General features: G+C 43.2%; 1 protein-coding gene across 1 annotated transcript; it reads left to right on the top strand.

Moving 5' to 3' along the window:
* The first annotated feature begins 11,449 nt into the window (after window positions 1-11,449).
* Window positions 11,450-43,677, top strand: OMA1 (OMA1 zinc metallopeptidase). The gene is made up of 9 exons (XM_065409697.1): window positions 11,450-11,521; window positions 17,680-18,220; window positions 18,946-19,174; window positions 20,525-20,698; window positions 20,802-20,909; window positions 23,228-23,356; window positions 28,446-28,520; window positions 34,445-34,594; window positions 42,995-43,677. Exons 2-9 carry the CDS (start codon window positions 17,700-17,702, stop codon window positions 43,217-43,219), a joined length of 1,611 nt encoding a protein of 536 aa, XP_065265769.1. The 5' UTR covers window positions 11,450-11,521; window positions 17,680-17,699; the 3' UTR covers window positions 43,220-43,677.
* The last annotated feature ends 28,412 nt before the right edge of the window (window positions 43,678-72,089 follow it).

The raw sequence follows: 72,089 nt of genomic DNA, 5'->3' as shown, positions 1-72,089 counted from the left end.
GTCGGGACGTGGGACAAGTCCCCTAAAATCGGGACTGTCCCGTCAAAATCGGGACGTCTGGTCACCCTAACTGGCTTGGGAGGGCACTTCAGTCAGGCTGAGAAAAAGCTCCTGGCTGTTGGGGAGAATGGAGTGCTATGTGCTCTCCACAAGCTCGTCCTCCTCCTCCTCCTCCTCCTCTTCCCCGTCCGCAGAATCCTCAGGTGTGGCTGATGAGATTACCCCCGCCTCGGAATCCACGGTCAGAGGTGGGGTAGTGGTGGCGGCCCCCCCTAGAATTGCATGCAGCTCGGCGTAGAAGCGGCATGTCCGCGGCTCTGACCCGGAGCGACCGTTTGCCTCCTTTGTTTTTTGATAGGCTTGTCTGAGCTCCTTGACTTTCACGCGGCACTGATCTGAGTCCCTATTGTGGCCTCTCTCCATCATGCCCTTGGAGATTTTTTCAAAAGTTTTGGCATTTCGTCTTTTCGAACGAAGTTCTGCTAGCACTGAATCCTCTCCCCATATAGCGATCAGATCCAGTACCTCCCGTACGGTCCATGCTGGTGCTCTTTTTCGATTATCGGCCTGCATGGTTACCTGTGCTGATGAGCTATCTGTGGTCACCTGTGCTCTCCACGCTGGGTAAACAGGAAATGAAATTCAAATGTTCGCGGGGCTTTTCCTGTCTACCTGGCCAGTGCATCCGAGTTCAGATTGCTGTCCAGAGCGGTCACAATGGTGCACTGTGGGATAGCTCCCGGAGGCCAATACCATCGAATTGCGGCCACACTAACCCTAATTCGAAATGACAATATCGATTTTGGCGCTACTCCGCTCGTCGGGGAGGAGTACAGAAATCGATTTTAAGAGCTCTTTATTTCGAAATAAATGGCTTCGTTGTGTGGACGGGTGCAGGGTTAATTCGATTTAACGCTGCTAAATTTGAATTAAACTCATAGTGTAGACCAGGCCTTAGTGCTGCTCTAATTTGAAACAGTCTGCAATAGCTCTGCATTGTGGCAGCCAAAGACAGCAGCAGCACTACAACACTCAGTCATGCCCTCTTTCCCCAGCCACCTCCTTAGCTGAGCACCTGCACTTGGAACTGGGGGGGGGGGGGGGGAGGGGGGGGGAGTATACAGCTGAACACACTGACTCTGCACTACCTGGGGATTCCCCCATGCAGGGGAGGGGGGGGGGGAAGAATCCTTAACTGACTGGTTACACCAGCTTTACAGGCCCTTTGTATGTGGTCATATCAGAGCCAAGAACAGGGTCCTAGGATTCTAATTGTTCTCTGCTGCCAGTTCATTACATAGGCCTGGATGTATTACTATAACTTCCATTACTATTTAATGCATCTTCCTTTGCTTGCTTGCTTTCCTTCATTTACCTTCAGCATTGTGATAGTTGTGTGACAATCCACTGATCTCTACTTTGCTTGTCAGCCTCAGCCCAGCTCTTGCCAATTCTCTGTCTTGCAGACCATGCAGAATGAAGCCTTCATAGCTGTACAAGTAGGTCTTGCTGTTGCTAAAACTAGGTTCTAATAAAAAAAAAGTAGTTGAAATATCTACTTGTGCTAACATTTTTGTGACATTATAGTTCATCATCATCATCACAACAAAAAGTCACATGCCCGATTCTGCCACCAGAAAAACAGGAGACATCAGTGGGAGATGTACCAGTATATATGATGGCAGAGTTAGGTTCATTAATTAAAAATGAGCAGTAGACTTACCAATGTCATATTTCTGACTCCCTGTGGGGAAAAAAATCAAATGGATATGTGAGACACTGAAAACAACTATTTTGGCTTCACATTTAATATACTGATTTATCCATAAAACTCCAGTAAAGCTTGTGACTAGTGCTTTAAAAATTGCCTAAGGGAGTTCAGCTCCATCTCACCTGAAAGTCAACGAGATTTGGGTGCCTAATCTTTTCAGGCCCCCTCTGAACATCCCAGCCAAGTATTATTGGAAGAAAGGAACTTACCCACAAAAGTGAACACCAATGCCAGTATGATTCTCCTCATGATGAAGGTGAAAGAAGCTCTCAGGGGAACATGCAGCTTTTATAGAAGAAGAATTATTAACTGGTGGGCACTGCTGGGGTGAATTTTGTTGAGTTATCAACTTTTTATCAAGTTACTCAAACATTTTTTTTCTGATGCTGTTGACTTTTTATTCTGAACTGAAGGTATAGTTGGCATATTCCCACTCTGATCGTTCCACCCAAGCCATTTATACCTTTTGAAAATAACTTTCAAAACAGGGCTTTTTTTAAAAAAAGGATCATTTTAAAACAAAATATTTAATTCATAAGGAAAATTGTTGATGATCCTCATTTTCTGGAAGTTTCTGGTGCTGTAATGTTTGTGATAACTTTGTCCTGGTTAGTCTGACCTGACATAAGGCACAAAAGCTTATCTAACTGATAATAGCTCAGAAGAATTGTGCAAAAAGACCAGACAAGCAGAGTGTCACAAGGTTGTCATTACCTTAGTAACCATACAAAAAAGTTTCATTTTATGTACTATTTGTGCATATACTAAAGTAACATAGCAATATTAAACTTGCCTAATTGTTACAAAACAAAACAAAAAGTTTCAAAGGGGCCGGGGGCATTAGCAGGCCCCGGCCGCGGGCGCTGCCCTTCCCGCGGAGCCTCCCGCCCCCCGGCCCATGCGGCAAGCGGTGGGTCCGGGCCGGGGCAGCGCGCAGCGGGCAGGGGCCGGGTGGGCGGCGCGTGGGCCAAATCCCCGCTGCTGCCGGGGAGCCCCGCGCCTCTCCCTCCCGCTCGCGGCTGCGGCTCCTTCCCGGCGCAACGCGCCTCCCGCTGCCCCGGCCCGCCCCGGGCACATGCGGCGCGCGTCCCCCGCGCCTAGTCTCCCTCCTGCCGAGAAGGAGCCGCTGGACGCGCACTGCATGTGCCCGGGGCGGGCCGGGGGGCGGGAGGCGCGTCCCGCCGGGAAGGAGCTGCAGCCGCAAGCGGGAGGGAGAGGCGCGGGGCTCCCCAGCAGCAGCGGGGATTCGGCCCCTGCCCGCTCCGCGCTGCCCGCCCGGACCCACCGCGCTGCCCCGCGGGCTGCAGGGCTAGAGCAGCCTGCGCGCTGAGCTCCCGCCCCGGGCCCCGTGTGCAGCGGCCGGGGGCCGGGCAGGAGCCCTCTGGCGCGGCGGGGGGGCTCAGAGCTGAGCCCCCCTTTGCCCGCCCGGTGCCGGGGTGCCAGAGCTGACTCACCAGCTCCAGGATCCAGGCGCCGCCACCCCCACCCAGGCTTGCACTGCCATGCACCTGCGGTGTGGTTGGGGAAGAAGCGGGGCCAGGGTGGGGATTTGGGGAGGGAGCCAATGGGGGAAGGAGAGGGTGGAGCTGGGGCGGGGTTGGGGCAAGAGTCCCTCCAGGAGAGCAAAATTTCTTGTTTGTCCAGTGTCCCGACCAAACATTGGTTGCGATGCGGGACAAAGAAGCAAATATCAGGACAGCGTCTGGTCACCCTATTAACAGGGGGGCGTTACAGTGCAGCACTTTGTTGTGAGCGGCTATTCACACCTCTGTAGTCTAAACTGTGGGGCACTGAAGACTGGCCCTGAGGTGATCTCCTCTGAGCTATTTAAACTGGGTTTATGGCCAAATTAAGCCTACAATGTGATGCAATATACAGACAGGACACCCTTGGAGAATCTTCCCCCTTATCTCATTACATGTGAGATATAGCACTAATACACCTCGATGTATTTTATAATAGTAATAAATAAAGAGCTATGTGCCCTCCACAAAGTATTTAATACTCAGGAATTTATACTGATTAAAACAAAATAATTTACATCACTTAGGTATTTAAACCACTTCTTCATAGGATAAGTAAAAAACTAACAAAATTGGCCCTTACTCCCTGTCTCCTTAATTGGTCTGGTTAATGCTATTAAAATGATAATCCTCATGCAGGTATAATTATCCTTTTCAAAGCATTCCCATTGATTTGCCTCAGGGTTTTTATAAATCTTTAACTATTGCAATTACCTCTTTTTTATGCAAAAATTAATCTTGAGTCATTACAAATGCCTATCAGAGCAGGAAAACTCAACTTCCCCAATTTTTACAGTTATTATTTGCCAGCCCAAGCAGAATTTCTCATACCATGGTTTGTCTAGATAAAATTTTGCACACGCTGAATAGTTTGACAAGATCCACATCTCATTTTCATGAAGGTCCTCTCTCTCCCTGGGGGGCTAGCAGTCATGCAGTCTTACTCCAGCACACTTCAGTACCACAGAAACAATTGTGGAGAGATGTATCGCTATTATCTAAATGAAAGATTGAACAAGAATGAATTTGTAATCTACCACAGACATTTTATATAGGGACCCTACAGAACTGGTGACATTTGCACCCATTATTTCTTAGACACATTTTATTTGAAATAAATGTCTGTCCCCACAAGACTTGAAATGAGAAATCTCCACGTTTTTGCTGATCTAGTTGCCCCCAGAGGAGCGATGTAGAACTACTGGAAGGTAATTGGATCAGTTCTGATAGAAGACTTATTTGAATGAAGACTCCAGTACACCCGGGATTTGATATTACCTATCTCTCCTTCCTTTCAATGCTTGCAAATATATTATGCATTTTATGGACCTTAGTGTATAAGGGATGTTAAGATGGTTACTAGTTCCACTGAAAAATTCTTAATAACCAACTCAGTTATTTTGAAAACGATCTATACACTACAAGCAAGAATCAGAAACTGGAGAATAAAAACATTCCAGATCTTCAGCTGGTATAAATTGGCATAACACCATTTTGATGTCATTAGAGATACATCGATTTACACCATCTGAGGATTTGGCTCTTAATATACAGTGATCATCAGATCTGGATATTCAGCTGTCTGATGATTTGTGCTAAGTTGCCTGTAAGCAACATTCAATGCTGGACTTCATCATACTTACTTTACCTCACCTCACTTCATATATAAGGCTAAGATTTTGTCACGGATAGTTTTAGTAAAAGTCACAGACAGATCACGAGCTTTTGCTCGTGACCTGTCCGTGACTTTTACTAAAACTATCGGTGACAAAATGAGGATCTGCAGGTCCCCACACCTGCAGCTCGGGGGTCCCCCACTACCCATGGGGGCCAGAAGCTGTGGGATGCCCCCGCCTCCCGTGTCAGCGGGGAGCTGTGGGGTACACCCAGCTCGCAGTTCCAGGGGCCCAAGGCAGCCAGGAGCTCAGGGATTCTCCTGTGGCCATGGTGGTGGGGAGTGTCCTTGCCACCCCCTGGGGGCATGAGCTGTGGGGTACCCATGACACCCGCAGCTCCAGGGGCCCATGGCCACTGGGAGCTCAGGGGTTCCCCCGCAGTGGCCGGGAGCTGTGGGGTTCCCCCACCACCGGCAGCTCAGGGGTTCCCCCACCGCCCACGGCGGCCGGGAGCTGCGGGGTACCCTGCCGCCCATGGCGGTTTGGAGCTCTGGGGGCCACCAGAGGTGGCGGAGGTAGCCTGCAGCTCCGTACCCCTGCAGGTGGCAGGGGACCCTGCAGTTCCCGATCACTGCAGGCTGAAGTCACGGAGGTCACTGGAATGCACGGATTCCTTGACTAAATTGTAGCCTTACCCATAAGTCATGGATCTCTCAAAGTATCTCCCTACAGATATGATGGAAACAAAAGTATGATATTAAATTATATGACACCTTTTACAAGGAATACTTTTTGGAACCCAGCTATTTTGGGTGGATGGAGCTCTGTAACAAAATTCATCTTTATATTAAGTCCAGGGATTTTGATTTTACTTTCTTCTTTCCCAAATAGAAGACTCAGCTAATAATGAGTTATTAATAACTAATATAGAATAATAAATAATAAACCAACTAAATATCTAACAACCCCACTGAAATACACCCATCTCTTCATTAGAGGATAACAGCCAGGATGGCAGCTCGTGTACAATAAATTGCACAAGTGTGTCAGGAGAGGATATGTTGGGAAATCTTTACACCTATGAAAAGTGCCATGGGAGCTTTAATGTCCACATGAAATACACAGGACTTCCATTTCTAAAGTCTTGACCAAATGACAGGAAGGTTATGTCTTCACTGCACAGTAAAACAGGGTTATTACTCGAGTTTTAGCCCAACCCCACCTACTAGCCACACAGAAAAACCCTCTGACCTGGGTTGGGAAGTGCTTTAAGCTTGGACTAGTTTACTTGGCATGGGGGCACAGGTTACAGACCAGGCTCCATTTTAACTCATGCTGGAACCCATCCACTTTGCAGCAGTGAGGATGCAGACAAAATCACTTAAGCATTTATAATCCTCAGCTACCCTTCCCACAAATTTCCTCCAAAGAAAAGGCAAGTTCTTCTGCAGTTGACACAACTGACTGGGAAATAATCTTAGAGTGTCTCAGCACAAAGAACCATGAGATATGCCTCCAGACACACAGGAGTTAGTGCAGAAACAATGATGACGCAGTAACCCAGGCAGGGCTTTGCTATGGGGATGCTCTCACCTAGGCTAGGCTAACCCATGTGTTCAGACCTGGGCGCGAAACACCTGGGTTAGCTGTGCAGTGAAGACATACCCTAAGTGGTATGAAACTCACTTTCAGAAGGATGTAGGGCTTCACTGAACCTGCTAGAATTTGAACCCTGGTGCCAGGGAATGGGGAGTGGATCACTCCAATACTTGGATCACTAAACCATCCCCTCTGACTAATATGTTATTTATTTTTGTGATGTCCTGTGAGAAATGAAAATTTCTTTATAAATGCTAAGTATTTTACTGATTATGATAAAAACAGAAAAAAATTCTACAGTTAAGTAATTTATATGAACCTGATCATTGCACATTATAAATGACACCCCTTGACTTGTGAAGGTGAAAAATATGGGGAAGGGAAGAGTTTTGATATAAACGTTAGAGAATCTCTCCTGCTGGAAATGCAGAAAATTGTCTGTTTTTTAAAGTCTGTTTTCAGGTAGGTTGTTTACAATGATTTTTATTGCATTTGATGTTTTACAGATAGGATAGAAAATAAAATAAATTGCACACAATGAAGGGATTGGTAAGAAAAATAAGTGCAAATGTTGTAATGCTGTTCCTCATTCTCCCACCCAATTTTCCTTCCATGCAAAAAGACAACAAGACGTGATGAAACAGAGACTCAGTGCATCAAAGGAGCCCCAATTTGCAAACATGATATGAGTCATTTTATGCACGTGAGCAGTGCCATTGAATTCAATGTGACTACTCACATGAACAAAGTTACTCATGTACATAAGGGCTTGTCTACAATGGAAAATTTAACCAGTTCTACCGGTATGACTATACTGGTATAATGAAACCAATAAACCCCTTCCAAAGCAGCATAAATTAAACTGAAAAAAGGTGCTCTTATTCTGGAATAAGAGAGTCCACATGTGGAGTTATATTGGTATAGTGGTTTAAATTCACACCTTAGGAAAGTTATTCCAGTATAATCTATATAGACAAGTCCTAAGTGTTTGCAGGCCTGGAACCCACAAATCTGTTTTCAGATTTTAATATTTATATCAAAAGGTGCTAATGGCTTGCCAAGCACCTGAATCCATATTAAGATGATTGTGTGGGTTAATTAAAGCATTCTCTTTTGTCTGGTTTTTAATGCTGTGAGATTCCTTTGTGTAGAACCCCGGGCTCACCTTTGAAAGCCTGTGGCCACAGAGGAGAAGCTTTGAGTTATGTTTCCCAGGTGTAAAACTCAGGGTTTGGGTCAGGAAGTGAGAATGTTTGTTTTGTGAGAGCCCAGAGAGACAGAGGTCCAAAACATTTTTAGGGACAGGGAAGTGGTGCCTTGTGTGAGGTTTCTGCAAAAGGGATTTTTGTGGTCTGTTACTACTTCTGTTCAAGAAAATAGAATGTGTGTACATTTTGTAAATAAATCATACTAGAAAAATATCTGACTCCACATTGCCAATTTCTGCTTCAAACAGGAAACTGATCTGCAATGACCCTATTCAGCTACTGCCTGGCAACAGGGTAACACAGTAAATCGCACAAGGGAGGCAGGTTTCTAGTGGTTTGAGCTAATGAATTGGAATCAGGTCTAGTCCCAATTTTGCCTGAGGATCACCTTGGACAAGTCACTTGCCCTATCCTGCTTAGAATGGAGCCTGTGATTCTGGTGCATAGGGGCAGGATTTGGAGAGCATAAGCAGTGCGAAGTGGATATCCTGTGTAAATCATGAAGTTTTGCTCCAAGACCTCCCTCCACCCCCTCCTCCGCACTGACCTGCAAAAAAGGATTTGGGGACAAGAAAAGGGTATGGGAACTGCTTTTTATGAGGATCAGTTGGGAATTTCCACTCCACCATGTACAGGGATAATAGGTGCTTCAGAAAAGATTCCATCCCTGAAAAAACAGCAGATGGGGAGCAGCTCCATGAGCTGGGGCACTCCTGACATACAACCCAGCTTCCTAGGCTAGGTGAATTTCACTCCTGTGCAGAGAGCCAGCATAAAGCCTATATGCCAGTTGTTACAAAAAAATAGGGCTTAATTGGGAGTCATCTGGTGCATAGGCTTCATGCTGTCCTTCTTCACAGGGGTGAATTGTACGTGCTGGGGCCAGAATTTGGGTCTTAACCTCAGTTCCTCCACCTGTAAAATGGGGATAATATTTACCCAACCCTTTAAAACTCTTTGAGGTCCTCAGATAAAAGTTGCATGTATGTTCATTAAAATTCAAGAGCAACTACTGTATAAATGACTATAATGGCTTTTGATCTAGCTGTCTATTTAGAGAAAACCAGCACTTAATACATATCCAATTGTGCAACTATATATGCCAGATTTTCACATAAGGAGACATTTAGTATTGGTATATGATAGAGATATCCTGTAATTATCTGTGCTATATTTGCTGCTTGTCTGCTTTGGAATTTTAATGAGTAGGAATGCCATTCATGGACATTTTTAGAAACGCAGAGAGCATAATAGGACTTTAAGGCCCAATCTAGTATTTCGTGTACACTCCAAACACCTACTTTAACAGCTTTAGATGAGCCAGACATGCAGGATCAGGCCCTTATTTGTGCCTTCCTACACCCCATATGCCAGACACAGTTCAATGATACAGTCAGAGAGACAAATAGCAGAGGAGAGGGTAAGAAATATGGAAAGGAGAAAATATATGATTTCAGTTGAGATTTGAAATAAGGTGGAAAGTCAGTGACATGGAAAGATGGAGAAAATTTGTTTGAGAGGCTAGGTGATGTAAAGTAAAAAACTCTTTTATGTGTGTTGAGGGACAGAGAGGAGGCCTGAGCTAGATGAGGAGAGCAAGAAAGGCAGGGAAATAGAATGAGTCTAGGAAATATAAAGCAGATAAATAGTTCCAGAAGATATTGCACACTGATATGCAAGTTTGAGGCTCAGTTTTTTTGCTCCTTGACTAACTGGGGCATGCTCAGCCTTTGGGTGCAGGTAGAGACTTGTGTCAATCGGCAACAATTCCCCAGGTTGGTTTCAGGAATGGAGCTGACAATCAAAAAACAAAAAACAAAACAAAACAGCCCAACAACCAAGCCCTGCCTGATGAGTGGCAATTTCATACCCTTGTGTCCCCTGTGGTAGAGTAGACAGAATTTGATAGTATTGATTATAAAGGAAATTCTTTATTGAATCTGTTGGACACAGAGAAGACCATTTCATTCTTCCTGGCTTTCTAGCAACCAGGCTGACTAGTGTCACTACAGGAGGTCCTGGCCTGGACAGACATGAGGGGACTGCTGACTACAGCAACCCCCCAGAAGCTACATGCTTCTGGTCTTGCTGGGAGGGAGAATTGTCACAGCAACATGGCCTTGAGGTTGGTAGTGAAGAGGGGAGGGTCAGGGATGAGGGGGCAGCTCAGGGAATCAAAAAAGTCTCAGTAGATGCTTGAAGGAAAAAAAAACATCCTAAAATGAAATTTATGGCATGTAGTGAGCAGGGTGATTGCAAAGTACTTGCAGCTCTGTCAGGGAGGTAGTGGGACCAAGAGCAGGGCTTTCACACCTTTCCCAGGGACAAGCCCTTTGTTTCCACACAAAGGCCTCATGCCTGTCCACATGAGCTGCCAAGCAGTAGGCACTGACCCTGTCATTATGACATACCTTCCAATTGCACCCATTTAGATGGCAAGGCACCTGCAGGACCTGCCTTTCAGGTCACATCCCCAGTTCCTTAGGCAGAGGAGGTTTGGGTGTTGTTGGTATCTACATGTTAAAACGTGCTTCCTAGGTGGTAGGAAACTGCACTTTGGGCATGGGCGGCGTGTATAATAGTCCAGGAGAGGCTAAGCCTCCCCCGTGCAGCCTCTGCCGACCTGCCACGAGACGCTTGGCTGTGGTGGCCCCGCCTGTGCTCCACCTCTTCCTGTCCCTGCTCTGCCCCTTCCCCAAGGTCCCCACTGTCCGCGACTGCCTGGGGAGTCCCTCCTCTCCTCTCCTCCACTCCACCCCCCCTCTTGCCACAATCCCCCTCCCCCACGAGGCCCCCCTGCCCCGCATCCCTCCTCTCCTCCACACCCCTTCCCTGCAAGACCCCCATCTGCCGCATCCCTCCTAACCACCATCCCCTGCGAGACACCCCCACCACATCCTTCTTCCACCCTCTCCCGCCACATCCCTCCTCTCCTTCATCCCCCTACTCCCATGAGACCCCTCCCACCCACCATGTCCCTCCTCTCCTCCATCCCCTTCCCCCACAAATAGGGTTGCCAACCCTCTATGATTGGCCTGGAGTCTCCAGGAATTAAAGATTAATCTTTAATTAAAGATTATGTCATGTGAAGAAACCTCTAGGAATATGTCCAACCAAAACTGGCAACCCTCCCCATAAACCCTCCCCGGCTCACCACATCCCTCTGCTTGGGGCGTTGGGGGTGTGCCCCCTCATGTCTGTGTTTGTGCAGTCAGGGAGAGTGACGACGAAGGAGGCACCAGGGGAGAGCCTGGGGGTGCAGTAGCCAGGTGTGGGGGTGAGGGGCGCATAGGCCCTGGAGTTGCAATGAGGGAGATGAGGAGGCCCAGTGGATGGCGGCCCTGGGGATGAGCAGGTGCACGGCCCAGGCAGACACAGAGCGTGGCTGCAGGGAAGGAGGTGTGGGGTTGGAGGGTATCACAGCTCTCTGCTCTGGACTCTCCTGGTGTGCCCTCCCTTTCCCAGCCCCTCCCTCCAATACAGTGGGGGCAGGGCAGCAGGTGCTCCCCCTGACTGTAGGGGAGGGGGGGTCCCTCTGAATCGCTTGACTTAGATAGAAAATGGGGGGGGGGGCAGACACACGAATGGAACCTCCCCCAGGAGGAACAAGGGGTGGGACGGAGCTTTCAGACCAGGGGCGGGGCTACAGCGGAGTGGGCGGGGCTAACAGCAAAACGACAGCCGATAAGGCGGGGCTACACGAGCAGCCGGCTTCGTTGTAGTGGCGCCTTCCCAGTCGAAGGCGGAGCCAGGGGGATGTGGGGCGGGGCCTCCACGAAGGCCCCAGCTCCACTTCCTGAGGCGGTGAGTACGGGCCGCTCCTCCGCTGCCCTCGGCTGCGGCGCCCAGCCGGGCCCGAGCGAGCCGCCCCCTCAGCGGGGAGCGGGGCCGGATCTCCACCCTCCGGCCTGTGCCCGCCGCTCCGTCCCGTCCAGAGCAGACCGTGACGTGTCAGCGGGGCTGGGCCTTGGGGTGGGGGGGGCCCGAGCCTGGTGGGGATCCGAGTCTGTGTCTGCGCCGGGCTGCCGGCTGGGCTGGCCCAGGCCGGGCTCCAGGCTGCATCACTGGCGGATAACGTGTCTCTGTCAGCGTTTTATTTGGGCGGTTACATTTTCCTGGGGCGCGGGGGTGTGAGGCGAGAATTATGTCATGGCAGTGGCAGTTGGGATTCAAAAAAGGGAACGCTTTGAAACACAAACTGTCCCCGTTGCTTGTCACACGTACAAAGTAAAGAGCCGTCAATCAAACGCTACTAAGTTCTCAAGCAGCAGTTTTCTTACGTTGCTTCTTTGTAAATGTGGTTTTGTGTGTGTGTGAATAACAGGAGTACTTGTGGCACCTTAGAGACTAACAAATTTATTAGAGCATAAGCTTTCGTGGGCTACAACCCACTTCTTCGGATGCATAAAGAGTGAACCATATATTGAGGAGATATATATATACACACACATACAGAGAGCATGAACAGGTGGGAGTTGTCTTACCAACTCTGAGAGGCCAATTAAGTAAGAGAAAAAAAACTTTTGAAGTGATAATCAAGATGGTTCAGTACAGACAGTTTGATAAGAAGCAAGTGTGAAAATACTTACAAGGGGAGATAGATTCAATGTTTGTAATGGCTCAGCCATTCCCAATCCCTATTTAGCCCTGAGTTGATTGTGTCTAGTTTGCATATCAATTCCAGCTCAGCAGTCTCTCCTTGGAGTCTGTTTTTGAAGTTTTTCTGTTTTAAGATAGCCACCCGCAGGTCTGTCAAAGAATGGCCAGACAGGTTAAAGTGTTCTCCCACTGGTTTTTGAGTATTATGATTCCTGATGTCAGATTTGTGTCCATTAATTCTTTTGCGTAGAGACTGTCCGGTTTGGCCAATGTACATGGCAGAGGGGCATTGCTGGCACATGATGGCATATATCACATTGGTAGATGTGCAGGTGAACGAGCCACTGATGGTATAGCTGATGTGATTAGGCCCTATGATGGTGTCACTTGAATAGATATGTGGACAGAGTTGGCATCGGGCTTTGTTACAAGGATAGGTTCCTGGGTCAGTGTTTTTGTTCAGTGATGTGTGGTTGCTGGTGAGTATTTGCTTTAGGTTGGGGGGTTGTCTGTAAGCAAGGACAGGTCTGTCTCCCAAGATCTGTGAGAGTAAAGGATCATCTTTCAGGATAGGTTGTAGATCTCTGATGATGCGCTGGAGAGGTTTTAGTTGGGGGCTGAAGGTGACAGCTAGTGGTGTTCTGTTATTTTCTTTGTTGGCCCTGTCTTGTAGGAGGTGACTTCTGGGTACTCGTCTGGCTCTGTCAATCTGTTTTTTCACTTCAGCAGGTGGGTATTGTAGTTTTAAGAATGCTTGATAGAGATCTTGTAGGTGCTTGTCTCTATCTGAGGGATTGGAGCAAATGCGGTTATATCTTAGAGCTTGGCTGTAGACAATGGATCGTGTGGTGTGTCCTGGATGGAAGCTGGAGGCATGTAGGTAAGTGTAGCGGTCAGTAGGTTTCCGGTACAGGGTGGTATTTATGTGACCATCGCTTATTAGCACAGTAGTGTCCAGGAAATGGACCGCTTGTGTGGATTGATCTAGGCTGAGGTTGATGGTGGGATGGAAATTATTGAAATCATGGTGGAATTCCTCAAGGGCTTCTTTTCCATGGGTCCAGATGATGAAGATGTCATCAATGTAGCGCAAGTAGAGTAGGGGCGTTAGGGGACGAGAGCTAAGGAAGCGTTGTTCTAAGTCAGCCATAAAAATGTTGGCATACTGCGGGGCCATGCGGGTACCCATAGCAGTGCCGCTGACTTGAAGGTATATATTGTCCCCAAATGTGAAATAGTTGTGGGTGAGGACAAAGTCACAGAGTTCAGCCACCAGGTTAGCTGTGACATTGTCGGGGATACTGTTCCTGATAGCTTGTAGTCCATCTGTGTGTGGAATATTGGTGTAGAGGGCTTCTACGTCCATAGTGGCCAGGATGGTGTTTTCTGGAAGATCACCGATGTCTGTACTGAACCATCTTGATTATCACTTCAAAAGTTTTTTTTCTCTTACTTAATTGGCCTCTCAGAGTTGGTAAGACAACTCCCACCTGTTCATGCTCTCTGTATGTGTGTGTGTATATATATCTCCTCAATATATGGTTCACTCTATATGCATCCGAAGAAGTGGGTTGTAGCGCACGAAAGCTTATGCTCTAATAAATTTGTTAGTCTCTAAGGTGCCACAAGTACTCCTGTTATTTTTGCGGATACAGACTAACACGGCTGCTACTCTGAAACCTGTTTTAAGATAGCCACCCGCAGGTCTGTCAAAGAATGGCCAGACAGGTTAAAGTGTTCTCCCACTGGTTTTTGAGTATTATGATTCCTGATGTCAGATTTGTGTCCATTAATTCTTTTGCGTAGAGACTGTCCGGTTTGGCCAATGTACATGGCAGAGGGGCATTGCTGGCACATGATGGCATATATCACATTGGTAGATGTGCAGGTGAACGAGCCACTGATGGTATAGCTGATGTGATTAGGCCCTATGATGGTGTCACTTGAATAGATATGTGGACAGAGTTGGCATCGGGCTTTGTTACAAGGATAGGTTCCTGGGTCAGTGTTTTTGTTCAGTGATGTGTGGTTGCTGGTGAGTATTTGCTTTAGGTTGGGGGGTTGTCTGTAAGCGAGGACAGGTCTGTCTCCCAAGATCTGTGAGAGTAAAGGATCATCTTTCAGGATAGGTTGTAGATCTCTGATGATGCTCTGGAGAGGTTTTAGTTGGGGGCTGAAGGTGACAGCTAGTGGTGTTCTGTTATTTTCTTTGTTGGCCCTGTCTTGTAGGAGGTGACTTCTGGGTACTCGTCTGGCTCTGTCAATCTGTTTTTTCACTTCAGCAGGTGGGTATTGTAGTTTTAAGAATGCTTGATAGAGATCTTGTAGGTGCTTGTCTCTATCTGAGGGATTGGAGCAAATGCGGTTATATCTTAGAGCTTGGCTGTAGACAATGGATCGTGTGGTGTGTCCTGGATGGAAGCTGGAGGCATGTAGGTAAGTGTAGCGGTCAGTAGGTTTCCGGTACAGGGTGGTATTTATGTGACCATCGCTTATTAGCACAGTAGTGTCCAGGAAATGGACCGCTTGTGTGGATTGATCTAGGCTGAGGTTGATGGTGGGATGGAAATTATTGAAATCATGGTGGAATTCCTCAAGGGCTTCTTTTCCATGGGTCCAGATGATGAAGATGTCATCAATGTAGCGCAAGTAGAGTAGGGGCGTTAGGGGACGAGAGCTAAGGAAGCGTTGTTCTAAGTCAGCCATAAAAATGTTGGCATACTGCGGGGCCATGCGGGTACCCATAGCAGTGCCGCTGACTTGAAGGTATATATTGTCCCCAAATGTGAAATAGTTGTGGGTGAGGACAAAGTCACAGAGTTCAGCCACTAGGTTAGCTGTGACATTATCGGGGATACTGTTCCTGATAGCTTGTAGTCCATCTGTGTGTGGAATATTGGTGTAGAGGGCTTCTACGTCCATAGTGGCCAGGATGGTGTTTTCTGGAAGATCACCGATGGATTCTAGTTTCCTCAGGAAGTCAGTAGTATCTCGAAGATAGCTAGGAGTGCTGGTAGCGTAGGGTCTGAGGAGAGAGTCCACATAACCAGACAAGCCTGATGTTAGGGTGCCAATGCCTGAGATGATGGGGCGTCCAGGATTTCCAGGTTTATGGATCTTGGGTAGCAAATAGAATGTCCCTGGTCGGGGTTCTAGGCATGTGTCTGTACAGATTTGTTCCTGTGCTTTGTCAGGGAGTTTTTTTAGCAGATGGTGTAGTTTCTTTAGGTAATCCTCAGTGGGATCAGAGGATAATGGCCTGTAGAATGTGGTGTTAGAGAGCTGTCTAGCAGCCTCTTGGTCATATTCCAATTTATTCATGATGACGACAGCACCTCCTTTGTCAGCCTTTTTGATAATGATGTCAGGGTTGTTTCTGAGGCTGTAGATGGCGTTGTGTTCAGCATGGCTGAGGTTATGGGGCAAGTGATGTTGCTTATCCACAATTTCAGCCTTTGCACGTTGACGGAAGCAATCTATGTAGAAATCCAGTCTGTTGTTTCGACCGTCCGGAGGAGTCCACGCAGAATCCTTTTGTTTGTAGTGCTGGTAGGGGGGATTCTGTGGGTTAGTATGCTGTTCAGAGGTATGTTGGAAATATTCTTTGAGTCGGAGACGTCGAAAGTAGGATTCTAGGTCACCGCAGAACTGTATCATGTTCGTGGGTCTGGAGGGACAAAAGGAGAGGCCCCGAGATAGGACAGACTCTTCTGCTCGGCTAAGAGTATAGCTGGAAAGGTTAACAATATTGCTGGGTGGGTTAAGGGAACTACTGTTGTGGCTCCTTGTGGCATGTAGCAGTTTAGATAGTTTAGTGTCCTTTTTCCTTTGTAGAGAGGCAAAGTTTGTCTTGTAAATGGCTTGTCTAGTTTTTGTAAAGTCTATCCATGAGGAAGTTTGTGTGGAAGGTTGGTTTCTTATGAGAGTATCCAGTTTTGAGAGCTCATTCTTAATCTTTCCCTGTTTGTTGTATAGGATGCTGATCAGGTGGTTTCGCAGTTTCTTTGAGAGTGTGTGACACAGTCTCTCAGCATAGTCTGTGTGATATGTAGATTGTAATGGATTTTTTGTAATGTGTGTGTGTGGTTTTTTTTTTTTTAAATCAATGGAAATATGTTTTTGGTTGGTTCATGTGTGTCTGGTGAAATCAACATTTACTGATGAAAAATCAAATCCTCCCAAGCCTAGTACTATGTTACTCAGGTGTAGGGTGACCAGATAGCAAGTGTGAAAAATCGGGATGGGGTGGGGGCTAATAGGTGCCTATGTAAGAAAAAGCTCCAAAAATCGGGACTGTTCCTATAAAATCGGGACATCTGGTCACCCTAGAGTCAGGTGGCCTTGTCAATGTATCTATTTATAAGTGAATCTCCTAAGGATTCCTAAAATGCCTATTGCCCTAGTGTCTAGGTGCTACACTGCTTTAACATGAACAATGAAGCTTGATGGGACAGGCTCCTCTCTTGTGCAAAATAAACTTCCTTTATAATGTTGCAGATTGAGGTTTTCAGTAGTTTTGAAGTCTTTGCTCATTCTTGCACTTTGACTGCACAACTGCAGAAAACTTCTTTTTTAAGGTCCACATCAAATGGAGCTGTAGTTATGAACCGTGTTAATTAGGATAGCTTGCAGAAGGGTAACGTACGGAAGAAGTAATAGTTGCCTCCTTGACTGAAGTGTAAAAAGTTAGTAGTCTATGAAGTATATTGGATCTTTTGCTGTCTTTTTGAATGAACAGTGAAGAGCCCTGGCTTCTTTATCAGGTCTGATAACACCCAGATTATTGATATACAAATAGCTTAATTGATCAGTAAGGTTTTTCCTTGTGGAGAGGTGGTTTAGTGGCAATTAACGTCTTTGAGGGAGGTTCTGTATCTGGCAGTTGACATTGCATCAACTTTGTTTTGTGCACGAAAGTACATGCACCTAAAAAGCATGATAGGTGCATTTTATAAATTCAAAATTAGATGATTAAAGTATTTCTCCTCCTGACAGTAAAGGATACAAATATTTAAAATAAAGAGCAAAATCCACATAACCATATTGTTACCAGTTTTTTACACCTTCTGAATAAAGGACACCAGCAAGCAGGTATCCTTTGAAACAATCATTTTAATGTCTTGTCTTTAAGAAAAAGAGACCACGAGGAATCTCTTTCCTACACTTTCAGTTGCAAAGTTTAATATCTTTTTGTGCAGTTTAAAACAGTGTTATAATAAGTACATAATAGAAGACGGTTGTAATTCTGAGACTGTTGGCAAACAAGAAGTAGGATATTTCTGTTCAGCTAAAGTGAATTCATAACTCAGGAATTGCTTTGTTATATTGTTAAGATCTCTACAATAATGCCTCTTTTGTTTCAGGGTGAATAAACAAAAGAGAAATGAATGCCATTTGCAGCTTAAAGATAGCTGGTAGGAACTGCATTTTATTTCGCTTAACTTCTTTGGCCAGTCAGGCAAAGTGCAATAATCTTTATAAGTCTTCAGTTGAAGCTTTGAATGGACATCGCCAGATTCAAATAAATCATATAGTGGATAAATGCCAGCGACTAAATACAAGCAGCAACACCAGCTATTATTTTATGATTGGAAGCTCTAACTTCTACAGAAAATTTATTAATAAAAGCCAAAGATGTTTTTTGAATGCCAAGAATATAAAAGTGTGCACAAACATACACAATAGCCGTAGAAGTCCTTGTTTCCTGGCCTCTCAGCCGTTAGTGGAAGAGTTTGCATTATTCCGAAGTCTTGCTCCAGTGCAGTCCCCAGATCGCATTCCTGCTTGGGATGTTCAGATCATCAGGCTTTTTCACACATCATCATCATTTCAGGCTGCTCCAGTGCCTCTATTGTGGATTATTCTTAAACCGGCTCAGAAGTTATTTGCTATCATTCTTGGAAGGTAAAATGCTGTCTTATTTTCTCTTACAGAGTAAGACGCTATCCTTCAAAGACTTACGTATGTGTGTAATGTTAATGGGACTACTCAGTGTGTGTAAAATTGAACATTTGTTGTGTAAAGCTTTGCAGGATTTGGGGTTAGGGTTGGAATTTTTTTTTGTTTTTATTATTTTATCACAATTTTCAAACCGCAACAGGGTCCATATACCAATCAGACTAAAATGGTTATAAACTGGGAGGACCTCTCTCCTGTGGTTTTGTTTTAGAAAATGCACTTGTTTCAGACCGTTACAATCAATCACTATTGATTGTGAGAGTAGCTACTGTTGCTGACACAATTCTGACATGTTGACTTCAGGCTGGAGGTAAAGTGGGGGTGCTCAGATTCCCTGGCTGCAGCCTAAGCTGAATTTACAAATGTACCACATGGTTTAAGTTGGATTCTGATTGTGCAGCTTCTCAAACAAAAAAAATCCCAACATGCTATTTTTAACCAGATCAAAAAGATAAAGGTTGGAATGGTTCCTATTAAAAAAGGAAGCATCTACCTTGTGAGACATTCCTGTTCCTTGAAGAAAATATTGTGCTGAACTGGCAGAATACATACTACTTAATGATTCTCTTGACTCTTTCATCCAAGGATCTCCTAGCACTTTACAAATGTTAATGTATACTTGTGTGAGGCACTATACCCACTTTACAATGTACAACGTTTGTGTCTTGCAGGAGCATCAGAAAATGGTGGAGGGCACTGCCTCCTAACAAGCGGGAACTTTTTAAAGAAAGTGCGAGAAAAAACAAATGGAAGATAGTTGTGGGTCTGTGTAGCTTGGTGGTTTTATTTATTCTATTTTATTTTACACACTTGGAGGAAACACCAATCACTGGGCGTGCTCGACTGTTGGTATTCGGGAAGGAACATTTTAGGATATTGTCACAGATGGAGTATGATATGGTGAGTTGTCCGAAAGAAAACAAGCCCTCCTCATTTCACAGACAAATAAATCATGTTTCTGCTCGTTGATGTGTGTCACAACCCTGGTCGGGCTCCCCCTTCTGGCCACTCACTAGCCTTCTGTTTGGGTACTGACATATTGGGCCCATCTGCTCTTAAACTTCCCTTTGTCTGGGTAGGATCCAGCACTGTCTCTTTCTTTAGCTACACTGGCACATTTCCTGGGCACAGACTTGGTCTGTTACCTCTTCATGGAAGTGGGACCTCATTCTTTGGCTGTCCTAAGCCCCCAGGTCAGTGCAGATCCCCCAAGACACCCTCTAGTTTAAACACACCCTTTCCCAAAGTTTCAACCTTCTGGGCGCTTTGATTTATAGTTTGCTTTTCCAGGATCACATGATAGTTAAAACATATCAAACAGTCTTTACAACGATTTCTAACATAGCACACGAGAGAGAAAAATCTAAGTAATAATAAAATAAAATGCCTATGTGCTGTTCCCTGCCTAAGTTTCCTCACCACTCTTGAGCCTTTTGGGGGATTTGGTCAGAGTACTCTAGGGCAGGGGTTCTCAACCTTCTTCTTTCTGAGGCCCCCCACCCCCAACATGCTATAAAAACTCCATGGACTACCTGTGTCACAACAACTCTTTTTCCGCATATAACAGCCAGGGCCGGCATTAGGGGGTAGCAAGCTGGGGAATTGCCCATGGCCCCATGCCCCAGGGGCCTCCGCGAAGCTATATTGATCAGGCTTCGGCCCCAGATGGCAGGGCTCAGGGCCCTGGGCTTCAGCCCCATGCAGTGGGGCTTCGGCTTTCTGCCCTGGGCCCTAGCGAGTCTAATACTGGCCAGCTTGGTGGCGCCTTGAAACCTGCTTGCGGTCCCCCAGGGGGCCCCAGACCCCTGGTTGAGAACCGCTGCTCTAGGGCATGCATGATCCTACTCTTGCATACAGCTTCTCTGAATTGTCCGTGAGGCAGTGTCCGTGTCCTGCAGCCAGCTTCCTTCTGCTCTCTCTCCACATTGGCCAATGATTTTTGTACTAATATAGCCTAATTAATATCCAATCATTTGGTGTAAATTACTTCGCAGCATATATAAATGTTCAATTTTATTACATCTAGTACAAAACAATTAGCACAGAGTTGTGAAAAACTGAGCTCTACTGCTTTCCTTGGATGATTGAGTTGGTATATAAGAGAAAAGAGCATATGAGAACTGGATTGTAAATATATTGTCTGGAACAAAACTTTTACTGTGGTACACTGATATGGCATATAAGTGTAACAGCTAGCCTCCAGACTGCATTATTTATTCTTTATAGACATCAACAAATTGTCTCTTTCAGTGGATGGAACAGTTTAAAAATCAGATGTTAGCCGAGACAGACCCTCGCTATCAGGTAGTGAAAAAAGTTATTGGTCATTTATCTGAAAGCAACCAGGACATCCCGCAGGTCTCGGAGTTCAAGTGGGCTATCCATGTGGTGGAAGAACCAGGCATAAATGCTTTTGTACTTCCAGTAAGTAAAATCCAAAAGCAAAAGTAAGCAATATTGAAGAATGCAATTGTTTACACAGTTCCTATGCTATCTTATGATATGTGTTTTTTCTTTTTGTTCACAGAATGGACAAGTATTTGTTTTCACTGGTTTGCTAAATGTGGTGTCAGATATTCACCAGCTCTATTTCATTTTGGGACATGAAATAGCTCATGCTGTATTGGGACATGCAGTAAGTACCCTTTTTAAAAAAAAAAAAAAAAAAAAAAAAGTTAATATATAAACCAAGGTCTCAGGCTGCTTCCTCAAACTGAATAAAGAATTTGGTTTAAAGGTTGACTGTCCTGATCCTGCACATACTGCTGTGCCGTTTTAATCAATGTTGGAGCTATACCTGCTAGAGACTTTTGGCAGGATCAGTCCCTAAGAGAGGCTTCCATTCCATTACAAAATAGCAGTTAGGATTTGACCCTGAGAGATGGAGGCTTTGGGAGTTGTAGGTGCTCAGCACTTGACAAAATTGGGCCCTTAGTCCTTCTAAACATGTTGAATCCATAGATGTATTTAAAATGTCTTCTAATTACACGGTACTTGCAGTTCAGTAGCAAAGCCCTTAAAATTCCTTAGTTTTTAGGGTTGTTGGATAAGTCTTCACGGGGCCTAAAGTCTGACTCTGTTTGCAGATAACTGAGTGTGCTTGCAAATGTGAGCATGTACCATCTTGTGCATATCCCAAGCCTTAATGTGTTCATGGATGAACTGGTAGTTCATCACCAGTTTTCATGCACAAAACGGGTAGAATAGTCTTTCAGCTTTGAGAAAACAGGTTGGGAATAAAATCTTGGCCCAAGTTGTTCTAGATGAAGATATGTTTTCTGTTTAGACAAGCAGCAGTGTGGATAAATCAGGTCATTATAAGATGTAGCTGCATCTGTACCCCAAATTATTGCTTTCTTTAAATGCAACCTCTGCAGCTCTTATATCTGTACTTTCCCATCCAGTCTAAAAACCCATTAACTTTCAACATAAAACTCCCCATAATTTTTCAAGGTTATTCTAGAGCTAGGTAAATAGCTCTCAAAAGCATTTGCAAATAAACCAGCTGATTTGTTTCACTGGCACCTGCAAACATTTCGGTGAACAAGAAGATTCATGCCAGAAGTGCTTGTGGTTATTTGAACAGTTAAAAATATTCATGGCTAATTTTATGTAGGAAAAAAGGGAACTTCTCCTGTTGTTATAAAGCCTCAGTCATCCAATCAGGACCTGAGATACCATGTGACTTAGGTAACCAGTTTCCTGGAGTGAATAACCAATAGTCAGTGGTTCACAGAGCGACCATGTGCTAAACCTCGCACAAACTGTTCACTAAGCAAAGAAAAAAAAATTGTGACCCACACAACAGATTTGCATATGATCACATCCAAAAAAAGCGGGTTAATTCACCTGAAAAATAGTCATGACTAGTAGTTTTACAAGTTTATAAATCATTTAGTGGAAAGTTGCTACACAACTGTGATTGGTGCATTTGGGGAACAAATGTTACAAGGATTAGCAGTATTCCCTTGCGGTTATTACTTGGGATGGAGAAGTTATGCTGAATTATCCCTTTTTGATAGTGTTGCACCTATGAAAAGGAGAACAGAGAAATGAGGGCTGCAGTTTTTGAGAGAGAGAAACAGCTCTAACTATTGGAATAGCTTTACATTGTAACAGAATTGAATTAAAGGTTAAAATTGGCAAGATTGATGGAATTTGGGAGGAAGATGGTCTTAGCGGTTAGGGCACTAGCCTGCATCTTGGAAGATCTGAATTTAAGTCCCTTCTCTGCTGCAGATTCTTTGTGTGAACTTAAGCAAGTCACTTAGTCGCTCTGTGTCTCAGTCCTCATTTGTAAAACAGAGATATTACTTCCCTACTTCACAGAGGTATTGTGTGGATAATTATGTTAGATTGAGAAATGCTCATATTACAATGATCAGGGCCTGTAAGCTGGTGGACCACTCACTGGCCAGTATGTCCAGTAAAGCTCCCGACAGCAGAAGAATTTCAGTCCATTTTTTCAGGGATGTGTTTGTTGTCAAAGTAGTCCAACACAAATCAAAACAGAAAAGCCAAGTCTGCCTGCCTGGCTCCTTCTAAAGCCTCTTCCACATAAGGATCCTGTCTCTGCCCACACACTTTGTATCTTCAGCTAGGCTGGTCTGGAGAGCCTGTTTCTCAGTCTTTTTTTCCTGTTACTGGGTCTCCTGCAGTGCTCCTATGTGCTCTGAGCAAGTCTCTCCCTCTGTGTTGCTTGTTGGTCTTTTATTTGAGGACCCGGTTGTCTGCAGGCTATCACCTGATACCTGACCTAAAACCCCTCACCTAGGAGACAGAGAATTATTCGCAGTTGGGGCTAAGTCCACTTTTCTTAAAGGGTTATCCCACCCTGTGATGGCATTTTCTATCTTCGGTACATATATAATTATCTGTGTCAAATTCAGAAATAATGCATGCAAGCTAGATCCAAGGGTAAATGATTGAAAACTTTGCTGTTTTTGTTTTCAGGCAGAGAAAGCCAGTCTGGTACATTTCTTGGATTTCCTGTCGCTTATCTTGCTCACTATGATTTGGGCAGTCTGTCCTCGAGATAGTTTGGCAATTGTAGGCCAGTTGATCCAGAGTAAGTTGCAGGAGGTAAGGCAGAGGCTGTGGCATTGTTGTACTTGCTTCATTTATTTAACACTGGTTCAGTATGTAACACACTGTGACACTTTTGCTATAAATGCAGCTGAATATACTTTCTACTATTATTCAGGTAAGTTGTCATTTCTTAGTCATTTGGAAAACATTCCATTTGTAGTACTGGAGGATCACTGTGCCACCCAACTCTGTGTGTAAGAGGGGAGAGCAAAGAGTTATAATTGTATAAGTTTTGGGGTTTTTTGAGAGAGCTGTATTTTTATAAATAATTTCTAGTATTTCTACTTCATCTGATGCTGTATTGTGACTTGACCCTTGTCATGTAATATTTCAAATATTTAGTAAAGAATTTACTATTTTTAGCTTGGGAAGAGCCCAATTCCAAATTGTGTAGCAGAGGGTCAGCCTACAGAACTAATCTACAGCATATTAGCACTTGTGAATTAGAACCTCTGGGATGTTCAATATCCCATTTAATCTTTGTTCGCCTTTTCAAAACAATTGACGTTTGAGGTACTATTTTTCTGCATTTGACAGAAAGTTTGTCAGAATTATGTGGAATGAATGTGTTTATGGATGTTTATTATTGGTGGGAAATAGGCTTCTAATTTAACAAAATTCAGGATCTAAGTCCCGTTTTAAAGCCATTAGCACACTACAAATAACCCAGTGAAATGTATGTAGTCCCTCCAAGATAAATATCAATAAAATAAAACTTGGAGTTTGTGTAGTGCCACATTCCTCCTGATAAATAATTTATTGTGTGCGTCTGCCCAGTTATTCAACTACTTCTTATGTAAAGTGTTTTTGGGGGAATTTTGCATATGTCCTAACATTTTTATCAGCCTTGGAATAAAGACTCTTATATTGCCTGTGATTCTTTTCCTGTTACCTAATGGTTCTTCAAAACATAAAAACAAATATAACCAGTCTGTGCTATGATATCTACCTATCAGTCTGGGAGCTATAGACTTTGAACATAAATTATTATAACAGAGGCTGGATGTTTGTAGAAGCATCTTAAAAGCCAGCACTGAATGCCAGCAAATGATCTAAAGACCAAAGTTTGAGAAATGTTGAGTTATTGTGACTGAGCTCTGACAAAAGCCCATTGTTTGGTCTCTGAGACCCAGCTCCCTGTCAACCTCTCAAACTCGCTTCTTAAGACTTTTCTCACGTTTTGGGGTAACTGCAACTGGTATCGTGACATGACCTTGTGGGATTGAATTGTGCCTTTGACCAAGAACGTAAATTACGTTTATTTAATTTTTTATGCTTGCACTGCAAAACTGTTCTTATCCCTTACCACTGAAGTACCTCTTACCCTAGCAATAACACCAAATAGTTTCAAATTCTGACTCTTGGCTTAAGTAAAATAAAATTTATTCAACATGGAATATGGAGAGAGACAACTGAGATAAAAGCAAATTGCAAAACTTTATTCCACAGTCTAAGGCTACTTCAAAATTAGTTGAGTAGGGAGAGAGGCTTTTGTTAAAGGGAAGTTTTGTTAAAAGCACAATCTTTCATCCTGGTTTCAGCTACGTCCTTGCAAAATCCTCCTGCTCCCGCTCAGTGTCTAGCTGTCATACTTACCAGAGCAGTTTTTTCCCCCAACCCACCCTCAAGTGTGCATCTCTCTGCTTTTCTCTGTCTGCCGCCTTATGTTATTCTAGATAATAGCAACCTGGCCCGCCCTTGTTGTCCATGGCAATATTCCCTTCCCCCCCACCCCCCTTGTGTGAGTTATTTTAGCCACCTTGCCTGACCAGTTTAAGCTGCATTATGAGTTCTTCCTCTTGCGTACCTCCCCAGGAACACCAGCTCCTCCTTACTATAAATATTGTATTCTCGTAGCGCCTAGGAGCCCAGCTTATGGACCAGGACCCCATTCTGCTAGTTGTACAAACCGAACAAAAGAACATCTCTACCACAAAGCTTACAGTCTAAGTACCTAGCACTGTAAACAAGTTCCACTCATTCTTCCAGGTTATTTTGTTCCCTCTGTCTTCTCTATACAGCAAATGAGCACAGATTTTGTTTGCTTTTATACCAGAAGTTTTTCTAATTGACTTTAATTTAAGGAATTGCTCACCAAAGAGCAGAAAATTTTACAGTAATCTGGGCTTTACCCCACGTGATTACATTAGTATGCACAAATAGAACACTTCTTTTGCTCTCTTCCCTCCCCTCTCTGCTCTCTAACCCACTACACATCGTTTGTATTTCCTGAGCTAACTGAGGTGTTGAGATTTTTAAGGTGTATGGGACTTCCTCTTCTTTAACACACACACAACCATTGTCAGTGTCTGTAAATCCATATCAGTTACTCTGTCTAATTTCTTTCAGGTAGTTTTGAAGGAAGAGTTGGTAGATCTTCTTTCATTCCAACATGTCCATAAGTTTAAAAAAAAAAAAAATCCAAAATCATTTGTCAATGGCAGATGAATACCCACAGCCTATTAAATGCCTTGAGGCCCATCCACCTAGCTGATTCATGTGGCTACTGCCGAGGCTTATTGGGCAGAAGCAGAAAAGAAAATATCTTTCTTAACAAGCTTGCTTATTCTATTTTTCTATCCCTGTGGCCTCAATCCTTCCTCTTAAGTATAGATAGCAAGTATATAGAACTTCCACCAATTTTGCAGGGCTGGTATTTAAGAAAGCATCTCCTGTAAATGAAGCAAACTTTGATATAATCATTGGAACACAATAAATATGGAATACCCTGTTGCCATTTTTAGGAATTCTTCAGAGTACAACCGTAATTGGAAAGGCAGTACTGGGATGTATTTTAGGTCTAATGGGGACACCATATTGCTTGGTGACAACAGATCCAGAAACATTATGGGGATAACAGAGTTTTAGTGCAGATCCTTGTAGTGTTATATTGCCCCCTGCCTTGCAGCTCCTTTGTTCTATACAGCAGCCATTAGAAAAACAAGCATCCAGAATTCATTAAAATTTCTGCAAGTGATTAAGATAATTTTCAGCCCTCCCACCCCTGTTTGCCTGTTTGGGTAAAGAATAATCAGATTACCTATCTCTCAAACTTTTATATCTTTTTTGAGCTGTGAGATAACCTCCTTGATGCCTAGAAGTCCCGGACTAAAAATTGCAGTAAAATCACCAAAACAAAGAATAACAAGTGACCATGATGAATAGATGGAAAAACTGCCTGTTTGTAGAGCTTTACTCAAGTCAGTGCTGCAAGTGATCATCTTATCCATCCGTCAGACACAAAATAGAAACTGGGGGTGTCATGGTACACACAGGTGATCCATCTAGCTTATTATCCTCCCTCTTTTATTAATGGTGATTCAGAAAGATATGAAAGACCACACCTAGAAGAATCTCCTGTTCTCTTAATGATTATGTGCACTTCTCTGTACCTGGGGAAACTGTTCAATGAAATGGAAGTAAATGTTCCCTATACATATTTGTCTCAAGTTTTCTGTGTTATATGTCATTGCAATATCTAGACTTGGTAAGAAAGGCTTCAGCTTTGGGATTGAACTGTTCTCTCCTTCCTTATAAAACATGGAATTTGCTTTGATTTACTCTGAGAGGATCAGCTTGTGTTGCCTTGTATTATGTTTCCCAGAAGCCTTCACACAAACAAGTCAATATATGTATCTAACCCGTATCCTATTATGGTAAAGCTTTTTGGGGGGGTAAGGTGGGGTAGGAGACATACGGACATCCTAAAAATAATCCCAAAATGCCTGTCAGTTTACATCTCTGGAAAGATGCAGGAAAATTTAGTTACTTTGCTCATTTTAGCTAGAGTTGCTGAATAAAACAGGATTATCCATGCTGCTTCAATAAAAGAACTAGTGACTAGGTTTCCTCCTGGTGTACAAGTTGCCAGGCCCACTTTCTTGATGCTATTCTATTGTAGCAGTTACTGTTCTAGAATACTTCTTTTCTGATCCCAAATGTTTTCCAGCTCTTACTCAACAAGTGAAGGAGCTGAAAGAACCCTGCAATAAACTTGTAATGCTCCCTCTCTAGTTGGAATTTCCCAATTGATACTCAGCCCAGAGAGTGATGTCATAATGCTTATAGAACAGGAGCAAAGTTCACTCAGAACAGCAACCTGCTTCAACAAGGCATGTAAATCTTTACTGTAACCTGTTTTACTAGCACATGACTACGTGAATCTTCAGAAGATGCATATTCTAGAAGATTGGAGGTTGTATAACTGGATCTTTTCCTGGCAAAACAGTGTCTTTGTGCAATGTCATTTACATCACTAGGGTTAATGGAGTGGGAGCAGGCCAGATTAATATCTTCATCTCCTGGATTTCTCAAGGAGCATTTACTCCTTGTGTTGGGAGTGTAATCATGAAGGGGCAGTGATCTCTTATGGTTTATGGTTGTGTCGGATACTGTGAACTGTCTTGTTTACCATACCATACGTACTTACCCTCAGGTATGTCATACGAGGCTTAAAGACACAGACAATTTAAAAATCCCATTTCTCCCTGAAATTTTTACCTACTACGGTTATAAGCAAAACTTAAAATGACATTAACTCAAATATATGATAAAAGTTTGTCTCCTGCTTATGCATAATCAGTTTGTTTCCTCTGTTTGTGTGGATCTTCCACACAGCCATAGGGGAGATAAAACACTTTTTTAAACAGACAAATGTAATCGTAAATCCACAAAATTGATGGGGTGGTTGGGGGCGCATCACATACTTAGCTAGTACCTGAACTGCCTTTTCTTCTCTTTCTAAAATTGACTAGCTAAATTGATGGTGTCCCTTAAACTGCTTTTAAAATGCTCTGAGATCAGCTGATGAAAGGTGCTTTAGAAGTGCATTTACTCCTTTTCCTTGAGAAACATGTATGTAAATTTCCCAGCTGAATACATGGATTGAGTTCTGATAGAAAGAAAATACTATGCTAGACAAGGATTAAAACTGCTTACGTGTCATATATAGGTAATTAATATAATGATGACCACCATCCAGCTTTTCTTATGAGCAGGTTAGAAAAAATACAAAATGTTAATGACTTCATAAATTGGTGAAAACAAGAATTATGATCAAGGCTTTGACATGTTTCTCTTCCAGTTTATATTTGATAGGCCATATAACAGGACATTGGAGGCTGAAGCTGACAAAGTTGGACTTCAGTTTGCTGCAAAGGTAACTAAAATTGGTTCTTACTAGCCAAATAGTTCTTCCGTTTAATTTATTATTGGAATAAGTTATTTACAAATGACAATTCATGGATAGGTAAACTTTAATTTTGCAATCCAGGAATCCCCCAAATTTTAGTCAAATAGGTGTTTAATGACATTAAGTAAAAACATAATAGTTTACTGGTCAACTGGGAAACAAAAGGACATTTTCGCTAAAAGTATTCTAACAGTGGAGTTCATAAAGCTGTGTGTCACTGACTTATTCTTAAACAAGTGAAAGCCAAGAAGTTCCCTATCATAGGCAATATACATGGAAATATATCTGGCAATGTAGATTACAAACTCCATCCTTTGGCTTTTGATATATTTCACTTAGCTTCTGTCTTACAAAAGTTATTGAAAATTGTTTTACTAATCTGTAGTGCACTTGAGTTTCAGTATATCATTATCAGAGTAGACACTATAAATAAGCAAGAGTGGTTTTAAATTTTTCTGTATTGTGATTGATTATATTCACTAGAGATATGATAGCTAGTAATTATGGTGTATATAATGCATTATAACTTATAATTCAGATCAGTTTTTTATTTAGTTTCAAGATTTAAAATAAGCATAGGCATGTTGTTTCAATGGTGCCAGTTTATTTATAAATCACTTTTAATATATCAGCTGCTTCATATGTGCAAGAGATGGGTTTCATACTTCTATGTGGAATTTAAATGATGTGGCTCCTTTTTAACATGAGGCTTTAATGCTCCTTGTAAAGTACTCATAGTTTATTTCATAATCTCTCTACCAATTCACCCATTTATCCTTAGAGGGATTTAGTTAATAAATTAAACAAATTAAGCAAGACCTTTCAGCTTTACCTATCCAATTACAGTGTTTTCGGAGTTAAGTTGGATAACTATGTGAACAGCACCATCTAGTGCTAATACATCATAGTAAGAGAATTCTAATTTTTGCAGTTTGACCTTTTTGAATCTTCTATCGTTCTGAGTTTCTTATTTCCTGTAGTTGAAATTGCATTTTTATTTGTGGTTTTAATAGGTTATAGGTGAGGACATAGGTCTCGGTAATATATTTAGGGACAATGTAATTGATATCTAGCTCTTTGGGGCAAAGACCCCATTGCTTTGAAGCATGTAGAGGGCATACTAGAAATGAACACCAGATAATGACACACACCCTCTTAATCCTTCTGCTGCAGTAGGGACATCTCCTTTTAACACTAACTTTAGAAGACTTAGTACATGCATACATACACACACTTCTAATATCACACATGTGCTTATGGTTTCTAGAAAATAATTCCTTAATAAATAGCTTGTTACCTTGCACCTAGGGTCTTTCTTCTGCGTTCTGACCACTAATCCATCTCTAACAAAAATATTAACATTCCAAATCTTCGAGCTGTTTACTGCAAACTTTTATTTCTGACATCTTTGAAAGGAAGATGCTATGGTAAGTGCCTTACAAACACTGACACACAGAGGTTAAAGCAACTTTCCCAAAATAGTACAGCAAGTGGTTTGAGCATTAGCCTGCTAAACCCAGGGTTGTGAGCTCAAACCTTGAGGGGGCCATTTAGGGATCTGGGGCAAAAATCTGTCTGGGGATTGGTTCTGCTTTGAGCAGAGGGTTGGACTAGATGATCTCCTGAGGTCCCTTCCAACCCTGATATTCTATGATTCTCTATAAAGTATGTGGCTGTCATGACTAGAATCCAATCCTAATTCCTACTTTTGTTTTTGAACCACTAAGATATGCTTTTTGGTACACGAGCACCTAATAATGAAGACAGAGTCATATGTACTTCACTCATGAGAATTTTCTATGGCTTGGGTGCCAGTTGCATTTAGTCCCCGTTATAGTCCTCCTCATGATCCATTTTCCTCTGAACTTTATCTACAAGTAAGTTTTCTGAGGTTAGTGTTAAAAGGAAATGTCCCTATCGCAGCAGCAGGATTAAGAGAGTGTGTCATTATTTGTGTGTTTGTATGCATAAACACATACATACATACACACACTTCTAATATCACACATGTGATTATGGTTTCCAGAGAATAATTCCTTAATTAAATAGCTAGTTACCTTGTACCTCGACTCTCTCACCTGTGTTCTGACCACTAATACATCTTGAACAAAAATATTAATATTCCAAATTTTTGAGCAGTTTATTGCAAACTTTTATTTAAAAAAAAATACAAAAAACAAAGCTGTTCCTTTTTTCACATGAATGTATAGCAGGAAAATGCAAGTATATAGACTTTGGTCTTATATAAGTGACATTTACTGGTCAATATTTCAGACACTCCATATCCATATGGGGAGATGAGGTTCCTAATTTTCTAGCTGTATATATCATTAGTTTTACTCTTGGCAGGTTACAAGAGATCATATGTTCACAGAATTTCAGCATTGTGACTTACTGAAAAAACATAGATAATTTTTAGATAATATACAGAAATATACTAACACACCGATCTTTACATTTAGACACTTGGAAATATTTATAGTATGGATGAGCCCCCCTGCAAGGTTCCAGTGACAGGTGACAGACTCCTGAGGGGGCCCTCCTCAGGGTTCCAGTGACGGGCAACAGTCTTGCGCGGGTGGAGAGGGGATGCTTCTGGGGCGAGCGGCTGGGGGTGTCCCATTTTCTCTTTGGGAAATATGGTCACCCTGCAGCTCCCAGCCACCATGGGCGGAGCCCCAAATTTGCTACGTGCTGTGCAAACAAATAGGAAGAAATGGTCCCTGTTCCAAAGACCTTACAGTCTAAAAGACAAAAAAGGATGGGAGGAAGGAAGTGGTGCAGGGTTACATACATACAAGCAGGGTGGAAAAAACAAACAAATACTCTTGTAAAATATGAGACCCAAACAAAACAGGGTTTATTGTCATGAGTTTTGAGTGACTTTTACAACTAACTCATGGCTTCCACGCTCACGAGAAATTTGGTTATCCCAAATTCATGCTAATAATACCCCTGTACTGAATCCCACACACTATCACATACTGTACTATGAGGGTCTGCTGGCTGAACAGTCATGTTTGTTTACTTTCCTATCACTAATAATATAAACAGGCTTCATGACCTTAGCATTCTGTCCTCACTTAATAAACCTTGTCTGTCTCACTCTCCCCTGGTACTCTGCCTTCATAGCTTATATTTTGACTAGAGCACTTTTTTGGCATTATCTTTATGCTGCACAATGGATGGTGGTGGTCCTCTAAAAGCTGTTCAGTGCTCAGTGTTTCCCTGAGAACAGCATAGGAATGGGGTGGGGGGGAGAGACAGGAATAGCTGAAACGAACCCCCTCCCATTTGCCAGCCAGCATCTCAACAACACCTTCGCAAGCACCACCCACCCAAAAAACCTCCCCTGCTGTTGTCCTTCACAAGACCTATTCTTGCCATGACCTCAATCCACTGTCCTTTGGCTGCTTTGAAGGTCTTGGGTGGAGAAAGTGAGAACCCCCTGAAGTAAATAAGATTGCCAAAGTACCTAGAGTATTACTATAGGAAACACCTTAAATACTGAATTTTACTACAAATATTTAGCTAGCTAAGACAGTTGTCACTTTTTTGTTTGATGACCATTGCTCCATACAGCGTATTCAGATATGATTTTTCTAATATCTATCTATATTTACACTCCAGGACACTTTAACAAACTGATAGTGTAGTATGGGTATGCCCCAAATTAGCTAGGTGTTAAGACCTATGACTGCACATAAATTTAAGATTGTTCATCAGGCTTTTTATGATGATTGGAGTTCCTAGGCATTGTGTTATCAAAATATAAATAATAGATTTCCTTGCTGCAACTTTTTGTGGAGGTTTTTTTTGGTAACTCTGTTTCCATCCCTTCTGTATTGCAACTGTTACCACAGTTCCTTCATTATCGTCATACTGCTGTGTAAAGTATTCCCAAGGTCAGGTGCTTAAACCAGATGGCATTCCTTTCACTAACATAATTGTTATCCACCTTATACATGTGCACACATGCTGCCTGTTTCATTTACAGTGTTGTTTCACTTCTTTTACTTCTGTTTCTCATAAAGTAATTACAAAAACAAAAACATTATTCCCAAGTTTACAGGAAAAATAATCCCTTCATTTTCCAAAGTACATGGCATTCATCTTTCTCTAAAGCATGAAAATTTACTCTGCTGCCACTTGTGCTGTTTGCTGTATTTCAGAGTATATGACAAATTATGCCACTGATGCAGCAATAGCTCTGCTTATTGAGGCATTTTAAATTTGCCCAATCATAATGTGAGGTAAACTTCAGCCCTTATCTTATAAACTATTCAGGCTGGCCTCTAGATTGCTCTGAAAGATGTGACTGTTGGTTTTATTTACTACTTTGGTTGGTGAATCTTATCCTTCTGCATCTCATCAGTGACATACCTTTTGGATGCTGTTTTTCTGGGGTGGGGAATAAAAAAAAAGAATTGGCATGGTCATGTTTGATATGGCAGGTTACCTGTACTTCAAAGTCATTCCTATTGTCACAAGCACTAGAACTAGCACAGCAGAACGTCCTCTGAGTAGAAGGCCAAAAAATTGGGTATTACACCTTCCCTTCATTCTCCTGTAGAAATTCTCCCCTGTCTCTGAGCTTTCTCTAAAGGGCATTCTGGTGTTGCTGTTTTCACAAGTATTGAGCGGAACAAAGCGACCTTCTCTGTAGATTTGTGTAAATCTGTGAGGGTCATTAATTTGTTCTTCTGAGGTATTATGCGTAGCAACTGTTACTATAAGAAAAAAGATTGCAGAGCTGTTTATGGTAAATTAAAACAAAGTGAAATATAGAATAACTTCTTTTTCTGATTAACCATTTCTGTGCCTGGCTCCCCTCTCACTTACTCTGTAGTTTAGGAATAATTCCATCAAAGTCAATGAGTTACACAGGTGTGAAGGAAGTGCTGGGCCCAGTGTGTCCTTGAAGTGCACCAATCTTCAGTCCCGAGAGACTTATCTTATATTTTCTGTAACTGTGTGGGTTTTTTTTGTTTTGTTTTTTTCCTTCTGTAGTTAACATCAGGGTTGAATCTGGCTCACTGAGCATGACCTGACATTCCCACCTGTCCATTTTCTGGCTCTAGTGAAGTAGTTTAAGGGAAAAAATTAAAGTTTCAGTATTTGTTCTAGTCCATGTACCATAGAATCTTGAATACTGCGTGCAGTTCTTGTCACCCCATCTCAAAAAAGATATACTATAGTAGAATTGGAAAAGGTGCAGAGAAGGACAACAAAAATGATTAGGTGTATGAAATAACTTCTATAGGAGGAGAGATTAAAAAGACTGGGACTGTTCAGCCTGGAAAAGAGATGACAGAGAGGTCAATAAAATCTTGACTGGTGTGGAGAAAGTGAATAAGGAAGTGTTATTTACTCATTCACGTAACACAAGAATCAGGGGTCACCCAATGAAATTAATAGGTAGCAGGTTTAAAACAAACAAAAGGAAGTACTTCTTCACACAATACACAGTCAACCTTTGGAACTCATTGCCAGGGAATGGTGTGAAGGCCAAAACTATAACAGGATTCAAAAAAAGAACTAGATAATTTCATGGAGGATAGCTCCATCAATGGCTATTAGCCAAGATGGTCAGGGATGCAACCCTATGCTCTGAGTGTTCCTAGCCTCTGTTTGCTGAAAGCTGGGAGTGGACGAGAGGGGATGGATCACTTGATGATTGCCTGTTCTGTTCGTTCCCTCTGAAGCATCTGGTATTGGCCACTGTTGGAAGACAGGATACTGAGCTAGATGGACCACTTGTGTGACCCAAGTATAGCCATTCTTATGTTTATGTTCATGTGAGGGATGCAGTCAAAGGAGCTTTGGAGAATTCTAATTTAAAATGTGTTTCTGAGAATTATAGTACGGTGATATTTCCTTTTTACTTTTAGGCTTGTGTGGATGTAAGAGCAAGCGCTGTGTTTTGGCAGCAGATGGAATTAGTAGAGACCATTCAAGGGCAGCGTAAATTACCAGAATGGCTCTCCACACACCCTTCTCATGAAAACAGAGCTGAACACTTGGACCGGCTTATACCAGAGGTGAGCAGAGAATGTTGAGAGAACTGTGGGGTTTTTTTTTGTTTTTGTTTTGTTTTTTGTTTTTTCCCCCTCTGCAAAAGGTTGTTAGAACCATACTTTAGTCTTGATTTATGAGCTAATTTTATAGCATCGTATTTATCTTGCCCTTTTTCCTTGCAGAAACATTCCATTATAAAATACTAACCTACTCAGGACTTCCATTAGGTGAAGAAAAATTAAAGCAGCATAGGTAAAGTGTAATTACTCTGTAGGCTTCTCAGCTATCTTTAGATGAAATGTACTTTGTGATTAAGATTTAAGATTTTTGTTTTGTTAATGGCTTTCCCTTTAATAAATACAGGCTTGATAAAGTAACTTAGGTCTTCTGTGACATCTTGTACCTGTGCTGGAAACCAGAGGTCAGGTTGGGACATTAAGGCTTTGTCTGCACTACAGACCTTACAGTGGCACAGATGTATTGCTGCACTGCTGTAAGGTCTCCTGTGTAGCCCCTCTATTCCAGCGGGAGAGAGTTCTCCTGCTGGCATAATTAAACCACTCCTAACGAGCGCAGTAGCGATTGTCGGCAGGAGAGTGTCTCCTGCCAACATCGTGCTGTTCACACTGGCGCTTTTGTTGGTGAAACTTTGTCACCCCGACTGATAAAAGTTTTACCGACAAAAGTGCTAATGTCTGAGTTCTCTTGTTTCCACTTCCTTTAGCTACAAGTCCTAGGACCTAGGTTATCACACACAGTAAGCCATGCTTTCCCATTTTCTCTCACTGAAGTGGGCATGAACAGCTTTGCCTAAGAGTGATGTCAGATCCCCAGTAAAAGGTTTCTTAATATTCATAGTAATCATGAGCCTCTGTAGATTTTTGCAGCTTGCTTTTGTTTTCAGTTCTCTTTAGCTGTTCCATCACATTAGAGAGTCAGTTCTACCCCACTCTAAGGAAATGGAGCTAATTCTCACAATTGCCCATCCATCTGGAGTCTGCTTTTTGTTCTTTCTTTCAAATGTCCTCTAATAGGAATGCCAAGTAGGTAACTGCTTGCGGATCCTCTTAATTTGCTCAATTACCCAGCCACTGGTGGCTGAACCAGAAAGCCCCCATTACCCAGGTGTTAGCATTGTATTTGAAAACTGTTCTGTTCTGAGTAATCTAGGCTTGCATTCCATTATCAGACAGGGTCTCCTTTCTCCAGAAATGTAATATAGATAATTACATAGGCCATTTTTTAAAGATAAGTAAAGACTTTCTGTCTGCTGTTACCCTTCGCAGCAGCAAATCTATTCCAGTCACAACTCCTCTTTATCCAACAAAATTAGCTGCTTTTTGAAACTTACTACTTCATCCCAAAACAAGTGGTTGCTGCATATTTTGTACAACTAGCCAACTATCACTTGCAATCTTTTCCTGCTGCCAAGCTCTGACTGTTGGAGATTTGTTAGCATGGGGATCATAAAAATACTCCGTTTCCATAGAACTTTCAGAAAGAGAAGACTTTCATTCAATTGGAGAAAGTGCAATTAGTGTGCTAAATGATGGCATAAGCCAAAATAGTCGTTGCGGGTGGGAGATTGAAGAATAGCTAGACATCTTCTTTTCAAAATAACCTACCCAAGAAATGCTCTGCTTCACCAAAATAACTCTGTGGTCTTTATTTAAATTGTGAGCAGATTTTAATAGGAATGTTTTATAAAATCCTCTCACCGTGGCTGAAGTGGAAAATGAAGATGTGTACAGTGTTCTTGGAGTCCTCGTTATAGATAGATAGATCAGTACCAAAGGAATAGAGACCACGATTTTTTTTATCCAAGTACCAGCTGGCTTGCAGGGCAGTAGTGAATTATTGTTTGGTCTGGTGCAGGACAAAATCTAAGAGCAAAAAAAGTTTTCTTATGCCCTTGGAGAGCGTTGGCATTTATTTTGTTATCACTGCTTGATCTCTTGTTGTTTACCAGGTGGAGTAACCCTTCCTTCTTTCCCCAGCCCCTGAAAAGTGCAGCCATCAGGCAGGTTGGGTGGGGGAGGTCTTGAAGTCATCTCCCCCAATGATAGTTGAGGAAGAGGAGCAGAATTTGCATTCCACCTCAAACACGCTTGGAGTGGGGTGGGGAAGCAGGAGTAAGGGCTTTGTGCCCTCAAGAAGAGTTCAGTGGATAAGTGAAGCTGATGCGCAACAGCTAGAAAGAATTATCGGTAGCGGTAATAATTGGTTCTGTTTGACGTGGTGCCCTTCTCTCCCCAATCTAGAGAACTGTGTGAGGAGCTAGAAGAAAAATGGGAATGTTGCTTTCAGTGCTAGTCTATTAAAGCCAGGTTTTATTTACCAGTAACAGCTTCTTCTTGCAGCATTGCCGCACTACAGGTATCCATATGATATGCTCAGTATTGTTCATACACCAAGCAATGGGGGAAAGCAAGTGTGTGAGTAAATCTCTTGGAAGGTTTATTTGTTATGGTAACATGAGGCTAAAGAGAAAATATAACCATCAGTTATACTGGCAGTAGGCAAAATTCAAAATGGGGATGGTGAACTCTATATCTGTATCCATTTTTGATAGTCCTTCAACTGAAGTGACCCTGCCAATCGTTCCCTACTACTCAACCATTCAGATTAGATTTTTTTTTTCCAGACAACCAAATGGCAGTGAAAGAAAACAGTTAATTTTAAAGGACACTTCAATAATATTACTGTGTTTCTTAGCGTACTTTCTGAGCAAGACCACAATAAATTGCTCTGCATTCTCATCGCACCATAGGAAAGGTTTTTCTTCAGATGATGACATTGCACTTTACAATGATGTGACCCAAAGCTATCTCAGGGAATGAGATGTCTATAGTACTAGAAATCTGGAATTGATCATTCTTAGTCTAGAATTGCTTACTGTATCTTTTAAGGCCAAAAAAACCTACATTGTTTGCTATTAACTTGAATGATTTTGTTACTTTCTAAGATAGTAAGACAACTATTAGTGCGAACCAGCTGCATACAGACTGACAAAAGGAGCCATTAAATATGTTTTTTTTTTAATCTGTAAATAATTCTAAGTATATAAAACAAACTTTACCATGAAATTATCTGTTATGCTCAGGATACTTACCGTACATAGCCTAATGATTACCATAAATTATTATAGTAACTAGAATGTTTATATGGAAAATTGGAGAACAGATACATGCATCAGCCTTTTGAAATTTAATAGTCTAACCATTTGAAAATACTTTCACATGATGACACAGTACAGCATTTTGAATATGTACATTATAACTTGCCCTTGAGCGAGATGGGATCTGGGTATTCTAGCTGCTTATATTATTATGAGGATAGTTGAGAGAAATAGAGAACTAGTACCGTAACCCAACATGAAAATTGCATCTGAAATGTAGACCTCCAAATACAAATATTCCAAACTATAACAGGTATTTTATTTATGATTAACTTTACATTTCCAACTAATACAATTGGAAGCTTGATTCTGCAACACAAACTTCAGTGTTCTATGTTTTGGTGACCAATTTGTCTAATATCCATTATATTTGTCCTCCTTTTGAGCTGCCATACTGCCCACAGTCCTTGGATATAGAACAGTCGCTTTGAGGGATATATAATTCTGTGCAAGTGCACGCGCTCTCTCTCTCTCTCTCTCTCTCCCCCTTCCCCCCCCCCCAATCCTCTTTCTCAATCTTGTGAGGTTAGTAAAATCAGAATTGGAATGCATAAGTGACTCATGCTTATGAATTTTTAATTATTTGGGGTTCTCAACTATAGCAAACAGATTATTTGAACATAAAGGTAAACCTGAGGTACAAGAAAATATGTACAAGCCCTGTGTATATACTATACAAGCACTATTCATTTTCCAGAATTTCATTTTGTCTGTGACATAAGTAAAGGCAGATATTTTACTAGCTAGTATAATTGAATTGGCCTCTAAATTTTATGAAGTTAACAAGCTTGTCGGTAACGTTTTCTAAACTAGAGAGAGAGAGAGAGAGAGAGAATACTTAGGCCTGACACACGCGGGTATCTACTTCAGGCCCAGAACAAATAGGCTGTTACAAGAGTGCTATTTTAGGAGAAATATTAGAAAAAAGGTTCTTTTCTTTCACCCGCCTCCCCTGGAATGTCATCGTATCCAATTGCTGGTGAAAACCTTTCAATCTATGATGAAAATGCTAAAGCAACTTGGACACATCTTTTCCTGCAGTTTTCCTTATAAAGGTGGTTGTGACAGTCATGGAGCTGCTATGTAATAACCTAAGTATACAGATATGTAGCATAGTTATTGAGAGAGGCTGTATTACACTGGGGTATATGCTTAGAATGCTTTTATTCCAGGAGGACTGCTGCCAAGAAGAGAGTGACCCCAGAAAAGGACACTCCCCGCTCTCCACGCACATTTGAAAAACAATCCGGTTTTGTGGATCTTACATTCTGCCTCCAACAAGTTATATGCCTTGTTTTGCCACGGCTGTGAAATAGGGGGTATGTCTTCACAGTCCACAGAAGTGAGTGTCCCAGCTCGGTCAACAGACTCTGGTTAGCGGGGCTCATGCTATTGCTCTAAAAATAATAGCTGGCAGCACTTGGGCTGAAGCCACGTTCCCCCTTCAGAGGCCAAGCTTCAGCCCAAGCTGCAACTTCCAAGTGCTCTCTGCACAGCTATTTGAGCACTAGGGACAGCCTGGCTAGCCTGACAGTGTTGACCCAGGCTGGGAGGCTCGCTTACAGAGGTTATATAAACATAACCTAACAGATCAAAGGGCTGTAATCAGTTAAAATGTGATCTGGTCTTGAGGAAAAGGAACAGGTAGGGGGTGATCAAAAGGACTAAACAGCTCTTAAAGAACTCTCTCCCTGAGGCTGAGGGAGAGAATGGTTTGAGCTGAGGGAATGAACTGACCCCAGAGGTCTTGGTGATCTGTAAGGGGGGGTTTGGTGGCGCTCAGAGGATTTCGGCCCTCAGCTGTTTTCTTTGGAGTAATATGGCCCTCGCCGCTTTACGAGTTGTGCAGGCCTGTTTTAAGAACTGGTTTTCTCTGAAATGCATTTGTTCTAATAAATAATACTTTGCATTAAAAGGACTGTCAGATCACTGTGTACCACGATCATTGTCAGTACGTTAGTCAGGCCTTCTGAGGCAATCACGGTTGATGGGGGGACTGCAATCCAAGGGCAGATCCTAAAGTGGGAGAATGGTGTGATTCCATCCCAAGCGAGGTGATGGCCAGAGACCTGAGGGGGGGGGGGTGTGCATTCAGAGAGGCCAGGCATGGGGGTGTTGGGTGCAGTAAGCCCAGGAATGTGACAGTAGCGAAGTATGTTATATATATTACTGAGGGATAAAATCCATCCTCTTTCCCAGGACCTGCATACAGCTGTCTGTGCCACAAAAAGTTTTGGTGTATGTGAGTGAGAGGAGTGGGTGAGGTACTAAGCAACGGCACAGGCAGGCCTCCACCCCATTGCTGTTTGTAGGTGGCTACGGCTATATTGTAGTAGACATCTGCTCCGCCTTTGCCATTTACAAGCCAAAGTCTGAAATCTTGTGATAGAAATAATATTACTTGGTGACCGCTCTCTGTGTCAATACACACACAGGGTAATCTTCACCATTAACAGCTTCTCTTCTGCAGTGCAGCGCTTTTGTCTTAATGGGAGTCTGAAAAAGACAGTAGTAATGTGCCTGCAAACCCGAACCTAATCCAAGTACTCCACTAAAGATTTAACTTGCCTTGTTTCTGACTGGATTCGTTAGTATAACAGGTCTGGTTATTCAAGGCAAGTAGAAATATAAAAATTTAAGTTGTATCTTGAAAAGGACAACGTAATCCTCTTTTAAATTAATTTAGCAATTTTAAATCTCTGGTTTTCTTGACTATGTATGCCTGTCTTCCTTCCTTGGGTTCACTTATCTAAAATATTAACTTGGTAAGTTGTATGCATTTAATTAGGAATGTCTATGCACTAGCCTTACAACTAAATTAGCTGGATTGGATGGTGGAAGTGGAATTTCTTGAGCAACCCCAAATTAGTGGAATTGAAGTTATGCTAGTGATATTGAAGGTAGGCATTGGGATGCTTTAGCTTCCAGAAGGAGTACGTTGTAGGCTTCTTGAACAAGTCAGGAAATGGCATCTTCATGGTTCTGCTGCATTGAGTACATTATTTGCACTTAAAAAACAATAGCAGGAGCCACCTGAACTTAGGAAAGAGCACCCACTAAATAGAACTGAATCCTCTGGGCCAAGGACAAATATTCACGTGCAAAATCATTGCAAAAATCACTCATTGACTAGAATGTGGATGCAGCTCTGTCTTTAACAGGAAGACCTATGCTAAACATAGCCTTTCAACTGTCATCACAGTAGACTTCAGTTTTTTATGGACTATGAATTGGTGTGTTTTAATCAGGCACCTCCAGCTGCTTTGTGTAATAAGAAAGCAGAGGCCTCTGCAGGGTAAAAATATTACCCCAGAGCTATTGCATGTAACTATTGATGTTGTGAACTCCAATAGTTTAGATAAGTGAACCCAAGGAAGGAAGATAAGCATTACATAGTCAAGAAAACCAGAGATTTAAAACTGCTAAATTAATTTAAAGGAGGATTATGTTGCCCTTTTAAGGATACAACTTAAATCTTTATATTTCTACTTGCCTTGAATAATGCTGCTTGACATTAATGCAGTCTTGCAGCAGCTTATGTTCTGCAAGAGAACAAGAGAAAACTCTTAGTCTGTCATTGTAAATATCAGTTTTGAAATTGATTGGTCACTGAAGCAGAGTTGGGTTGATAGGTATGATAAAATTTGGGGAATATTTGGATGATTAGCTTGCAAAACAACAAATGTTGAACTTATATTTTTATTTAATAAAAAGAAGTTATAACTGAGAGGAATCTATGAGTCCCAAGCCCAAAGTTGCGTTTGTGATGATTCAAATGCTACATTTCAACCAGAAACTATCACATAGCACAGATGAGAAACACTTGTCGTGTCTCTGGATCTTGCCTTTTTCTAAAGGCCAGTTGGAGCTATTAAATTCCATTTGTTTCCAAGTCAGTTCCAGAGATATCAGTTTATTACACTAAAAGGATTTTCGTTAGAAAACCATGGTTTCAGAACCTCGTTGTAAAAGAAGCTATTAGGCTGGACTTTTCTTTCCTTTTAAAAACTGCAGAAGTGATCTGTACTATTGGAAGGATCTGAATGAACTTCAAATTGAGGCAAATCCTTCCCTCCCTGTAGGTATATAAGGAATCTAAGTCAGCCCTTGCTCACTATGTTAGCAGCAGGGCAGCATACCTACTGAACTAGGTAGGTGAGTGAGGAGGGCAAGCTGCTGTGTCCACATACATACACTTCACATTGCAAAAGTGAATGTGGCTATTCTAGTCTGTAGCATACCTAAGCCAAGGGTGAATTATTCCTTTTTTTTTTTTTTTTTTTTTTTTAAAGGATCTGCAGTGTGAACTCCACTATGTGGTCACCCTCTTCTCTCACTCTGGATCTAAGCCACTGTTTTCTGTAGTTTCCCCATAACACCACTCCCAATGGCTAGGGCAACATTTAGCTGTAATTTATCAGGGGGTAGCCGTGTTAGTCTGTATCCACAAAAACAACAAGGAGTCCGGTGGCACCTTAAAGACTAACAGATATATTTGGGCATAAGTTTTCGTGGGTCCATGCATCTGAAGAAGTGAGGTTTTTTACCCACGAAAGCTTATGCCCAAATAAATCTGTTAGTCTTTAAGGTGCCACCAGACTTCTTGTTGTTTTTATTTAGCTGTAAGTAACTCAAGGAAACTCTGACAAGAACTCTTCTGAAACATGAGATTAGGAAGAGAATCAGGACGAATGGAATAAAACATACAGGGAATGAACTTTCTGATGCAAGGATTAAAAATGCATCTGGATGGTCATTTGCCCATAAAGTGTGTGTTCTACTTTCTTTCAGTAAGGCTAAGAAGCATTTAACAGCAGATATGAAAGTGACCATGATAATGATCAGTACTAAATATTAGAATATATTATGACTTTACATTGTTTCATTAAATTACGAGAGTTTTGTGGATTTCCAATGCTGTGTACAGTTAACACCATGGTACCATATCTCTTAAAGTAGCCACTCTTCATGGAGCTGGCTGAGAAAACATTCTCCTTAAAAACAGTATCTTTTACCATATTAATGTCTCTTCTGACCCCAGGAGGTCTTGGTTTCCCTCAATAAATTGTCAGATAATATGTATATAGACCTAATATTGAAGTCACCAACATATAACTAACAAATACAATTCATACTGGAAAGCTAAGGGACTGACTGTCATGCACTAAAATGAATGCTCCTAAATTGTTTTTACCTACAATGTTGTTTTAGTAAGTTGATTTGATTTTTCTGCTTGTTTTCATAGGCACTTAAAATAAGAGAGAGCTGCAATTGCCCCCCTCTTCCTGGACCAGACCCTCGCCTCATTTTCAAACGTAGCATGCAGCATCTTCTGGAAACATCTAAGGATAAAGACAGCCAGAATGCTACTGAGCATGATCTTGCAAAGCCAAAAGTGGACTTTCCTTCTGTTCAAAAGGAGGAAAAGATTCCAATAACTCTTGCAGTTAAAAAGGAACCAACGAGCTGAAGGGAAAAACATTCCCCTGAAAAACTTTACAAACAGTTCACTGAACAGATTTTTTTTCCCTGCAAGACTTTTGATCCTTTTGGGATGATAAAATGGACAGACAGCTACAAATCATGTTTGTACCTCCATGGTGCCAAAAATCTATTGAGGGGAAACTTGTTTCTCTGTATCACAACGTAGATCAAGCCACCAGTATTCTGTGTTCTCAAACTTCTGGTGGTCTCCCACTCAGTGCAATGAGGAACTCTCCCCACATACAGAGAGCGGTGTATTGGAGTTGAGACTTTTATTCAAGAAGGGATGCTAAACGTAAATCACTTCAGTTGGAGGGCAAAAATCTCTGTACAATCCATTCACACCATTGGAAAAGAAGCAATAAAATGGCCAGTGGGCTGTACATACATCCACCTAATTGGATGGTTTTCTGCTGGGATTTTTCTTATTAAATATCTTTTAAAGGCACTTTAGAATATGGGCTGTTTCAGCATTTCACTTCAAAGTAATCCAAAAGGGTTGTGCAGAATTATATTTAAAAGTGAAGTCAGAAAACGTACAAGGGAACCTTTTTCCTTTTAAAAATCGGTAAGAACTGTCACTTGTAGCACTGGGATATTTTGCAAGTAATTGCTTTAAATGGTGTCTCTTTAATAGATCAAGATGCTTCTTCAACAGGCAGATTCGCTTCAGAGGTAGCTGGTCTGGACAGATCAGCGCTTGAATATTAGTGGTTGGTGCTCTATAAATACATTAGGTGGTCAGACCCTATGAAGCTTCTAAGCTATACAGACGATGCATCCTACTTCAAAAGTTTTTGTCCTTAGGAAACTGCCATCTAATGCTAGTTTACAAGTCTGCCTCTCAAGTCTGTCCCTCTTACAGGGGAGATGATTACTTGGAGTTGCCGGGGGAGGAATGGATGATGCGTGTAGTTCCCAGTGCAAGGCCTTGGTTGGAGCTGATCAGGTAAAGAAGGGAACTTGAAGGAGATGCCTCCAAAAGGAAGCTTGGGAAGATATGTGAGACTATGCCTCTGCCCCATTGTACAGTGAGCTTCTCAGATTGAATAGAGGGATGTGACCTCTTCCCCCTCATTGGCACACCTACTTGGGCATCCCTAATGCCAAATGTGATTTGAGGAGCCCCTCAACAGGGTTTATATAGGTGGAAGGCAGAAGATTTCTCTGTTCCTTCAACTCATGTACATTTGGGGAGCCAATCTTCCTTCGTTTCCTTGCCAGCCTGGGGGTTAAACTAGCAGGCTTGCAGCCTCGTTTGATGAGGTTGGGAAAAGGTCCAGAACCAGATAGAGCTTTGTAATATGAAGCTAAGAATCCCCTCCCCAGGAACCTCCCTGCTACAGATTTATTTTATTCTTTGTCCTCTCATGATGGACTGACCTTTCCTCCCTTTAGCTAGGCCTTCCAGGAAGCACAGCCAGCACATCATGTTTATTTTCAGCTGGTTGATAGGCTCTTAGTTTCCAATTCATGAAAATATAGTGTGCTAGTCTTACTGGACTAAAAGAATGATACAGTAAACAGAAGAGGAAGAAATCCCTTTCTTTTATTGATTTGAAATGCATGATCTAACTACAGTATGTATTATTTTGGGATCCGTTTTTTATTAAAGTTCAAGAAGAAAATTACTGATGCTTTCCTATGTGGTAAGAGGGAAACGTGCAGGATTTTATTAGGATGTTTGACAATGTGCATCACATCATGGTACAGATGGCATTTGAATGATCCTGTTCATTATAAAGTGGAGAACTGTGAAATTTTAGAATGTATCACACACAGCACAATTTCTTTTCCTTTTAATTTCGTTTGAATGCAAACTTTTTTGAAAAGACCATATTCAGCATTGGTTTGTAGGCACAGAGTCTGAAAAAGAGTTTGAACAATCGTTTATTTGCTGACTTAACCCAAAGAACTTGGGTCCTTTGAGCCATCTAACATCTCTGTTTGGGGGTGAAGGGGCTGTACGTGCAAGGTTGACTGTGTTGATGTTTTCCAGGCCTGATTATATATAGTTTAGATTGACTGCATATTACTTGCAAGCTATTTTTAAATTTGTATGCAAGACGCCACTGGCACCAAGCAGAAGGTCCAGCCTGACCATTATCCATCCATCCATTATTTTTATTCTTAGTGACAGGAGTTTATGTAACAGACGTTCAGCAATGTGTTAAGGCATTTGGACATTGTCACCGGAAGGTAAACAGAAAAGCACACCATTTAGATTTCCCTGTGGATTTTATAATTTAAACCATATAGTCAAGACCCCCATGTTTCTTCCCTCCCACCCCACTGTCAAAGCGTATTTTGTTATCCAGTCCTTCTGGTTGACATACAACATGATTTTATGTCAGAGAAGATGAGGGAGAACCTAGAGAACTTTTTTATAGAGTTCATGCATTTTTAAATATCAATTTATAGTAAATAAACTACAGAAATATCATACTTATACTTTTTTAGTCCATTTTAGGTGGCTTAAGTGTTATGTTGGTGAATGTTTGAGATACAAATACTGGTATTCAATAAGTAAGAGTGCTTTAAATTCCAGTGTATAATGCCTTGCTTATCATATAAAGATGAGCCTGAACCAGCCTCTGAATTTGAGGTGTTCAAAATCTAGATCTGTATTTTGCACATTGATCTTATTCTAATACTTTGTCGAGTGCTTTTAGAAGACTTCTTCTTTCATTTTTGCATAAAGAATTAGGATACCCAAAGCCTGCGTCTCTTGAGTCTGCCTCTTGTTAGCCTCGTGTGTCTAAGTGCTTTTTAAAACCTATACACTGCATTTGCCTAAGCCCCTATAGAATTTTTGTTTAAATATTTAAAAATACTTTCTTGCCCATACAGAAAATAGATGAAATTAAAAGATGATATTTTCCAAAGGTCTGAGAGCCTTGAGCAAAATCTACACTGGCCCTTTTCTTTTATTTGTTAAAGAAACTGTAATTCTAAATCCTTGTGGAGTTAATTTTAAAATATACTTCCACTAGGAAAAATAATGCAAGTACCAACTTCTAACTAGCTGTAAAACTCTTGTGCTGCAATTGGATAGTTTAGTGGACTCCAGTGAAAGAAAGAAGTTGGAATTAAAGTGAAAGGAACTCAGTACTGAAAGATGAATGTTGTCACAGGAGGGAGAGTGTACCATGTAAAATTAAGACAGATTGGTAAAAATGTTTCTGCCTTCTACTGCCAGTGCTGCATGCTGTGCTTCACAGCTTCTTATGGAAAGATTAAGTCCACAGTACACACAATACTAAATTTATTATGCATTTACCTTACCAGGAGCGTTGAGAAATTTGACAAGCAGGAGACATGCACAAAAGTCAGTCTTACAATAAAAATGGCTTCTTGTAACTTTTTATTTTGTCACGTTTGGCATCTTGTTTTAAAATACCTATTTTGATGTGAAATATTTATAAATGCTGAGAAACCAAAGCAAAGTACTTGTTAAAAATGCATTTTGTTTTGAAACTCTGTTTGAAGTCGTTAAAAAGAGAAACAAATGTGCAAGCTTAGATTATTTTACTATCTGTCCTCCTGAAGCTCTTCTGTAGTGTTGCACTTCTATTGCAATACTTAAGGTTGAAAAGGCACTTCTAGTATAATCCCCAATCTTCAGACACTTAACTGTCTTAAATGCTCAATGTGCTGAAATTTCTTATGCACGCTCTCAGTTCATAGGATTTTCTTAGTGGGTGGAGAGAGGAAGAGTTGGTAAAATTCTATTCAGATGGTTTTCTAATGAATGTTAAAAAAATCACCACTTTTTGCTTTTTAATCCACATTTAATTTTTCTTAAACTTCAGATGTGGCATGGATTTATCAAGGGCTAGTAACTGGCATTTCTAGATCACTCAAACTAGGTCACAGATATTAATAAGCCTCTCAAAACACCTGTATAGGTGAACTATTTACCTGTTTTCTAGTGGGAGAAACTGGGGCACAGTGAGATAAAGGCTACACAGCAGGTCAGGGGGAAAGCTGGGAATAGAGCCCAGGAGGTCTGATTCAATCCCCAGCACTATTGTTTCTAAAATCACATTTTCTTTTAAACAAATTGAGGTGATTGCTGTTTGAAAACGACATATTAACATGCACAGCACATGGTCTGCTGCTAGGTGCTCCTGCAGAGGTTTGGAGGTGTGCATGTTTGGTTAATATGCTCAGCTATCTGCACAAACCTTGAATAATCCTTAACGGTTCCAAGTATCAGAGGGGTAGCCATGATAGTCTGGATCTGTAAAAAGCAACAGACAGGACTCTCTGTTGCCTTAACGGTTCATTACGTTCAGTGTACCCTGATCAGTCTCTGAAGGGCTCATTGTTTTTTCCCCTCTGCCTAACCCCACTAAAGAAACCGATCCTAAAGTCTGTTAGTGCTGTGGCTGAGACTCCAAACAAAGAAGTCAGGAAATTCAATATCATGATTCCCACAGCAAGCCTAGCTTGGCTATGTATTACATATATGAAGACATAAAATGAACTTCATACAAGTAATGCAGGATGTTGCATTACTGTAGCACACTGTTCTTCTTAAAGTGATTGCTCATGTGCATTCCAATAGGTGTGTGCACGCGCGCCGCGTGCATGATCACCGGAAAGCTTTTCCCCTAGCGGTACCCGTTGGGTCGGCTGTGGAGACCCCTAGAGTGGCGCCTGTATGGCGGTGTATATATGACCCTGCCAACCCGCCGCCTGCTCGGTTCCTTCTTACCGCCCGTGACGGTCGTTGGAACGGCTCAGTCTCTTGCATCTGCAAGTGCCTACCTAGTGGTTCCCTTGTTTTTGTGAAAATAGTCAGTTAGTTGTTAATAGTTGTAGATCAGTTTAGCTTACTTCGGGGGGCTTCCCCCCCATTCTACTCTCCCCGGCGCTGGGTCATGCCTCGGTCGCAGGGGTTTAAGGTGTGCAAGAGGTGCATGAAACCTATGCCCACAAGTGATCCGCACGCCGCCTATCTCAAGTGCTTTGGGGAGGGCCATCAGACAGATAAGTGCCTTATTTGCAGGATCTTCAAACCCAGGACTAAGGGGGCGGGACTATCGTCTGAAGCTCCTCCTGATGGAGTTGGCCCTTCAGCCACAGCCAGAGCCGACACCGGCATCCTCGGTGCGCAGCGCAGTGGCCTTTGTGTGGGATGTCCTGGCACCGAGGAAGGACTCCGCCAGGGAGCACCGGCACCGCACCCCGGCCCGCAAGGCCAGTGCCACCAGACGGCACCGTTCGCAGTCCCTGGGTGCCACATAAGAAAAAGAAACCAGGCGGGACGCAGGTGCAGGGCCCGGCTTTGCAAACTCAGGCACCGTCAGTAGCACCAGTGACGGCACCGCGGACAGTTCCGACATCCGTCGCGGCACCGATGGCGGCACCGCCATTGATTCATCATCGGGGGAAGCCCATGATGTTGCGGCGCCGATCTCCATCTCCCCGGTACCGCTCGCCGGAACCATCGGGCTCCGCTCCTCCGTGGTTGGGTACAGAATACTCATCAGAGTCAGATGCCGAATCTTCTGTCTCCTGACGCAGCCACCACTGCTCCCAGTCCCGGCACCGATCCCGGCACCGTAGGCCAGAGGAACAACTGGCACCAGCCATCACTTGGCCACCCCAGTGGCAGGGCCCAGTATAATGGCCCTTTTGGACCCGTTGGGCCTACCACCAGGCTCAGGGTCAGGGATCCAGGCCGGTATTGGTAGTGTCAGCCCCCGGTGCCCCTCCATCAGTGGGACGCCAAGTCTATTCGACTGGTGGGCTCCAGCTTCGAGTAGCGAATCAGCAGGCAGTGCTTAGCCGGGGGAGTTGCATATGCTCAACACTTCTAGAAAATCAGGCCTTAGGGAATATCAAATTGGGCGCCAAAATCCGAGGCCACTTCAAAATGTTTAGCTTTAACTCTCTCTGCCTCTGTTTCCCCATCTGCAAAATGGCAATACTTCCCTGTCTGCAGTGGTGGCACTCTGCTGCTTGTAAAGCCTCTTGAGATCCCTGGGTTTAAAGCTCTGTAAGTGTGCAGTGCATTGGCTTTTGTTAGTTTGGTTTTGCTTTTTAAATAAAGACTTCAAATGTCTAGAAATTAGTATAATGTAACAGTGTCCTGTGCTTCAGAAAGGCATGCCGCAGTGAAGAGCATATTGGACTTGCTGCTGTAGGGAAGGATTCTATTGTACAATGTGATAGGCTGTTTCCTGCACACTTGTTCGGTTTTTAAACAGGGATTATTACAGCGAATTATAATGTATGTTGAATGGAGGATTCTTTCTATGTGTACCCACATGTGTGGTTTGGCTACTGAGGAGAAACAGAGCTGACAAACCACAAAAGCGTATCTTGTGTTTATCAAGAGCATTTTTTCCTCCCCTGTACTCGGAATTAAACATTTACCGTATGTCTTAAGTAATATTTAATGGCTAGAGTGCTACAAGTTTTCATTTCAAAACCTAGTATGTTTGAATAGTCGAATCATTGTCAATAAAAAGCACGTTAGTGGTCTTTGAGGTTATCTGACCCTAATCACTGTTGGGAAGGAACCCAGTAATTCCATTTAGAAAATAAATATTGTAGTATAAATACTAGTATGTATTTAAAGCTTCATTTAGAATTCCGAGCTGCATCAGAATCTTTTCCACCCTGGCTGTGCCCACTCCACAAGTCCTGTATTTTCTGCTAGGTCAGTGTGGGTCACAGCACAAGCTGATGTCTGTTTGTGTACAGTAGTTGGTGGAAGAGAAAAGAGAGTTTGCTGTATAGAAATAATTTAGTATTTTGACTTAGTATACGTTTTAAAAACAAAAGCCTTCCCATATTGTAGAGATGTGGCTGGAATTGACAAGAATTTCTGCTGATTATTGTGCCGTTGATACAGGGAGGGGGGAAAATAGTTTAATGAAATAGTAAGTATTGATAAAGAATTACAAATGCCTATTTGCTAAAAGCTTGCATGGAAGTTCTCTACATCCTGACACTGTGAGCTCTCTGCTCTATATCTCCATGGTCTACATGTTATAGTTGGAAACGTCTTTTCTCTTCTGAATTCAACAATCCTAATTTTATTGTGGTGACCATGCCTTTAAAACCTTTTAACTTGGGCTGTCAAGCGAATAAAAAAATTAATCTCGATTAATCTTGCTGTTCAAATAAATAGTATTCTATTATTGTTTACTATTTTTGGATGTTTTCAAATATATTGATTTCAATGACAACACAGAATACAAAGTGTACAGTGCTCACTTTATATTTATTTTTGATTACAAATATTTGTGCTGTAAAAAACAAAAGAAATAGTATTTTTCAATTCACCTAATACAGGTACTGTAATGCAATCTCTCTATCATGAAAGATGAGCTTACACATGTAGAATTATGTACAAAGGAAAACTGCATTCAAAAATAAAACAATGTAAAACTTTAGAACCTACAAGGCCACTCAGTCCTATTTCAGCCAATCATAGACTATCAGGGTTGGAAGGGACCTCAGGAGGTCATCTAGTCCAACCCCCTGCTCAAAGCAGGACCAATCCCCAGACAGATTTTTGCCCCAGTTCCCTAAATGGCCCCCTCAAGGATTGAACTCTCAACCCTGGGTTTAGCAGGCCAATGCTCAAACCACTGATCTATCCCTCCCCATCCCTTCCTCACTCAGACAAACAAGTTTGGTTACAATTTGCAGGAGATAATGCTGCCCGCTTCTTGTTTACAGTGTCACCTGAAAGTGAGAACAGGCGTTCGCATGGCATTGTTGTAGCCGACATCGCGACGCGAGATATTTACATGCCAGATGCGCTAAAGATTCATATGTCCCTTCATGCTTCAACCACCATTCCAGAATATATGTGTCCATGCTGATGACAGATTCTGCTTGATAACAAGCTAAGGCAGTGCAGACCGATTAATGTTCATTTTCATCATCTGAGTCAGATGCCACCAGCAGACGGTTGATTTTTTTTTTGTGGTGGTTCAGGTTCTGTAGTTTCTGCATCGGAGTGTTGCTCTTTTAAGACATCTGAAAGCATGCTCCACACCTCGTCCCTCTGAGATTTTGGAAGGCACTTCAGATTCTTAAACCTTGGGTTGAGTGCTGTATCTATCCTTAGAAATCTCACATTGGTACCTTCTTTGCGTTTTGTCAAATCTGGTGTGAAAGCGTTCTTAAAACGAACATGTGCTGGGTCATCATCCAAGACTGCTGTAACATGAAATATATGTCAGAGAAGGAGACGTACTATTCTCCCCCAAAGACTTCAGTCACAAATTGAATTAACATTTTTTTTTTTTTAAACGAGCATCACCGGCATGGAAGCATGTCCTCTGGAATGGTGGCCAAAGCATGAAGGGGCATTCAAATGTTTAGTATATCTGGCATGTAGATACCTTGCAACGCTGGCTACAAAAGTGCCATGCGAACGTCTGTTCTCACTTTCAGGCGACATTGTAAATAAGAAGTAGGCAGCATTATCTCCCGTAAATGTAAACAAACTTGTTTGTCTTAGTGATTGGCTGAACAAGAAGTAGGCCTGAGTGGACTTGTAGGCTCTAAAGTTTTACATTGTTTTGTTTTTGAGTGCAGTTGTGTAACCAAAAAAATCGACATTTGCAAGTTACACTTTCATGATAAAGAGATTGCACTACAGTACTTTGTATGAAGTGAATTGAAAAATACTATTTCTTTTATCATTTTTATAGTGAAAATATTTGTAATAAAAAATAAATATAAAGTGAGCACTGTACACTTTGTATTCTATGTTGTAATAGAAATCAATATATTTGAAAATGTAGAAAAACATCCAAAGTATTTAATACATTTCAATTGGTATTCTATTGTTTAACTGTGTGATTAATCGTGATTCATTTTTTTTGAGTTAATCGTGACAGTTAACTGTGATTAATCGACAGCCCTACGTATAACCTCAAGATGTAAACAAAAGTTCTTTAAAGGGACTTATGTACTCCTTTCTCTGTTTTTAAATTTTTTCCTCTATCCGCTCCTCAAAACTGTCTTAGATCCTTTAATACAAAATATGTCAGAACTAATTATGTTCTTTTCCGTATGGCAACTTTGATTGCCCCCCCCCCCCACACACACACTTCACGACTTACAAAGGAGCTGAAATTAACCTGGTTTTACGGTGATTCATACATCAGCAGCATTGAAAGTATGTTGTCAATTATGTAAATTTGTGGGAATAAGGATTCATGTGTGAGCTGTTTTTAGTTTTAAAAAAGTTCAATTCTGGGGGTTTTGTCAAAAAATCAGAAAATGAAAACTTTCTTTCTTTCTTTAGAAAAATGTTCTTACCATTGTCCATTCAGCTCTATAAACCACCAGAGTTGTTCTGCTGAAAATATTTAACATTTATGGCTTGAAAGCCAGTGTAACTCTTGCTTCCCCCCCCCCCCCCAAAAAAGACCGATTCCACCTCACTTCACATTAATTGGAAAAGAAAAATATACATAATTGAAAACCTGACTGCAAATGCAGAACTCTGATAAAGTCGCCATTGATGGTAATGCATTGTATTTGCATAGTATTTTTCAGGCTGTGTAGAGCACAGCTCAGGAAGGGTAAGAGCAGTGGAAAGCTTACCTTCTGTGCTCTCCTATTCCTCTACCCTCAGCATAATTTGCAGACGGTGCTCGAAATTACACTGGTTGCTACTGGTTCCAAGGAGCCGCTAAATCATCTGGAGATAAATGGGTTATAGTGAAGACCTTAGTCCTACCACCTTTTGCTCCTGCCACATGCCCTAAACCAGCAACCGAATCGGCCAGTGGTGTGGTGCAAAGGGGCTGCCTCCCAGCTGAGAATATGGCCCTACATGCATCTCAAAACCCTTTGTAAAGGCAATCAAGTGGTGTTCTTCGAGTAGCGTCCCTGTGGGTGCTCTACTTTAGGTGTCGGTGCATCCCTGCGCCGAGATCAGAGATTTTAGGTAATAGTGCTTGGTCGGGGCGTGCAGGTCCAGCAGCTGTCTCGTGGTGTCGTTGGCGCCTCTTGTAGCGCAAGCACAATCCGACCCCCTCCGTTCCTTCTCTACCATCCTCGGCTGCAGGCTGAGCTCAGTGGCAGTGCTGCCTCTTGGAAAATCTCTAGAAAAGAAAATAGTTTACATAGTAGTTTTAGCTTAGATAGTTTGATTAGACTTAGCCAGTTTTTTTTTTTTAAAAGTTAAGTATTCTTTTTCTTTCTTTCTCTTCAGTTTTGGTTTCTTAGATTAGCAGTAGAAATAGATTTTTCTTTTAACCAATTTCTACATTTTTCTTCACATTCCCTTCCCAGTTGCAGGAAAAATCAGATACAATGCCGGGCTCACCCGGTTTTAAGAGATGTGACTCTTGCTGCAAGGCAATGCCCATCTCTGATGGCCACGCATCTTGTGTCCGCTGCCTGGGGGGAACTCATAACCCCCAGAAATGTACTCACTGTAAAAACCTAAAAGCGAGGGCATGGCGAGACAGAGATCTCCGCATTAAAATGATTATGATGGAAAAGTCCCTCCAGCCATCTCAGGAGAAACCAACAACTCAGTCACAGACAGGGCTGGCTCCAGGGACCAGCTTAACAAGCAGGTGCTTGGGGCGGCCAAGGGAGAGGGGCAGCACCTGCGGCAATTCGGGGGCAGCAGGTCCCTCACTCCCTCTAGGAGCGAAGGACCTGCCGCTGAACTGCCGCCGCCGATCGCGGCTTTTTTTTTTTCCAATTGCCACCGCCGATCGCGGCTTTTTTTTTTTTTTTTTGCTTGGGGCGTCAGAAATGCTGGAGACGGCCCTGGTCACAGACCAGCAAAATGTCTGACAAGGGCAATGCTCAGCCTTCCAAAACCTCAAGGAAGCGAGCTTCGACCTCCCCGAAACGGGACACTCACAGAAAGAGGAGTTCCTCAGCGAGGTCCTTGCCCTCAGTGCCGAGCTCATCCAGAGAGAGCTCCTACGAGACCCCAGGCACCTCAGGCACATCCCCTCGTGGACCTCTGCCGAGTCCCGATGCCCCAACTCGGAGTTGAGACGCCAAGTTTCCTCCATGGCACCGACGACCCCGGTGTGGAATCCGGTGCCGAAAGTGCTTCTGACAGCCGTGCTGCCTCCACCAGCACCAACTCATTTGTCGGCACCGACAGACCAACCTACAACAGCACCAACTGCCTCCGCGAAAGCTGACCACTGTACAAATGCGGCACCAGCCACAGTGGAACCGGCGCTGTTTTTACACCAGAGGGACATAGTGATCTCCTCGGCACCGCAATCATCTCTACTTGACATAGCGCAATCTCTGGGCCAAAGAACGGGGCATCTCCCGCCCCTCAGTCCATATATAGTGACGAGGAAGGGGATATACTGTATAGCCATTTCTCCTCTCAACACTCCTCACCCACAGGCAGGAGACCCCCATGGGAGACTCAGAACCAAGCTTCCCAACTATGGACAGCTGCAACAATGGTATGGGCAACCCTGGCCCTGCCCACCACCACCCTTCCCAATGCAGTGGCCTCCATGGGACCCATGGGCTCCATATAGAGCCCACTACATCAGAACTTCCACCCCAACCAGATGGGAAATTAGATCACCTTCATTTTCACCAGGCAGGGAAACCTCTGAGGTCCCCGAGGAGGAAGAGGTGATTTCAGAAATTGAGCCGGCACACACTTTACCTGCCCATAACTTATCCCCCTCACCGGATGATGCTCTGATACCCCCAAACCCAGCAACATCTGATGACCTGAAGCAGTTTCAAGAGGTTTTTAAGAGAATGGTGGGTCAGCCAGAAGATCACGCTAGAAGGGGTACAAGAGAAGCAGCACAAACTGCTGCAAATCCTCCAACCATCCACCTCAGCCAAGATTGCTCTCCCCATTAATGAAGCCTGGCAGACACCTGCATCAGCCCCACCTACCAGTAAAAGGGCTGACAGAAAATACTTTGTCCCTGTTAAAGGGATGGACTTTCTTTTCTCCCACCCACAGCCCAACTCCCTAGTGGTGGAAGCTGTCAATCACCACAGCAAAGAACCCCAGTTCCATTCCACACAGGACAAGGAACATAAAAGACTAGACCTCTTCAATCGTAAAATATACTCCTCAGCCACACTCCAATTCAGGGTGGCTAACTATTCCACCCTCTTGGCAAATTACGACTTCTCTAATTATGGCAAACTGCAGGAACTCTTAGAGGATCTTCCTGAAGACAAACGTCCCTAGATCAAGGCCATCATGACTGAGGGACAGATTATAGCCCGCACGGCTCTACAGGCCTCAATGAATGTGGCAGACAAAGCCGCACGAACAACTTCCATAGCAGTGGCGATGCGCAGAGCATCCTGGTTGCAAGCGTCGGGAATCCCAGCTGAAGGTGGAGGACCTTCCTTTTGACCGCAAAAAGCTCTTTTCCTCTAAAACAGATGAGATCTTATATACAGTGAACTCTTGGGCCACATTACGTACCTTAAGCTTATACTCCCCGCCTAACAAACAACGCCGATGTACACCATATCAAAGAACAAGAGACATATCTTTCACCGCCAACAACAGTGGCATTTTGACCATAACCGGAATAAACAACACCCTCAAAGATGTGGAGCCCTGCAACATCAGGCCTCGTCTTCTCAACCATCTACAACGAAGCCTCAATTTTGAAGTCTTGGTGGAGGGTCTGAACGACCTCCCCCAGACTATAGTGCTATCAGAAACTCCTACCTGAACTTTTGGCCAGCGCTTACGCCCTTTTTACCACGCTTGGGCAGCTATTACAATGGACCAATGGGTACTAGAGCTCATAAGATCTGGTTATGCCATCCCCTTCCTCTCCATATCACCCACCCTCCCCCCTTCCTTGTACCTCCTCAGGGACCCTTCTCACGAGCACCTCCTACAACAGGAAGTGGACCACCTCCTACACCTGGGTGCCGTGGAACGAGTTCCAAATCAATATGAGGGGAAGGGTTTTTACTCAAATTATTTCCTCACCAAAAAGAAAAGCGGTGGATGGAGACCTATCTTAGATTTCCGGAAGCTAAACAAATTGTCTGCAACCACAGGTTCAAAATGGTCACACTGGCCACAATCCATACCAGCACTAGACAGGGGGAACTGGTTTTCAGCCCTCAACCTTCAAGACGCATATTTTCATATTACTATACATACGGCCCAGAGACGATTCTTGAGATTCATGGTTGGTTCCAACCACTCCAATACCGAGTCCTACCCTTCAGCCTCTCCACTGCCCTTGAGTTTTTTCAAAAACACTCACAGTAGTAGCCGCACACTTAAGACGCAGAGGTGTGCTGATCTTCCCGTACTTAGATGACTGCCTACTGAAAGATATGAGCCGGGAAGAGGTGACACACATGGTACAAATAACCATAGAGCAATTTAGCTAGGGTTGCAGATAAATTCAAAGAAATCAACTCTAACCCCGACACAAGCCTGGAGTTCATAGGAGCCTACCTCAACTCCGTACAAGCCAAGGCAATACTACCAAATCACAGGTTCGTGACAATGACCACACTCATTTCCACAATCACCACCAGTCCACAAACGTCAGTGAGCACTTGCCTTCAGCTCCTGGGATGTATGGCAGCCACGACCTTCGTCGTAAGGCACGCAAGACTCCACATGCATTGTCTTCAGGGCTGGTTGAGCACTGTGTGTACACCCAGCAAACACAGCCTAAGCAAAAGAGTCACATTGCCTCCAAAGGCCATCATGCCTTTACACTGGTGGACGAAACCAGAAAATGTTTTCACAGGGATCCCCTTTCAGCAGGACCCACCATCACTCACTATCACAACAGACGCGCCACTGATAGGTTGCGGCGCTCATTTGAACCACCACACCATACAGGGCAAGTGGTTGGTGATGGAAACTCAACTTCACATCAACCTCATAGAGCTTGGAGCAGTACACAACGCATGCGTCACTTCCTGCCAATCATAAAGAACAAATCAATTTGCATACTAACCGACAACATCGCATGTATGTTCTCTATCAATCGACAAGGAGGAGCTCACTCCCACTCTCTATGCACAGAAGCCCTGAACTTATAGAATTGGTGTATCCGCAACAACATAAACATCACGGCATCTTACCTCCTGGGGTGCCAGAACACAACAACGGACACACTAAGCAGACACTTCTCAGAGGAACACAAATGGGAAATACACAACAGTGTCCTCAAAATGATATTCCAGAAATGGGGCTACCCAACAATATATCTATTTGCATCAACAACAAACCACAAGTGCCCACTCTTCTGCTCCTGAGCGGGTCTAACACCCAAATCACTAGGGGATGCCTTCCTCATATCGTGGAACACGTCACTCCTGGATGCATTCCCGCCGATACCTTTAATCTCGTGAGTCATTCACAAGATATGGACTGACAGAGCACACATCATCCTGATTGTCACAACCTAGCCTAGATAGACTTGGTTCCCTTACCTGTCACGCCTGGCAGTGTGTGCTCCACAAATGCTTCCCTTACAAGTGAATCTTCTGTCACAGAACAAGGGCCGAACATTCCATCCCAATCCAGAGAAGTTCCACCTCAAAGCATGGCTCCTACGTGGTTCCAACATGGAGAACTAGACTAGACAGTTAAAGTACATCTAGCGGCCATTACGGCCTTTCATGATAAGATACAGGGGACGTCAGATGCTTCCTAGTGGGTATACAGAACATGTATTCGGAAGTTCGACAACCTACACCACCATGGGACCTGAATCATGTATTCAAATGTCTGACCAGACCACCCTTTGAGCCACTAGCAACCTGCTCTCTCCTATATATGTCCATGAAGGTCACGTTTCTGGTGGCCATGATGTCAGCCAGACGGGTCAGCGAAATAGGAGCACTGATGGCTGAACCTCCCTACACTGTATTCATCAAAGACAAAATCATGCTACGACCACACCCAAAATTTTTTGCCGACAGTAGCTACATCCTTCCACATAAACCAAATGATACTTACCCAATTCTACCCTAAACCACACAGAGATGCTCAAGAGGCCGCCCTCCGCACACTGGATGTCAGACGAACCGTAGCGTTCTTTTTAGACAGAACAGAACCCTTCCGGAAATCACCTAGACTGTTTATCTCCACAACAGAATGACCCAAGGGTTGTGCAATATCCAGGGCTGGCTCTAACTTTTTTGCTGCCCCAAGCAGCAAAAAAAAGCGCCGCCCCCTGAGTTCCCCCCCGCCGAGCGCCATGCCGCGCCGCCGGAACCCCCCCCCCAGTGCCGCGCCCCCTGCCGCCCCCCCCCGCCGAGCGCTGCGCCGCCGGAGCCCGCCCCCCCCGCCGAGCACCGCGCCCCCCGCCCCGTGGAATGCCGCGCCGCGCTCCCCCCATCGCCCCTTACCAGGTGCCGCCCCAAGCATGTGCTTGGTTGCCTGGTACCTGGAGCCGGCCCTGGCAATATCGAGCCAGAGACTATCTAAATGGATCTCCATCTGTATCTGAACCTGCTACCAACTACACAATAAAGGGCCTCCCTCAGGCATCAGATCTCATTCTACACATTCTATGGCTACATCAATAGCCTTCCTAAACAATGTGCCCTTAATAGATATACGTAGAGCTGCCACTTGGGCATCAGAGCACACCTTTGCTAAACACTATGCCATCACCCAAGGGGCTATGTCAGACACCATAGTTGGCCTTACTGTGCTACATATGTAACTCCGAAGCTCCTACCATCCACAGGGGGGCACTGCTCTACAGACACCTAAAGTGGAGTAGCCACAGGGACACTACTCGAAGAAGAAGTTACTCACCTTGTGCAGCAACAATGGTTCTTTGAGATATGTGTCCCTGTGGGTGCTCCACTACCCACTCTCCTCCCCTCTGCTTCGGAGTTTTTGCTATTGGACTCTGCGGTAGAGAAGGAACGGAGGGGGTCGGGTTGTGTACACGCTACAAGAAACGCCAACGACACTGCAAGACAGCTGCTGCGCACACAAGCCCCGACTGAGCACTACTACCTAAAATCTCCGATCTCCAGCGCAGGGACGCCATGACACATAAAGTGAAGCAGCCACAGGGACGCACATCTCGAAGAACCATTGTTGCTGCACAAGGTGAGTAACTTCTTCTTATCTTTGAACTCTGACATGGAGACCACAATTTTTAAAAGTGGTCATTGATTTTGGGTGCCTCAGTTACTGAATCTTGAGATAACTTTGGGCCTTATTGTAGGGTGTGCTGAGTGTCCACAACTCCAGCTCAGTCAACGGGAGCTATATATGCGTAGTCTGAATACTGGGCCCAAGGTGTCACAAGTTGCAGGGAGGGGTTTAGTGATTTTTCTGAACTTGATTACCCATCCTGGGTAATGAAATGCTTGTGAACAGCCCGGCTTTTGATTTTATCATTTCCTCTTCTCTTCATCTGTGGAGAATGCATGTAACAGGAATGCAAGTTACTAAAGGAAACAGACCTCATTGGTGACATCATTCTGTGACAGGTTGGATCACAGAACAAGCCTTGGGAACTGCCAACTGATGTGCTGGGTCTACCTCTAAGCCCATTTTCTCTGGCAGCTTGGGACTTCAGAACCCTGCCTGGTTTGAGCCAGACACGCTAGCCTGCTACAAACCCAGACCCAAGTCTGCACCACATCCCCCAACAGCTGCAGGCTTAACTGAAAACAGCTTAAGAAGTGTTCCTGTTTCTAACACTCAGATGCCGAGCTCCCAATGGGGTCAAAACCCAAATAAATCCGTTTTACCCTGTATAAAGGTTCTACAGGATAAACTCATAAATTGTTCACCTTCTATAACACTGATAGAGAGAGATGCACAGCTGTTTGCCCCCCCCCCCAGGTATTAATACGTACTCTGGGTTAATTAATAAGTAAAAACTGATTTTATTAAATACAAAAAGTAGGATTTAAGTGATTCCAAGTAATAACAGACAGAACAAAGTGAATTACCAAGCAAAATAAAATAAAACTCACAAGTCTAAACCTACTACAGTAAGAAAGTGATTACAGATGAAATCTCACCCTTAGAGATGTTCCAGTAAGCTTCTTTTACAGACTAGCCGCCTCCTAGTCTGGGTTCAGCAATCACTCACACTCCTGTGGTTACTGTCCTTTGTTCCAGTTTCTTTCGGGTATCCTTTGGGGGTGGAGAGGCTATCTCTTGAGCCAGCTGAAGACAAAATGGAGGGGTCTCCCAGAGGCTTAAATAGACTTTCTCTTGTGGGTGGAGACCCCCTCATGTCTCCTATCCAGAATTCAGCTCCAAGATGGAGTTTTGGAGTCATGTGGGCGAGTCACATGTACATGCATGGCTGAGTTCCTTACCAGCCAGGCCACATTTCCTGGAAAGCTCAGATGTGGATTGGCGTCTCCAAGTTCATTGTTAGCTCAAGTGTTTCTTGATTGGGTACTTACTGAGAATAGTCTTTTCTCAAGAAGCTGAACAACTGCATTACTGAGGCTACTTAAAATTAAACAAGCACATAGCCAGTATTCATAACTTCGAATACAAAAATGATACATGCATACAAATAGGATGAATATATTCAGTAGATCATAACCTTTACTGAGATATGTTACATGGCATATCTAGCATAAAACATATTCCAGTTATGTCATATTTACTGTCATAAGCATATTTCCATAAGGCATTATGCGGTGCAACCTAAAACATTCATGCAGCTATTTTCTTCCTGGGCTCTGATAATTATTGTTCATACACCTTTTAAAAAGTGTTCATATAGAAAACATGCAGTCAAAAACAAGTAACAGAATGCCTTTTAAATTGTATTAAGACTTTTTTAAAAAAAATCTTCTATTTTACTGCTCACCCGATGCTCAGCTGTTGTTCTAGCAAATAAATGTTTGTGGGTCATTAAGCGTGTACAGTTGCCACTCTCCTCATGTCAAAGATAATTTTACCCAGTTTTTCCTTGAGATAAATCTCAATTCATTGTGAGGATTTCTCAAACATAGTACGAAAACATTTTTAATCCTTGAGTAAGGTCATACCATAAAGGTATTTTACCCTCCATTTTTTGTCTAACCTGGCCACACGCAATCAGCTGTAAAAGGCTTTTGTGGCTGTTAGTCTTAAATGTGCTGGGGTAAAATGCCGGCGTGAATCATAGAATATCAGGGTTGGAAGGGACCTCAGGAGGTCATCTAGTCCAACCCCCTGCTCAAAGCAGGACCAATTCCCAACTAAATCATCCCAGCCAGGGCTTTGTCAAGCCGGGCCTTAAAAACCTCCAAGGAAGGAGATTCCACCACCTCCCTAGGTAACGCATTCCAGTGCTTCACCACCCTCCTAGTGAAATAGTGTTTCCTAATATCCAACCTAGATCTCCCCCACTGCAACTTGAGGCCATTGCTCCTTATTCTGTCACCTGCCACCACTGAGAACAGCCGAGCTCCATCCTCTTTGGAACCCCCCTTCAGGTAGTTGAAAGCAGCTATCAAATCCCCCCTCATTCTTCTCTTCTTGAGACTAAACAATCCCAGTTCCCTCAGCCTCTCCTCATAAGTCATGTGCTCCAGACCCCTAATCATTTTTGTTGCCCTCCGTTGGACTCTTTCCAATTTTTCCACATCCTTCTTGTAGTGTGGGGCCCAAAACTGGACACAGTACTCCAGATGAGGCCTCACCAATGTCGAATAAAGGGGAACGATCACGTTCCTCGATCTGCTGGAAATGCCCCTACTTATACAGCCCAAAATGCCATTAGCCTTCTTGGCAGCAAGAGCACACTGTTGACTCATATCCAGCTTCTCGTCCACTGTGACCCCTAGGTCCTTTTCTGCAGAACTACTACCTAGCCATTCGGTCCCTAGTCTGTAGCAGTGCATAGGATTCTTCCGTCCTAAGTGCAGGACTCTGCACTTGTCCTTGTTGAACCTCATCAGGTTTTTTTTGGCCCAATCCTCTAATTTGTCTAGGTCCCTCTGTATCTGATCCCTACCCTCCAGTGTATCTACCACGCCTCCCAGTTTAGTGTCATCTGCAAACTTGCTGAGAGTGCAGTCCACACCATCCTCCAGATCATTAATAAAGATATTAAACAAAACCGGCCCCAGGACCGACCCTTGGGGCACTCCGCTTGAAACTGGCTGCCAACTAGACATGGAGCCATTGATCACTACCCGTTGAGCCCGATGATCTAGCCAGCTTTCTATCCACCTTACAGTCCATTCATCCAGCCCATACTTCTTTAACTTGGCGGCAAGAATACTGTGGGAGACCATATCAAAAGCTTTGCTAAAGTCAAGGAATAACACATCCACTGCTTTCCCCTCATCCACAGAGCCAGTTATCTCATCATAGAAGGCAATTAGGTTAGTCAGGCACGACTTCCCCTTGGTGAATCCATGCTGACTGTTTCTTATCATTTTCCTCTCCTCTAAGTGTTTCATAATTGATTCCTTGAGGACCTGCTCCATGATTTTTCCAGGGACTGAGGTGAGGCTGACTGGCTTGTAATTCCCCGGATCCTCCTCCTTCCCTTTTTTAAAGATGGGCACTACATTAGCCTTTTTCCAGTCATCCGGGACTTCCCCCGATCGCCATGAGTTTTCAAAGATAATGGCCAATGGCTCTGCAATCACATCCGCCAACTCCTTTAGCACCCTCGGATGCAGCGCATCCGGCCCCATGGACTTGTGCTCGTCCAGTTTTTCTAAATAGTCCCGAACCACTTCTTTCTCCACAGAGGGCTGGTCACCTTCTCCCCATACTGTGCTGCCCAGTGCAGCAGTCTGGGAGCTGACCTTGTTTGTGAAGACAGAGGCAAAAAAATCATTGAGTACATTTGCTTTTTCCACATCCTCGGTCACTAGGTTGCCTCCCTCATTCAGTAAGGGGCCCACACTTTCCTTGACTTTCTTCTTGTTGCTAACATACCTGAAGAAACCCTTCTTGTTACTCTTAACTTCCCTTGCTAGCTCCAACTCCAAGTGTGATTTGGCCTTCCTGATTTCACTCCTGCATGCCTGAGCAATATTTTTATACTCCTCCCTGGTCATTTGTCCAATCTTCCACTTCTTGTAAGCTTCTTTTTTGCGTTTAAGATCAGCAAGGATTTCACTGTTTAGCCAAGCTGGTTGCCTGCCATATTTACTATTCTTTCTATACATCGGGATGGTTTGTTCCTGCAACCGCAATAAGGATTCTTTAAAATACAGCTAGCTCTCCTGGACCCCTTTGCCCTTCGTGTTATTCTCCCAGGGGATCCTGCCCATCTGTTCCCTGAGGGAGTCAAAGTCTGCTTTTCTGAAGTCCTGGGTCCATATTCTGCTGCTCTCCTTTCTTCCTTGTGTCAGGATCCTGAACTCCACCATCTCATGGTCACTGCCTCCCAGGTTCCCATCCACTTTTGCTTCCCCTACTAATTCTTCCCTGTTTGTGAGCAGCAGGTCAAGAAAAGCTCTGGCCCTAGTTGGTTCCTCCAGCACTTGCACCAGGAAATTGTCCCCTACACTTTCCAATCTTCTGGCCACTAAGTAGCTATCGCATGGCCAAGGTTCTCCATGCTACCCACTGTTGTGCCTCAGCACTAGACTGGCGGGACCACTCCTGAGGGCAAATGGTTAGTTTGACCTCCATCTTCATTCAGCCATCGCCCTTGCTAAAACTGACAAAAAAGGAGGGTGTTGCTGGGTTTATTTTTTGTGATGTGACTCCTTGAACAATGAGAAGTGGGTGAGGCCACTAACTTCTGTCACCTGGGTCACTGAAGAACCATCAGAAGTTAATGACTTTCAGTCAGTCTCTAACATACTGGCTATGTAAATATGTGAGGGAAAGTTGGTGCCAACCCTTGCAAATTTTATCATAAGTCTCAAATATTTGGTGTTTTACTTAAAGCCCCAGCTGATAGAATCCAGTGACTTCATGAAAATCTCAAGTTTCTTAAAAAAATAAATATAAAAAAAGTAAGTTTTTTAGCTTTAGTTCATGCCTGCAGAGAAAAGCAGGAAGAGATGAAGGAAATGAACCCTAAAGGCTCAAACTAGTAAGCTAATAAAAAGTACACCAAATTCATTATTTAAAAGCAATATGCATGATTTTTGGGATCTGAGTCATGATTTTTTGACTTTTTAGCATTGGCCTTTAGTTACTGGCTCATGGAGCTGTGATCTGAAGGAATTCTCCTTCTCAAGTAGCAGACACAGAATAAGGGGCTCAAGACAAAATGTAAAATTGGTTTTTTTTTCTTTTAACAGTTTCAGTTTTTCAAGGATTCTTTCCTTCACGCCACTCTCTTCCAAATCTCCAGCTCTATCTCCCACTCTTTTCTCTTCCACCTTACTGAGTTGTCTTATTTTTGCTCCTTCACACTGGCTCCCTCCCTCTGACCCATCCTTTCACATTCCTTCATCCCCTTCTCCCCAGCCTTCCTTTCTCTCTCCTTTCACACTCAGCCCCTCACTCATCTCCTCTCCCTCCCCAGGAACAGGGGTGTGCATGGGGGGGGCAGCAAGCAGGGACACAGCCCTCCCAATAATTGGTGGGGGCACATAACTCCTCTGGCCGTGGGGCTGGGCCAGGAGTCACAGAACATGCCCCTTCAAAATCTATCAAATTTAAATTCCTGTGCATGTCCCTGCCCAGGGGGAAGGAGAAGAGCCAGAGAACAACCTGATAGCCAGGTTGGCCTCCTCTGCGGGCCAAGGGATGGGAGAGTGGGTCTGCAGGTTCTGCCTGGTTTTGGCCCCTCCTGCTCAGCTGCTGAGGGTAGGGAGCTGATCTGGCAAGAAAAAGCCTCAAGACAACTCTTCTGGTGCTACAGGCATGAGTGTCTCTGGTGTCTAGGCAACAGCAAGGGACTTATTTCAGGCAGCTGCTCAATCTATTTGAGTTTCATGCTATTCCTCACTGTGTCTGATAGCTACGCTGGGTAGAGACCAATGTCCTTGCTGTTCGAAGGACTGGGTTCCCAGGCTCGCTCCCTAAGGAAGTACCTATGAGAAGATATATATGAATTGTCTGTTGTCTGCAGTGTGTGAATTCATTATAGCTACCAACCCAGGCTGAAATTGAGCCTGTGACCTAGAGGTGAAAGGCTTCAAAACCTGTTATTAATCCTCTGAGATGTTCAGTCCCCACTAATTTGATGTTTCAGATATAATTTTCTCCACAGGTATTATGGCTTCATTAGCACACGGTACATGATGTCTCTTCACACCACAGTACCTAGGTACAGCATTTACCCAATTAGAGAGAATTCAGGCACAGTCATTGTACAATAACTGGAGCATACACCTCCAAAATAAAGTGTGCAGTATTTATGTTTGCTAAACACAGGGCGAAATCTCACAGTCTCTACTCATCCTTTCCTGAATCTTTTCTTTCAGGTTGTTCAAATTTCTCAAATTAAAATGTCCTGTTGACTGTAGCCAGGCTGTTAACTAAACAAACCCAAACAACAACGTATTTTGGTCGATAATTATGAATACTACTTTCTTGAGCACAATATAATTGCCAGTATAATTCTCTTCCATCCATGATTTTGTTTTTGTTTGGTATCAGAGAGCCATAAACAAATGTAAAATTATGTATTGTTTTTTCTTACCAATTGTACCTGTTGGAGAGTTAAGTTCCTATTTGACTGATTACCACAATAATAATACTTGTGGCTGACAGCATTTTCACTGATAGATCCCAAAACATGCACCAAACTCCAAACTGTGCTTTTATTTCTTGACTAGCCTCTTTCTTCTCAACTTTTACTGAAGCTTAAGTTTTCACTGGAAAGAGGAGTTTTAAGGGCATGAATATATTGGACAAAGTTTGACCGTTATTTCTTTTGTTTTTAACAGAGGGATTAAAAAGTCTATTCCCATAAGATATGTGGTACTTTCCACCATAGAAGCGAAAGGTTTTCTAGTCTCTCCTGCTCATTAGCTGGCACTAGCGTTCAGTGGACGGTGTAGTCAGGGCAGCTGCAATTCTATCATGTTCTCATCACATTGACCTTCTCTATAATCACATGTAGAATATTCATTGAAAACCAAAGAAACAGGGCAGGAAAGGCAACCTTCCACCATCCTCAAATCAGCGTGAGAGGAGGGCGCAAGCAGCATATGGCAGCAGCAAAAGCTACTGGCGCCTGTTATACGTGCTAAGCATCTGACCAGCTTGGAAATCCTTCAACAGCCTCCAAAATTCTTGCATATGTTTCATGGGTGATACTTCATAGTTGCAAATACTCAGCAGCCCCTCCTCTCAACCTTTCTATAATGGCTATAGAGGTGAACCCCAAGGACCATGGAGGCAAATACTTGCCACAGAAATGGAATCTTTCAATGCCTTTGCTCTCTGATTTCTAGGCCGTGCATGTAGGACTCAATTCAACCCAGGGCTCAACAGCATTATCCTTTCCAAACTTTAAGAATATTCTTTCATGTTCATGTTGGATCCTCTTTCCTCTTTATCAGATAGTCTCATACAAATAACACTGGCATTTAGTTAACCTCTGTCCCTGTCCAAACACTTCCTCCTCTCCCCCCCCCCCTTCTCTGCATTCAAGCTAAGGCTTGAGGTAATTAAATTTCTCTCTTTTTCCCTCTAGCAACATTGATCTATATTGGATATTTAGACTCCAGAGAACCAAAGCTCTTTATTCCTGTCTGGAATATATTGTCCTCAGATTTATTCCATACGTGTGCAGAATAAAGGATGAAGGAATACGCTAGCAGAGTTGTGGCAGCATGATTTGTGAACCACACGATGGCAGTTTGGCTGCCGTGGCCTGTCTTGTAATAGATGCATTGTAACACCTTCATTTTTAGTCTGGCTTTGTTAAATTACCAAGATGATTTCCCCTTTCACTGTTGCATGGGTTTAAAGGAGAGATTCGCGCGTTAGAGTAAACTTGAAAAACGCTGGCTGTGAGCTGGTGCGTTCCCCTTGGCTCTGTTGCAGGGAAGGCGACTGTTAGCCCCTCCTTCCTCTGACAGGAGGAATCTTTGCAGCAGGCTGCTGGCCATCTAGTCTCACCCTCTCTTGTCAGCAATGTTCGTGGCGGGGTCTCTGACCGTATAGAAAATTGCACGTGCAAAAAGTTAAGCGTGCACCATTGCTGAGCCTCTGTTGCAGATCTACTCCTTTATTATCCCACAAAAGAAGGAAAATACATGAGGAACGGAGACTTTTGTTTTTATTGAGCGCTGATCTTGTGCTTTGTCCTGTATACAACGTGTAAGGCAGGGTCTCTGCTCCAAGGAGATTATGGCCAGATTTTCAATAGGTCGTAGTATCCAATGGCTCCCAATATTCTTAATGGGAACTGTTGGGTCCTGACCCCCTTTCAAAATCTGACCATTTCATTTAGGTGCGTAAATGGGAGCTGAGTTCTTTGGAAAATCTGGCCCTTTCAGGCTAGCGCAGGACAGTTTTCTGTTTCTGACCTCGTAGACTTTCACCTTCAAATAAATTGCATAAATCTGCCATTTATCCTATTTGCTTGCTGAGGGAAAGGATGGCCCCATGGCTAGGGTACTTGCCTCGAACTCAGAAAACCTACAGTCAATTCCCTGCTCTGCCACAGCCTTCCTTTGTGACCTTGGGGAGGTCACTTAGCCTTGCTGTGCCTCAGTTCCCCTTCTATAAAATAAAGATCATAGTAGCTCCCTATGTCAGAGGGTGGTTGTGAGGATAAATCCATTAAAGACTAGGAGGCACTCAGTACTGTGGTAATTGGGGCCAAAGAAAACAGGGTATACCTATCATACATTCAACTGATGCAGCACTGAGCTGGGGAGAGAATTAACATACCAAAGACAGCTATATTTCAAAGACCCTTTTACTTCCCTGTCTACTGTGTGCTGCTTACACAGTACAAGAGAAAGCAGACACTCGGGGGGAAGGAGGTCCCTTAAGACTGCCACCCCAGCTGGTACAGTACTAGATGAAATTAGGTTGCGTTTCACATTTCGTGTTTGTGTGTAGTCCTCACTGCTTTTTTATTTGATTTGATATATTCATTAAGTAAAAGGCAAGGGTCAATGGGAGGGAGCGCTGCCTGATATTTGGAGTGACTGGGCAGATGGCGGTTAGATTTCAGAAAGCGCCACGTGAAAGGAGAAATTACTCCACACGGTAAGGCTGGAGAGAGCCTCTCTATTTTCTGAAGATCCTTAAACAGGTTAGCACATAATCCTTAAAGCAGTTCAAAACTCAGGTAAACAGCTGGAGCCCCTGCTGCCTACTCTCACCTTTATGTCGCATTCTCAGCTGCTATGCTATCCCATTCAGACATCAGCTGTACAGATGAGGTTACATTGGTCTGTACTTCCCCTCTATCAGGGAAATGCAACTCAACAAAATCCTCCAGGCAGCAAGGTCCAATTCTGTTCTCAACGCTGAAATCACTGGCAAAACTGCCGGTAGTTACAGCTCTTTTTCTTCCTCCCATAAGCTATATTCTTCTTTCTCTCTTTCATGCTTCTCTTCCACTTGTCAGTATCAGCTGATTGTGATCTCCTGCATAGTTGATATTTTAGGGTGAGTAAGCAGGAAGGAGGCATGGAGTAGGGTTTAGAACAATCTTCAATAATTAGCCACCGAGGAAGGAAAACATCCCCAAAAAAGTACACAGAGGGCATTGATTTATTTCATTTGACTGAGCTGGAACATTCATCTGTAAGGGTGGTGGTTAAATTAACTATGAGGACACAGTGATAAGGAAGCTAACGTGCCCCTAAATGCCATTCATTATTTTCTATACACGATGAAGTATCTTTGCACATTCCTGCATCGCTGCTGTTCCACCTCACAATCGTATAGGTTTGAGACTTAAACATTACACGTTCAGCTTCATGATGACCCAGTGTAACCACATACTAATCCTCAGGCTGGGGTTTAGATTGGTTTGCAGAAAGCTTTAGTGCTTGCTATGCTTTTAGCATTTTGTGCTACTGTGACAGCCACCATCTGGCTACTGAACTGGGTACCTACAGACCTAAACATATGAGCTGCTTCAGTTTGAGCTACTGTTCTTTAGTTGGTGCTGAAACGAACTTCTATTCTCTGTGGATGAGGCACAGAGGGGGAAGTGACACGTATTCACCAGTGGGTTACACTACAATATTTAGTGTCTCATCATACCTTTCTAGGCATGGGTACCATGCTTATCACCATAGTACCTGATCACTGTACAGAACATCACCATATCCTACTACCTTGTGGTTCTGTTTGCTCCCTCTTTCCACAAAGGCAGAAGGCTTGTTTTGTTTATTTATCTTACTTATTTTTGGCACACCCGCCTCTTCCTCCTCTTTCCGCTAGCTTCCTTCTTTTCTTGGTCATTGTTGTGAAAGAGCTAAGCTAAAGAAATAGGTTTTGCAATGGCCTATGAAAATAGTTGAGAGCTATGGTCATGCTGATCTCCACTGGAAGCAGGTATCATATTTCTGGATTATTGTCTCCTTGGATCAAAACTTTGAGAGTAGAAATATAGTGCTTCATAGTTCTTGAGGAACATAGATATTGAAGGAGATAATTGAGACGCACACACACAGAATTGTTCTCATTATCTTGGACCAGTGCTGTGGAAGAGCTTAATAATGAGAAAAAGGACCTTGAATCTGATCAGTATTCTATGAGCATCAAGTGTAACAAACAAAATATGGGGGTGATCCAGTCTCAACAGCCGGAGCTGTTGAAGAGGTAGAGTGCTGGACCAAATGAAGCTTTTTAAGAGTGAGTGTATTCATTCCTTGATATTATTGCCCCTTTGCCAAGCAGTAGCAGATATCAGGGCCTTTTAAGTCCTTTTCCATTTGGAGCAAAAATTGGTGATGTGGAATCAGGAATTTTCTTAGTATAATTTATTTGCAAAATGTTCACAGGTTGTTTCTTGGAACAGAGGTTGTAACAGACTGAATGCAGTCAGCCCTGTAAAGCAGAAGTATCAGATGACCCACCTCTGCCCTGTTTCCAAAAGCAGATGTCTTGTACCTCTATCTCCAGGACTTTAAACACATCTCACAACCTGTTCCTCTTTTCTTCCCTCGGCCTGGGCATGTTTTATGTGGGAAACACATAGACAAGGGTAGTGCTTGGAGATGACAGGGCTTGGAGGGATGAGTCTGGGCATCTAGCCTCCTTTGGCTGACTTTGCAACCCAAAAGAAGCTTAAATCCCAGCCAAAGAAGAGTAACCCTGAATGGTTCTCTGGATGCAGTTACTGCGACATGTGGGACTCTCCCTGTGAAGCATTTCACTCTGAGTACTTATACATCAGTGATGCCCAATGTGCAAGCAATTAGCACTATTTACTATAACAGTCTAATGCAGTGGTTTTCAAACGTTTTTGTGTGTGTGGACCACTTGAAAATTGCTGAGGGTCTCGGCGGACCACTTAATGATCTTACCAAATGTTGTTTGTACCATTAGCTAACTATTGTAAAGCGCTGTGGATAAAAGCCCTATATAAAAAAAATAAACTAAATTTTTTGTTCTACAAATAAAAGCACACAACTCATGTTTTAATAGCAGTAGTCTTAACTTTCTAATGCGATGGATGTGCCCTCTCACCCCCACCGCGGCAGCCCACGAGCTGGAGCTGGGAAGGAGGGGGGTCTCTCCCCCGCCACAGAGCTGAGGCTGGGAAGTAGAGCCATCTCTCCCCAGCAGCCCCAGCCCTGGAGCTGGGGAAAGTTGCCTCTTTCTCTGGTCGCCACAGCCCTGCATGTCCCAAATTCCCCCCATCCCCTCTTCTCACCCCACTGCCCCCTCCCACCTATTCCCCACAAGGCCACCACCTCACCTTACATGCGCAGCTCCACTAATTAGGTGGGTGGCCCTTCATTCTCTCATGTGCGGCTGCCCAGGTGCACACCTTAGAGGGAACTATCTGCGGACCACCTGAATGGAGCTCGCGGACCACTGGTGGTCCGTGGACCACAGTTTGAGAACCTCTAGTCTAACGAGTAACAGCAAGGTCACAAAGACATGGCTCACTGTTGCAGCTGCTTATTTCAGGGCTGAATCCAATCTAATATCTTCCTGCTGGGTCAGGAAACCCATCTACACAGAGGAAAGAGAGAGTCCTTTGCTAGACCATGGATCCAAAACCGGTGACCCATACGACTCGGTTCTTCTGATTCAGCCCATGCTGGATGAAGGTGGAGGAGATATTGGATTTCCAGTAGGGCAGCCTGCTTCTGTATTTATATTAGGTTTAAATTATGAAGGGGGTGCAAAATAGAAGGGAAATAAATATTTTTAATAAAAATGGATTTGAAAATGCTTCAGATTAACTTGCTGATGCACACTGTAATCCCAGCCTCCTAGACTAGCTACGTGAGTTCATAGCTGTGCAATTATAATGCAGTGTCTGGCTGCCACTCCAGCTTGTCACTCCAGCTTTGCTACCTGTTTTACTAGATCAAAGAAGCTATAGACACAGAGACAAGTTCATTAGACCTTTTGGCTCATTTACTTTTCTATTTTTGAAGAGAAAAATCACCCAAATTAAACACCAAAGAAAGCTACAAACCTAGGACTATTCAAATCATTTGAAACTTTGTGGGCTCAGATGGTCAGATACCATGTTGATGGGCATAGGCTCATAGGAATGGAAGGGACCTCGAGAGGTTTTCTAGTCAAGTCCCCTGCACTCAATGCAGGACTAAGTATCTAGACCATCCCTGACTGGTGTTTGTCCAACCTGCTCTTAAAAACCTCCAATGATGGAGATTCCGCAACCTCCCTAGGCAATTTATTCCAGTGCTTAACCACCCTGATAGTTAATTTGGACATTAGGAAAAACTTCCTAAATTGCCTTTGCTGCAGTTTAAGCCCATTGCTTCTTGGCCTATCATCAGAGGTTAAAGAGAACAATTTTTCTCCCTCCTCCTTTTAACAACATTTTATGTAC

Source organism: Emys orbicularis, chromosome 8, assembly GCF_028017835.1.
Source record: "Emys orbicularis isolate rEmyOrb1 chromosome 8, rEmyOrb1.hap1, whole genome shotgun sequence".
Lineage (NCBI taxonomy): Eukaryota > Metazoa > Chordata > Testudines > Emydidae > Emys > Emys orbicularis.
The sequence above is the reverse complement of the archived record's forward strand: the minus strand, read 5'-3'. Positions and strand labels throughout refer to the sequence as shown.

What these genes read in the sequence shown, in the direction of transcription:
- OMA1 (XM_065409697.1), top strand. Translation starts at nt 17,700, where the DNA reads ATGAATGCCATTTGCAGCTTAAAGATAGCTGGTAGGAACTGCATTTTA. An exon ending in TTTGCTATCATTCTTGGAAG is followed by an intron (nt 18,221 to 18,945) that starts GTAAAATGCTGT and finishes TGTGTCTTGCAG; the next exon opens with GAGCATCAGAAAATGGTGGA. An exon ending in TAAATGCTTTTGTACTTCCA is followed by an intron (nt 20,699 to 20,801) that starts GTAAGTAAAATC and finishes TTTTGTTCACAG; the next exon opens with AATGGACAAGTATTTGTTTT.